At 37.4% G+C, this 72,089-nt stretch overlaps 5 protein-coding genes across 5 annotated transcripts in view; 1 reads left to right on the top strand and 4 right to left on the bottom strand.

Annotated features, from left to right (window-relative positions):
• The window catches only part of LOC110863749 (cyclin-U2-2), a 1,884-nt gene extending 912 nt beyond the window's left edge, over window positions 1-972 (bottom strand). Inside the window, exon 1 of the mRNA XM_022113071.2 lies at window positions 488-972. Within this exon, the coding sequence (XP_021968763.1) occupies window positions 488-882 (395 nt within the window). The 5' untranslated portion in view covers window positions 883-972. The remainder of the gene's footprint in view (window positions 1-487) is intronic.
• Window positions 973-6,605: 5,633 nt separating this feature from the next.
• On the top strand, window positions 6,606-15,014 carry LOC110864687 (nucleolar protein 14). The gene is made up of 14 exons (XM_022113808.2): window positions 6,606-6,999; window positions 8,287-8,421; window positions 8,521-8,674; window positions 8,766-8,839; window positions 8,924-8,983; window positions 9,075-9,191; window positions 9,267-9,395; window positions 10,489-11,157; window positions 11,291-11,483; window positions 12,013-12,206; window positions 12,306-12,410; window positions 12,810-12,949; window positions 13,459-13,737; window positions 14,611-15,014. The coding sequence occupies exons 1-14, from the start codon at window positions 6,772-6,774 to the stop codon at window positions 14,873-14,875; spliced, it is 2,742 nt and encodes a 913-aa protein (XP_021969500.1). The 5' UTR covers window positions 6,606-6,771; the 3' UTR covers window positions 14,876-15,014.
• Window positions 15,015-16,434: 1,420 nt separating this feature from the next.
• Window positions 16,435-19,731, bottom strand: LOC110864688 (F-box protein At5g07670). The gene is made up of 2 exons (XM_022113809.2): window positions 18,242-19,731; window positions 16,435-16,925 (listed from the first exon to the last, which is right to left on the bottom strand). The coding sequence occupies exons 1-2, from the start codon at window positions 19,327-19,329 to the stop codon at window positions 16,661-16,663; spliced, it is 1,353 nt and encodes a 450-aa protein (XP_021969501.1). The 5' UTR covers window positions 19,330-19,731; the 3' UTR covers window positions 16,435-16,660.
• A 3,265-nt stretch (window positions 19,732-22,996) lies between these two features.
• On the bottom strand, window positions 22,997-40,532 carry LOC110864689 (CCR4-NOT transcription complex subunit 1). The gene is made up of 49 exons (XM_022113811.2): window positions 40,329-40,532; window positions 39,172-39,469; window positions 38,865-39,093; window positions 37,836-38,175; window positions 37,628-37,741; window positions 37,411-37,539; window positions 36,129-36,320; window positions 35,844-36,038; window positions 35,641-35,778; window positions 34,737-34,853; window positions 34,403-34,656; window positions 34,136-34,239; window positions 33,897-33,991; window positions 33,591-33,806; window positions 33,247-33,501; window positions 33,087-33,168; window positions 32,921-32,985; window positions 32,573-32,718; window positions 32,355-32,463; window positions 32,109-32,255; window positions 31,993-32,040; window positions 31,773-31,901; window positions 31,439-31,678; window positions 31,217-31,348; window positions 31,066-31,145; window positions 30,077-30,182; window positions 29,890-29,985; window positions 29,657-29,815; window positions 29,401-29,583; window positions 29,093-29,319; window positions 28,879-29,005; window positions 28,678-28,797; window positions 28,346-28,585; window positions 28,115-28,241; window positions 27,862-27,962; window positions 27,686-27,775; window positions 27,518-27,601; window positions 27,276-27,422; window positions 27,077-27,196; window positions 26,938-26,982; window positions 26,703-26,849; window positions 26,565-26,626; window positions 26,304-26,457; window positions 25,436-25,627; window positions 25,239-25,343; window positions 24,076-24,210; window positions 23,591-23,818; window positions 23,402-23,503; window positions 22,997-23,299 (listed from the first exon to the last, which is right to left on the bottom strand). Exons 1-49 carry the CDS (start codon window positions 40,425-40,427, stop codon window positions 23,150-23,152), a joined length of 7,200 nt encoding a protein of 2,399 aa, XP_021969503.1. The 5' UTR covers window positions 40,428-40,532; the 3' UTR covers window positions 22,997-23,149.
• A 10,224-nt stretch (window positions 40,533-50,756) lies between these two features.
• On the bottom strand, window positions 50,757-58,959 carry LOC110944388. The gene is made up of 7 exons (XM_035974042.1): window positions 58,922-58,959; window positions 58,801-58,879; window positions 58,169-58,490; window positions 57,424-58,127; window positions 57,224-57,340; window positions 50,985-51,101; window positions 50,757-50,885 (listed from the first exon to the last, which is right to left on the bottom strand). Exons 1-7 carry the CDS (start codon window positions 58,957-58,959, stop codon window positions 50,757-50,759), a joined length of 1,506 nt encoding a protein of 501 aa, XP_035829935.1.
• Between the last annotated feature and the right edge of the window lie 13,130 nt (window positions 58,960-72,089).

The following is a 72,089-nucleotide window of genomic DNA, read 5'->3' as shown; positions in this document are numbered from 1 at the left end:
ATATGGTTTTAACATTGGTTTAGAGACTCTTTGACAACTTTTGAATGAGTAAGTGTTGAACTAGTAAGAGCTCTCAACCACTAAGTACCGAATTAACCACTAAGTACCGAATTAATAGGAGGTCTGAACCATTAAGAGCCATTATAATGCTTAACTATTCAGAGACAAATGTCTAACTAATTACGATAAAAGTTTTTAACCATTCAGACTCAGTATAATGCTTAACCATTCAGACATCTGCTCGCGAAACAAACAATCCAAACCATTAAGTGTTGAACAGATGTCTAAACCATTAAAAGTCCATTAAAAACTGAAACAAACAGCCCCTTAAGTATATAACATAATTGAACCATAAAAAACTCATAATCAAACCATGGCTTTTTTCAATCGATGTTATCTCGATTATGTGAACTTTTAAAGTTTAAAACTTATATAATATTGTTTTCCATTATAAGCCAAGCTTAAAAATATAAACCAAAAGACTTACATGTCTTCAACATATTTTGAAGCCACCATGATAGTTGTAATAAGAAGCCTATGAACATTCCATGCAGTTATCCTAAACTCCGGTTGTGATCGACAAAACCGATCGATATACACGTACGCCACCACATACACTGACGGACCAGCTTTCGTGTACTTAAAAATCCGTTCAAGATACGACAGTATACTCATGTCCGGTCTTTCATAGCAATCAAAAACCCTAATTTTTGAACCGGTTTTTGACATGGTGGAACCACATTTCCTACCGGTTCTTTCGTTTCTAACCAATGTTCGTTCGATTAAAGAAGCAAGAACCGAGATCACCAAAGGGGTGTTTGAGTCATTTTGGTATGTGTATGAATACACATCGTTTCTAAGCTTTCTTGGAGATATAGCCATTAATGTGAAAAGGGTTTGGAGGGTGTGTGTGTGTGTTTTGGTGTGAATATGTTTGAAGCAGATAGTTTTGTGTGTGTGTGTGTATAGACACACACATATATATAGATATATGCATGTATGTATAGAGAGAGAGAGAGAGTGAGAAGGGGAGAAGAACTTGACAAATGGAAAGTGGAGGGAAGGAGAGTGATTTGAGGTTTATAAGATCTTGTGTCGTCTTCATTGTATCGATAAAGTACAGACACACCAGCTAATATTCTCATTATTTTATAAGTATCCTAAAATACGAGTTTGTCTTTTTACTATGATTTATATGCTTTTTAACATATGGTGCCACACCACCGGCAACACTATGGCGTTCATTTGGTTAGAACCTCTACAGTTGACTTAGTATACCTATTTCTAATCCAGATATGTTATTCAATCTTGCACCAAAGTTTATTCACTATGCATAATGAACAATGATCCTATATTAAAAGAAAGTCCAACGACTGGACACAAATAATTTCATAAAGTTCCCAATTACTATAGTGTTAATTATATGTTATTTTTTTGTCAACAATCTCTAGCTCAGATGGTGGGTTGGCTGGTTGTCTCCATTGGAGGCGCCGGTTCGATCCCTGGCTCCTGCAGGGTGAGACATCCGGGTGAAGGCTCGGCTCGGGATTCATCCCAGGTTCGAGTCTAACGGGGGGCGAGGGTTTACCCATTCCACGGATTCCCCACATCAGGAGTGTGCTACGCTTTCTAGCGGTGGTCGAGTAGTCGATCTTTGGACATAGCTCCGAAAGGGTGGGTTTACACGTGAAAAGCAGTTAGCCGTTCAAAAAAAATTATATGTTATTTTCTCAAAAAGCATTTGTATTTTGCAAGTTGCAACCAACACACCACCATTTATGTCAAACGAAAAGCGGAGATGACATAAGGGTGGTGGCACCACTTGTCGATTTGGGTTTCAGGTAGGGTATCTGAATCGATAACACCGCCGCCACCTATTTGGGTGCCCCAACTCGGGTAGTGTGTTGGGGTTGTAGAACCTGACTGAAAAGGTGTTTGGGTAGAAGAGAGATAGAGAGAGAGAGAGAGAGAGAGAGAGAGAGAGAGAGTATAAAATGATAAATTTAGGATAATAGTGCCACCTATAATATGATTTGGGGTATAGTTTAGGGTAAAAGTGAATTCGCAATGTGTGATTTGTAGAATTTTGGGTACATTATACATGTTCTCCGACCCCCCTAACTTATCAAAAAAGGTAGCATAATAGCTAACAAAGAAAATAACTGTAATGCTAAAAGAAGTATGCATGAACACCCGTGTCTAAACTCGTACTAAAATAAAGGCCATTGAATTTTTTTATGGTAATTATTTTTAAAGTAATTTTGGTTGACCCATTAGTAAATCATCAAACAAAATAGAAATAATATCTATCATACAGCTTAATTAGGAGCTTAATTAGGGTGCATGAAGTGGCAATGGGGAATAGCATTGGGAACTTCCAGTGAGTATCCACCACAAAGAGCGAGGTGGTGTACTCGCACCCATTTTCCTTGCTTATCTTGTCGCTCTCTCACAACCCATTGGCTCAATCGGTGGGTGCTCTGGATTTCCCCCTATCTTCCGTTCTCATGTCCACGTGGAGCGATTTAGTGCGATGTGGCCTTTTCCCGGATGATGCTTCCGGGGGCACTCCGTTCACCCTAACATACTTAATTTTAGAAGTTCATTACTTGATTTTATTTCTTAAAAAACAAAATAATCAAAAAAAGAATGACAAGTCTTTAACTTGATTGAAGCAATTTGGCATCGAGACATTTGACTACCTTAAAAAGTTAATAGTTACACAAGTCATTTATCCACACTTGGTTAAATTTTTTCACTTTGAAAATTAGAACACTTAGCCCAAATATTCATGTGTTTTCAATTAGCTTTTGGTTTAAAGGTTTTGACATAAACGAACTTTATGGGGTTGGTGTGGATGCAATGTAGATCACTAATATGGCAAAGATAAAGATATTAAGTTATTAAAGGAGTTCCTTTCTATTCAAGTATTTACGGCTCGTGGTTGGAGCAAACATGAATTGGGTTCGTAATGTTACCCTAGCAATTGAAAGCTTTGAAGCTAAATTGCCGAGTTGGTAAGCAAAACACTCTCTTATAGTGGTTGACCAAGTCTTACTAAACCTGTCTTGGAAAGCATTCCTCTATATTTCTTCTCCCAACTTAAAGCTGAAAAGTATCTGGAGAAGTGTTATGTGGTGGGTAGGGGATGACATTAACAAGAAAACTAGTTTGGTGGCTTGGAGCTAATCGTTAGCTCCAAAAAAAACGTGGTGGTCTTGGCATTTGGAGTATAAAGGCGACAAACTTAGCTCACTTAACAAAGTGGTGTTGGAAGATAAAAGTGGACGACTTCTATGCTTGGTTAAAAGAACATTACCGCAGTTCATAATAATCCCATATTGTTGGCTCAGATTCCACTAAACCTTAGTACCCCATGTCCTTGGAAATGTGTGACTTCGTTTATAAATCTGTTGAGTAATACGGTTATCTCAAATCGAGAAGATATTTGGGCAACAGAGATGTTGGATCCTCGGTCAAGGATTTGCGAGATCGTATCGACAAATCTAATCTAAATCAAGCTAGAACTCACCTTATTTGGTTTTGTTGGTTACCAAATATAGTCAACTTTTTTTGGAAGAGCTCAATTGGATTGTTTAAAACCCGAGAAGCTTTGGCAAAAAGGGGATTATCTTAGGGTCATCTTCTTGTGCTTTATGTTATGGGGGCATTGAATCAACAAATCACATTTTGGTCCTATTCAGTTATGCCAAAATGGTGTGTTCTACGGTATAGTCCTTGTTAGGCGTGAGCATAAAAATCTGAATCCGAAACTTAACCCGAAATATCTGAAAATTCAGATATCTGAATATTGGATATCCCAACTTTTCAAGTCCGGATAGGTTTTTTTTTTTTTTTAATTTTCAGATATTTCAGATATCTGAATCATTTTTCTAAAAAATATGAAATAATGAATATGAATTTTAAATTTCGGGTTTTTCAGATACTTCGGATATCCGAAATAGTTTTTAATAAACTTATTAATCTTTTTTTTGGAATTCTTTTTTAAAAATGCAAACTTTTTTTATAATTTGGATATTCGTTTGGATATTCGAATCCGATTCCAAAGTATACGAGCCAGATATCAAAATCCACTATCCAAAATTTTCGGATATCATGTAATTTCCCTATTGCATCGTACGATTCAATGATAAATTTTATTAAACCTTTATAACTAGTGAAACCTTATGATGACTCAAAAGAAAGCAACAATGGCGGTATTGATAATAACAACTTGACACATTTGAAAAGCAAGAAACAATATGGTTTTCAACAACCAATTGACCTTCATCCAAAAGATTGGTGACGACATTAAGGCTACAAGTTTCCTTTTGGATATCCTGTAATTTCCCTATTGCATCGTACGATTCAATGATAAATTTTATTAAACCTTTATAACTAGTGAAACCTTATGATGACTCAAAAGAAAGCAACAATGGCGGTATTGATGATAACAACTTGACACATTTGAAAAGCAAGAAACAATATGGTTTTCAACAACCAATTGACCTTCATGATTGGTGACGACATTAAGGCTACAAGTTTCCTTTCGGATATCCTGTAATTTCCCTATTGCATCGTACGATTCAATGATAAATTTTATTAAACCTTTATAACTAGTGAAACCTTATGATGACTCAAAAGAAAGCAACAATGGCGGTATTGATGATAACAACTTGACACATTTGAAAAGCAAGAAACAATATGGTTTTCAACAACCAATTGACCTTCATCCAAAAGATTGGTGACGACATTAAGGCTACAAGTTTCCTTTCGGATATCCTGTAATTTCCCTATTGCATCGTACGATTTAATGATAAATTTTATTAAACCTTTATAACTAGTGAAACCTTATGATGACTCAAAAGAAAGCAACAATGGCGGTATTGATGATAACAACTTGACACATTTGAAAAGCAAGAAACAATATGGTTTTCAACAACCAATTGACCTTCATCCAAAAGATTGGTGACGACATTAAGGCTACAAGTTTCCTTCGGATATCCTGTAATTTCCCTATTGCATCGTACGATTCAATGATATATTTTATTAAACCTTTATAACTAGTGAAACCTTATGATGACTCAAAAGAAAGCAACAATGGCGGTATTGATGATAACAACTTGACACATTTAAAAAGCAAGAAACAATATGGTTTTCAACAACCAATTGACCTTCATCCAAAAGATTGGTGACGACATTAAGGCTACAAGTTTCCTTTCGGATATCCTGTAATTTCCCTATTGCATCGTACGATTCAATGATAAATTTTATTAAACCTTTATAACTAGTGAAACCTTATGATGACTCAAAAGAAAGCAACAATGGCGGTATTGATGATAACAACTTGACACATTTGAAAAGCAAGAAACAATATGGTTTTCAACAACCAATTGACCTTCATCCAAAAGATTGGTGACGACATTAAGGCTACAAGTTTCCTTTCGGATATCCTGTAATTTCCCTATTGCATCGTATGATTCAATGATATATTTTATTAAACCTTTATAACTAGTGAAACCTTACGATGACTCAAAAGAAAGCAACAATGACGGTATTGATGATAACAACTTGACACATTTGAAAAGCAAGAAACAATATGGTTTTCAACAACCAATTGACCTTCATCCAAAAGATTGGTGACGACATTAAGGCTACAAGTTTCCTTTCGGATATCCTGTAATTTCCCTATTGCATCGTATGATTCAATGATATATTTTATTAAACCTTTATAACTAGTGAAACCTTATGATGACTCAAAAGAAAGCAACAATAGCGGTATTGATGATAACAACTTGACACATTTGAAAAGCAAGAAACAATATGGTTTTCAACAACCAATTGACCTTCATCCAAAAGATTGGTGACGACATTAAGGCTACAAGTTTCCTTTAGGTAAAAGATAGAGCAAACACTTCTAATTTTGATCGTGAATCCTAATGTACTCTTTATTTTTCCTTCCTCTTATTGAGGTTTCCTTTTGTCTTGTATCTTTTTAGCTTGCTCCTTCTTTTTGGACGAATGCGACTCTACCTCTATTTTTAAATTACACTAAATTAATATTAATTTATCCTTATGTCAGGAATTGAACTATCTTCTTCTCCCTAATAGCTAAAAAATCTACCACAAAAAATCTATCACCCAGACAAAAAAAAAAAAATACATAATTGAAATAATAAATAATTCTTTAGTTAAAACAAACTTAATTAACCATTTAAAACAAACTTCAATAACCTAACTCCCTGTTAGGGACCAATGAGCTGGTGGTGGAGTGGTATAGGTTTTGAGTGACCTAGGTTTGATTCCTACCCTTCCTGTTAGTTTATGCGGTACGTGGTGATGATAGAAGACTAGGCGGATATAGCTAGCTTGATCCTAGAACCGAGCGGGTTTTACCTCACCGCACTGTCGTGTCTTCTAGCGAGTATTCACGGGCTTTGGCCCTAGGTGAGGATTTTTCCCGGTTCAGATGCGATTGTATTCCGACATGATGAATTTCGTCAACAACCCATTTAAAGGTTTCGTTGACGGTTAAAAAAAAAAGACTCCCTTATCATGGGCGAGCCCAATATATAGCCCATTAAGCTTTCACTTCAGCCCACCCTTCACCAAAGGAAAAACACAAGTTATACCCTTATGCTTAGACCTTCTTCACCTCCGCTGCAAGTCTGCAACCGCCGGCCATAAAACCCCCCAAAAACCTCATACTTCTCGTCTCCTTCAACTCAGTTTTCATTGGGTATCAAACAAAAGCTCAAGCTAACAGCTTCAATGGTGAAAGTAATCAGACCCACCAGAAACAATGGAGACACCAATACCAAGAAGAAAAACAAGAAAAAGATCAACCCTAACGCTGTAGCCATGAAACTCAAAGCTCCGGCAACCAAACCTAACCCTTTTGAAACCATTTGGTCTCGTCGCAAATTCGATATTCTCGGAAAGAAACGCAAAGGAGAAGAACGCCGTATTGGTCTTGCACGCTCTCTCGCTATCGAAAAGGCAAGATTTTTATTATTAAATAAGTTTTTTTTTTGTATATTAATCGAAAAGATACAATTTTGTTGATACCCAATTGAAGATTTGAAAGTAAACATATCTTACAGTGGTTTGGGCAAGTAATATGAGATGGTTAAGCCGCCCCATCACCACGGTCAACTCCACCGTCACCACCATGGCTACACCACTGTGGTCACCAACACCGTCACAACTAGAGGTGCACAGATCGGGATTAAACCCTAAACCGGTTCGCGTTGGTCAACAAAAGGTCAAAACCAGTTTTGGACTTTTGGGTTCAAACCGGTTCGGGTTTTGTCGGTTTGTTGACTGGTTTTTGTCTGGTTTTGGTACGGCTTCAAACCAGTTTTGATTTTTTTACCGTTTGGTTTGGGTTCAAACCGGTTTTACAGGAGAGGATTACAAACCGCTCCCAACCCTACGTGTTCCATAGGGTTGGAACCTGTTTTGGTACAGGTTGAAACACATGTTTGGGTTACAAACCGGCTTTTTTGTGCACCACTATTCACAACCGCTGCACCGTTGTCGCCATCCCACTGCCGCTGCTGCTACCACCTTCACCACCGCTGCCACCTCCACCTGTCACCATTAACTGCCAAAATGACTCATTTTCAACCTGAGCCCATTTTGGTCAGAACTGTTTTGACCTGAACCAATTTGATACTTATTTAAAGCTGCCTGTTTTAACCCTATCCAGTTTTAGTTAGAACCTGTTTTGACCAAAATCCAGTTTGACTTGCATCCGTTCTGACTCGTTACCCATCACAACCCACCCCACCTTTTTTCAGGCTTAATTCAGACTGTTGTCGGTGCATTCAAAGTTATGATGGAAAGATTATATATATGGTGTGTATTTAAATGCCATTTTAGTCCCTGTGGTTTGGGCCATTTTGCCAGTTTAGTCCAAAGGTTTCATTTTTAACCTGTGGGTCCAAAAAGGTTTCACAGTTGCCATTTTAGTCCACTTGGTTAACTTCATCCATTTTTTCTGTTAACGAGAAGGCCAATTCGGTCATTTTGTATGTAATTCTGTTAACTAAAAGGGCAATTCAGCCATATAAAATGACCGAATTGGCCTTCTCGTTAACAGAAAAAATGGATGAAGTTAACCCAGTGGACTAAAATGGCAATTGTGAAACCTTTTTGGACCCACAGGTTAAAAATGAAACCTTTGGACTAAACTGGCAAAATGGCCCAAACCACAGGGACTAAAATGGCATTTAACTCTTTTTCTTTTAATATGTAATCTTTTATTTGTTTGTGATGTTGCAGAGGAAGAAAACATTGCTGAAAGATTACGAGAGGAGTGGCAAGTCATCAGTGTTTGTCGATAAACGAATTGGTGAGCAGAATGAGGATCTCGGTGAGTTTGATAAGGCCATTCTCCGATCGCAACGAGAATTGCGGGTAATTTTTTCTTGAGAGTGAAACTTCATATTTATTTTAGAATTTTATAGATCATATATATATATATACTAATTATTGTCTTTATAATATATCTTCTAGGTTAAACATAGTAAGAAAAGCAGGTATAATCTATCCGACGGCGAAGAAGACGAGTATGAGGATCAAGAGGGCGGCGGTTTGTACGCTGAACGAGACGATTTCGATGATGAAGTTCCGTTAGATGAGGAAGATGAAGAAGCAGCAGAGGCTCAGAGTATGTTCATATTAACTTTTCTTAAATGTTAATTAGTCGGTCGTTTGAAATTATGTTAATATGCCGTAACAAAATTTTCATTTTTCTACAGAGAGATCGGTCATCTTAAAACAGCTTAGCGCTGATGGCACCCCTGGTGCTCATGCAACGGAACCAAGTGGAGAGGTAAATGCGAGACGAGTTGGATTATTTAATTGCTGACCTGGCATATTTTATTTTTCGATTAATGTGGTGTCTTTATTATTACAGAGGCAGAAGAGTAAAAAGGAGGTCTATGATGAGATAATATCCAAAAGCAAGTTTTTCAAGGTTTAGATCATCGATCATATAAATTTTTTATTATCATCATTATTATTGAAAAAAAAAAATTTTGATCGTTATTATTATTTTATATGCATAGGCTGAGAAAGCTAAGGACAAGGAAGAAAATGACCAGCTGATAAAAAAATTGGACGAACAATTTACATCTTTGCAGAGCGTTAAGAATGTTTATCCTAAAAAAGTCGATCCTGATCAGGTAAAGACTTGTGTTAAATTGGCCGTGGTTTTGTTGCGTTCGATTATTATCTAGAATTTAATCAATATAATGCAGGAAAAAGCTGATGCTTACGATAAACTACTTAATGAAATGGTGTTGGATATGCGTGCTCGCCCGTCAAACAGGACAAAAACGCCTGAAGAACTTGCACAAGACGAAAAAGAGCGACTAGAAGAATTGGAGGTATGGTAATTATAATATATCTTCTACAGTGGCGGACCCAGGAATTATTTGTTGGGGGTGTGGATGCGTGTTTCAAGCATATTTTCGCGGGGTGCGGTCGGGTTTTTTGCCTAAAAACACACTAAATTTTCTTTTTCAAGGGGTGCGCCCGTCCACCCTGGGCTTCACCTAGGTCCACCCCTGATTTTATAATGAATGGTCGGTGGCCTATGCCACCGACAGAAGGACAAAAAAGGCCCTTCAAATTTAGAAAAAGACAAAAGGGCCACTCAAGTTTGAAAATGACAAAACACCCCCTAGATATTGAAGTTGACATTTACACCTTCTATACTTTCTAAAAACTTTACAAAATGTCATTTTCACCCCTCTTAAGTTCTAACTTTTCAAATTTACCCTGTATTTTCATTCTTTAGCTTAAAAGAAAAATAACTATTTTCTCACATGGTAATTTTTATGTACGTGTTGGTATTAATTCACGTTTCGACGTAATTTTTTTCAAAAACCAGTGGCGTCAAATATAAAGCTTTCTCATGCTTATTTTTATGTACATTTTCAGTTGGTCTACGTTTGGCGTCAAATGTACGTGTCGGCTTTATGCGTAAACAATATAAATTCACGTTTCGACATAATTTTTTTTTCGGAAATGAGTCTTGTCAAATATAATATGTTTTCATGCTTATTTTTTGCACATGTTTTCGGTTTGTCTACGTTTTGACGGAAATTTTGTTCGGAAACTAGTCGGGTCAAATATAATACGTATTCATTCGACGATATAAATTCGAGTTGTTGTACTTTTGACGCCACTAAGTCTTGATGCAAAGGTAGGGTGGTGTAGTGGTTAGGTGAAATCCTCACTAAACGAACCAACACTGGTTCGATCCTGTTTCTTTTGTCACCGCAATGCTTTAGATCGGATACGCCGAAACACGTGTTTTCACATGGTTAACGCACATAACTGCCGCCAGCCATAAAAAAACTAAGACGTCGCCGCCGCAACACGCGGCCTATGGCAACAATCTAGTGTGGCATAAAACTCAAAAATGCATGACTTTGCTAAAACTTATATATAATTTTTTGTGGTTATGTTTTTCAGGAAGAGAGGCAGAAAAGGATGCATGCGGCTGATGATACAAGTGACGATGATGATGATGAGGCCGGTGATGATCATGTGAATTCTACCTCCAAGAAGCTAACGTCTATCTCCGGAGATGATCTCGGAGATTCCTTTGATATAGAGGAACCGAAAACCAAATTGGCCTGGATACAACAGATGCTGAGAAAAGAAAATGAAATTGACGTTGATAGTGACGATGGTGATGAAGATGAAGACGAAGACGAAGATGATGACGACGAAGATGATGAAGACGAAGATGACGGTGAAGGAAATGATGTGGCAAGTGAAATACCACAATCACTAAAAGATTGGGAACAAAGTGATGACGACAATGACGATGACGATGACGACGACGAGGACACAGACACGGAGGGTGTGAATTTGGAGGAAAAACCGAGGGACCATAAAACTGCCGCGAGTACTAATGAGCGTGTGGATACTTTAGATGCTAAGAAAAAGGAATCAAAGGCCCAACCTTCGGGAACTCAACAAGGAGATCTTCCGTATACAATTGAAGCTCCAAAAACCATGGATGAGTTGTCCGCAGTTTTCGATAACCGTTCTGATGATGAAATCATTGAAGCAATCAGGCGAATTCGTGCATTCAATGCAATCAAAATTGCTGCAGAAAATCGAAAGAAAATCCAAGTAAGGCGTATATTTTTTTCAAGCGGCAATATACTTTATTTCTATAAAAAATTGTTTTCTAAGTTCATGCAGCTTCAGCATACCTATTATAAATTTATAATAAATTCTGATGAATAAAAATTCCCTTTTTCAGGTGTTTTATGGTTTATTACTGCAGTATTTTTCTGTTTCGGCAAATAAAAAGCCGTTGAATTTTAAATTATTAAACTTGCTTGTCAAGCCACTGATGGAAATGAGTATAGAAATCCCCTACTTTGCTGCTATATGTGCTCGCCAACGACTACTTAAAACTCGATCACTTTTTGCCGAGGATATAAAAAATTCAGGTTTATTTCGTACCTCAATCTTTTTCCAACTTTAATATTTGACACAAAATGATATTGTTATTATTATTTATTAGAGTAAACTGCCATTTTGGTCCCTGAGGTTTGGTTACTTTTGCCACTTTAGTCCAAAACTCAAACCTTTTGCATCTGGGTCCCTGTGGTTTCAGTTTTATTGCCATTTTGGTCCAAAAATGAAATCAGGTCATACTTTTCTTATAAAATCCTGCAATTTATCATTTTCCTCAGGGGCAAATCAGGTCATATTTGTCTTATAAAATATGGTATTTATTTATAAAAAAGAAATGATCATTTTGCCCCTGCAGAAAATGACAAAATAACAGGATTTTATAAGACAAATATGACCTGATTTTATTTTTGGACCAAAATGACAATAAAACTGAAACCACAGGGACCCAGATGCAAAAAGTTTGAGTTTTGGACTAAAGTGGCAAAATTGACCAAACCACAGGGACCAAAATGGCAGTTTACTCTATTTATTATTTTGATGTTTATGTTAATTTTATTGCAGAGAAAAGCTGTTGGCCTTCTGTGAAGACATTATTTCTCTTGAGGCTCTGGTCCATGATATTTCCGTGCTCAGATTTCCGTCACGTTGTTATGACCCCTGTAATGTTATTAATGTGTGAATATTTGACGCGTTGCCCCATTATATCGGGCCGTGATGTGGCAGTTGGCTCCTTCTTGTGCTCGATGCTTCTTTCTGTAAGCCTCACATCCATTTTTAATATTTTTATACCCTTTTTAAATACAAAAGAATTTATTATTAATCACAGTTTCACATCGTATGGTCATATTATGTAGATCTGCAAGCAGTCGAAAAAGTTCTGCCCCGAGGCCTTAGTGTTTCTGCAAACTCTTTTAATGGCCGCTTTGGAAGAAAAGCCTAGGCCATCGTTAGACGCTAAGGTGTGTTACAGTTGTTAAAAATAGAGTAAAATGCTATTTTCGTCTCTGAGGTTGGTCAGTTTTGCGACTTTTATCTAACGGTTTGTTTTGCCGTATCTGGATTCAAAAGGTTTGAAATCTTGCCGTTTTCATCCGGCTCGTTAACTCCATCCATTTTTCTCTGTTAGGTCGGGGGTATTTCTGTCTTGTTTTGTTAACTTAAATGGCAACTGGATGGAGTTTACGAGCCGAATTAAAATGGCAAGATTTTAAACCTTTTGGATCCAGATGCGGAAAAACAAACTTTTGGACGAAAGTCGCAAAACTGACCAAACGTCAGGAACGAACATAGGCATTTTACGAAAAAAATAAATAAAGATTTGATTATATTGTTAATCAAGATGTTTGTGTTATTTGCAGTTATATCACCTAATGGAATTAAAATCCCCAAAGCCTTTGCTACGTATACGCGGCACGGTTGTTGAAATAAAGCCTTTAGATTTTCTTACGTTAATGGACTCACCAGACGACTCCCCTTATTTCACCTCTGAAAATTTCAGGTACGTAATTTGATAGAACCCAGAAATCTAACAAACGTTACGTAACTGATAGATTTAACTGCTGGAAACTTAAATATTTTAGGAAAAATTACAAGTTTTGTCCTTTATCTTTATACCACTTTTCAGGCGGTGTCCTTTTTAACGAATGTTGACAAGCGGTGTCCTTTACTAGGTATTCTGTTGCAAGTTTAGTCCTTTACACCCAACCCAGTTAAAAAACCCTGTTAATTGTTAGCAGAGGGTGTCCTTTACTAGGTATTTTGTTGCAAGTTTAGTTCTTTACCTAGGTATTTTTTTGCAAGTTTAGTCCTTTACACCCAACAATTAACAGGGTTTTTTAACTGGGTTGAGTGTAATGGACTAAACTTGCAACAAAATACCTAGTAAAGGACACCGCCTGTCAACATTCGTTAAAAAGGACACCGCCTGAAAAATGGTATAAAGATAAAGGACAAAACTTGTAAATTTTCCAATATTTTAATATTTAATGAAAATGTGGTTTTATGCAGGGCAAGCATGCTTGTAGCAGTAGTTGATACGCTACAAGGATATGTTAACATTTACGAAGAATTCAAATCGTTTCCCGAGATATTTTTGCCGATTTCCAATCTACTAATGGAACTAGAAGGACAAGATCACACGCCCGATGCATTAAAAGATAAAATAAAAGCTACCGTGCAGCTGATAAACAAGAAAGCGGATGAACACCACATGTTACGTCTACCATTACAAATGAGGAAACAAAAGCCCGTTCCAATTAAGTTGGTTAATCCAAAGTTTGAAGAAAAGTAATTCTCTTGTGTGATTATTATTTTAATCAATGTTTCGAAAACCGGACCAGATTGGGAACCGGGGGTCTGACCGGTCTTGTTCACCCTATGAGACCGACCGCTTTTGAGTCGAACCGGCCGGTTGAACCAGATTTTTATTAAAAAAAGGCAAATTGGATTTAAATAATCCCAACTTGCTCAATTTGGCCGATAATAATCCCAACTCAGTTATTGGCCGATAATAATCTGAACTGGTCCACTTTTGGCCGATAATAGTCCGCCGTTAAAAATAGCTTAATGGAGTTAAGCTTTTTTCCGAATTACAAACCGATGTTTTATGGATTTTGATCAGAACGAGGATACGATTCGATTTATGTAAAACTTACCTCGAAACGGTGCTTCAAACGACTTGATTTTTGTTAATTGGAAGTTTAAACAACCGAATTGAAGCACCGTTTTTGTCGTTTGGGGCAGTATTTCGAGGTAAATTTTGTATCAATCAACTCGTATCCTCGTTCTGATCAAAATCCATAAAACATCGGTTTGTAATTCGGAAAAAAGCTTAACTCCGTTAAGCTATTTTTAACGGCGGACTATTATCGGCCAAAAGTGGACCAGTTCGGATTATTATCGGCCAATAACTGAGTTGGGATTATTATCGGCCAAATTGAGCAAGTTGGGATTATTTAAATCCAATTTGCCAAAAAAAAAATTCAATTTTACCATATTTATTTTTATAATACTTACGACATCACCCAGTTCTTATATCCGGTTCGACTGGCACGACCCTGTAAGGAGAGACATCTGGTCCGGTCCTGAAAACATTGGTTTTGTCATAACATTTTGTTTTCATTTTCGTAAACTGAGCGAAGGTAATTGTATATATTGCAGCTTTGTGAGCAACAGAGACTATGATCCTGACCGTCAACGGGCTGAGGAGAGAAAACTGAAGAAACTTGTGAAGAGTGAAGCTAAAGGGGCGATCCGTGAGCTGAGGAAAGATAACTACTTTATTGCTGATGCAAAGGCTAGGGATAAGGCCCGGTTAGAAGAAGAAAAGGCTGCGGAGTACGGGAGAACTAAAGCGTTTCTTCAAGAACAAGAACACGCGTTTAAATCTGGACAACTTGGCAAAGGCAGGAAACGAAGAAGGTAGAGCAGATTTAGTTTTAAATGTATTCATAGTTGGGTATTTTACTCTGTTTCTCTAGCATCTTATAATGCAGTTTTGGCCTTGCAATTCAAGATTTACTTTTTCATCAACTTTGAAAAGAAACTTTTGCCTTTTGAATCTATACCCTTGATCTAAATTTTTGATTCTGTGAATCTTTAAACAGCTTGGTATTTTTTTATGCTACTATGATCTTGAATTGTCACTAACTAAAGTTATAGGCGGGTGGGGGACGGTTCATTGGGGAACACTAAAAAAATGGGGAACAGCGGGGAACCGACTCAAACGAACTCCGATTTGACTCATTCCAGTGGCGTTGAAACCGGCTTGTCGAACCCTAACTAAGATCTCTTAACCCTAAATCCTAACTCCTAAACTCTAAACCCTAAAGCTAAAAAATAAGGCTAAAACCTAAGCTAAATCGTCAAATCGAAACTATAAACCCTAAAAGCTAAACCCTAAAGGCTAAACCTAAAGCTAAACCTTCTAATAAACCCTAAACTCTAAAGCTAAACCCTAAACCCTAAAGTTAAACCCTAAAGCTAAACCCTTAAGCCAAACCCTAATATATTTAGGGTTTAGCGGTTATGATTTAGGGTTAAGAGATCCTAGTTAGGGTTCGACGAGCCGGTTCCAACGCTGCTGGAATGAGTCCAATCAGAGTTTGTTTGAGTCGGTTCCCCACTGTTCCCCACTTTTTTAGTGTTCCCCAATAAACCTCACACTACGTGGGTAACACATGTTTAATAAAATGGGTTAACGTGAACGAGATTCGTTTAGTACGAGTTGATCTATTAACCCATCAACGTTTAAGGATTTTCGAAAAGTACGTAGTTAGATTTCAGAAAGTGTACATGGATGGTCTATTTGGTTTACTAAAATTTTGGATACAGTCCCTAGCTTTTTAGAAGCACATGGATGGTCCTGGCGGTTTACATTTTGTAACGCATTTAGTCCTCAACCAATAAATTTAAAGGTTTCAGCAGGTCCAAGTTAGGGACTAAATACATTACAAAGTGCAAACCACAAGGACCATCTGTATACTTACGAAAAGCTATGGACGAAATCTAAAATTTTGGTGAACCACATGGACTATCCGTGTACTTTATAGTATTTTAAAAGGTCTTCATGTTTAAAATTATATACTTCAGAAGTGAAATTAAGTTTTGTTAATGAAACAACTCTTTATTATCAAAAGGAAAAATTACAAGTTTTGTCCTTTATCTTTATACCACTTTTCAGGCGGTGTCCTTTTTAACGAATGTTGACAGGCGGTGTCCTTTAGTAGGTATTTTGTTGCAAGTTTAGTCCTTTACACCCAACCCAGTTAAAAAACCCCTTTAATTGTTAGGTGTAAATGACTAAACTTGCAACAAAATAACTAGGTAAAGGACTAAACTTGCAACAAAATACCTAGTAAAGGACACCGCCTGTCAACAATTAATAGGGTTTTTTAACTGGGTTGGGTGTAAAGGACTAAACTTGCAACAAAAATACCTAGTAAATTAGGACACCGCCTGTCAACAATTAATAACGAAACCAAACAAAAGAAGCGTATCGTGACTTGTAATACACTTGTTTATTTAAATACTAAGACTACTGTTTATGGCAAAATTAGAACAAGTATAGATAACTTTGTAAAGAACTATACATGGAAATAAAATAACGAAATGGAACTAGATAAAGAGCGCGCCTATAGTGATTTGTAACACGCTTGTTCTCTAAATCCTAAGACTACTGTGTCGTGACCATCGATTCGATAAAAAAAGATCAAATCTTGAAGCTTCTTCCACCTTTCTGCCATACTCCTGTGCCCTCAAAACCCGACGAGAGAATAGACTTGGAATCTGGGCGCCATTTCAACTCTTTAAGAAGAGTAAAAAGGGTCGCTAGTTCGGGTGTCATAGCGCTGTCCTTTATGTTGTTACAGGAAACTACTGTAAGTCTTTTAAGCTCTTTCCATGAAAGAACTACAGGCTCGAAACCATCCATTGTAAGCAATGAGCATCCTTCCAACGACAGAGACATCACTCTCCTTGAAAAAAAAAGTAAAAAACATTTTAGATAAACGACAACATCTCAGTCTTTAATGAGTGGGGAAGGAATGTACATTAAAGTCTAAATAATTTTATAGATCTTGTACACGTAATACTAGACGCATCATGCGTTGACTATGCGAACTCTAGTTTATGTTATTGATTGTTGTTCAACAAGAATCTCTACCAAGCTTGTAAACGAACCGAACGTTCATCAACTGTTCGTGAACTTGTTCGGCGGGAAGTTCGTTTATTCAACAAACGAACGAACATGAACACAATTTTTTGTTCATTACTTCATTTAATCGTTCATTTATGTTCGTGAACATCCATTTATGTTCGTTGATTTGCATTTGTTTATGTTCGTTTCGATTTAAATACATTAGTAGCTATATTTATAGGGTTATTGGATTTTATCACTCCTAACTATTGGCTATTGGCCACTGCCACCCCCAACTATCACTTTGACGCCCGCCACCCCCAACTTAACACCTATTGTGTTCTGTCACTACGTCGTTAACTGATCATTAACTTTTGATCCTGTTACTATATTTTGGGGTATCCTAAGATCCCTAAAACCTTCCTAAGATCCCTACGACACCCCCAAAAGTATACTAAGCGGATCTAAAGTTAGTGATAAGTTAACGATGTAGTGACAGAATACACTAAGTGTCAAGTTGGGGGTGACGGACATCAAAGTGATAGTTGGGGGTGGCAGTGGCCAATAGCCAATAGTTTGGGGTGATAAAATCCAATAACCCATATTTATATAAATAGTAAACATAAAAGGAACTGTCTAACTACTTATATAAATATAACTAATTGGTAATTGGGCTTTATAGAAATAAAAATGGGTCTTCCAATGAAATATATCATAATTAATCATTAATTTATATAAAAAATCACTTTATGTTCGTTTATTTTTAGTAAATTGTGTTCCTTTTATCTTTCTTCAACTATGTTCATTTATATAAAAATCACTTTATGCTCATTTAAGTTTGTCTGTTTATGTTCATGTTCGTTCGTTTAAAATAACGAACGAACACGAACACGAACATGCACATTTTCTTAATAAACGAACATGAACAAAAAAAATGTGTTTGATTATATGTTCGTGTTCGTGTTCGGTTAAAGGTATGTGAACGAACACAAACATGCCTCTGTTGTTCGTTCGGTTCATTTACAGGCCTAATCTCTACTTCTAAGAGGTGGAAAATGTGGTCGTCCACTTTCACTACTTTTCAGTTATAGGATCTATTAAAATGTCATACAATGGACCGACAATTTGAACATAAAGAAAGGGTCATAGTCATACCTACAAATACTTGCGGCACCGAACGAGTTGTTATCCAATCCCCAACAATCCTCGAAAACCAACTCCCGAACAGCTTCACACACCAAAAACAACGCTCCGAGACCCTGCTTATCTCTCAACCGACACCTCTCCAAACGTAACTCTTCTAGCGTAAGACAAGAACCTAAATACTCATCAGGACCTGGACTCGGATCGATAAACTTGCACGATTGAAACTTCAACGTCTTCAAATTCATGCAATACGACAACGCAGCTAACCACCCGCCTTCGAAATTATGATCACAAAGCGTCAACTCCTCCAACATTTGGCAACATTGACCAATCGCTTTAATCCCATCGTAACTCCCTTCGCAACCAACAAGCTCAAGCTTCAACAATCTCGGACACCCTTGAGCCAAAATAGTCAACCCGATATCCGAAATCACCAACCCATACAACCCGTTAACCGAACCAACTAGTTTCAAAATCTGTAAGTTCCGAAACCCTGCAAGCCCTTTTAAATCCAAATCTGTACATGAACATAACTCTAGTTCCTGTAAAGCCAAACACTCATTCGCGATATAACCCAAACCGTCTTCGCTCGCACCGAGCAGCACAAGCCTCCGTAAATTACGACACCCTTGTGCCAGAACCCGAACCCCTCTATCGATCACCCGAGCACCCAAAAATTCAGGTTTCCAAAACAACCCATTATCTGATATAAACAAATCAACATGAATAGACACAAACTTATCACTCAAACAAACACCCGAATTATTTCGATTGGATATTATACAAGCTTGAACAATATCAACATCAACAAGATTAGGAAAACGGTAAGAAAGTCTACCAGAATCAAGAAAATCCCAATCTAATAACCTCAATGACGTCAGCAAACCACCACTAATCTTTAACCACCTTTTACAAACCAAACAGGCGGAAATTTGCTGGCTTTTTGTAAGATTTGAGAGTATAAGAGTCAAGATTTTATCTGAAAGCAAAAAGAACAAATCTTGACCTGGTGAAATGGGATTGTGTGATTCTAGGGTTAGGGTTTCATCAGGCTCGGAAGGGGGTGTGATTGAATTTGAAAGAGGACTCAAATTCATTTCGATAATCTCATTCTTGAGAGCATGTGTTTAATATTTTCTTGATGGTATAGCTTGAATTTGCTGAAACTTTGGAATTAGGGTTAGGGTTAGGGTTAGGGCTTCAAATGAGAGACACCCAATTCAAAAAGCTTATCGATTTTTCAGAATTTGATATAAACAAGTGGTATGAAAGACACCCAATTCAAAAAGTTAATTGATTTTTCAGAATTTGATATAAACAAGTGGAATTCTTGAACATGAATTTTTTGATTAAAGAGTATAATTTGAAGCTTCGAAGAAAAAGTTATTGTTATGAATTGTATGTATGTATATGTTGTATGTATATGTGTGTGCGCCTGAGTGTGTGCTTAGTTTTTCTCGTGAGTGGATCAGATTTGTGGGACGCACAATATTGTCTTCACTTTGATGCTCTGCCATTTTTATGATGATGATGTTTGGTCGGTCAGACAAAAATGGATGGTAACTATATATGTCTATATTTATTGGTATGTAATGTAATTATGGTAAAAACATATAGAAAAAAGCATGAATCCACTTCCTTTAAAGAATTTTATTTATGAATACCAAGTTTTGAAACAGTTCTAGTGGGACTAGGATTCAATTGTGTGTGATGTGACGGGAATTCGGTCTTGGTTAGTATTTGTTTGGTTTGTTATGGTATTAGTATGGTATTGGTAATCGGTAGAGTTTACGATACCAAATTTGAAAACAACACTATAAAGTTTATGGAGTTCGTTTAGTTATGGTACTGGTATGGTACCAGCACTCAATACAACAACAGAATGAAACTGATAAGATAAAGTCGTGATATGCCTAAAAGGATACCGACATGTATCTTACATCAATCAGAAACCACAAAACGAATATTGGTTTTGATAATGATGATATCGATTCGTTACAGTATCGACAATCACCATAGTTTTAAGATATCAAAATAATAATATATTTAGAATACAACACAGTTTTCAAAGAAATTCATTCTGGAATGTTGAGAAAAAAGTTTAAACCTCTCATTTAACTATTTTTATAAAAATTAACGGACACAAATTATTAGAGTCTTTTTTTTTGGGAATTAAATAGAGTAAAACAAATATATTTAGTTACTATTTATAGTTTATGCAAGTTAATGACTATGACTATGGTAATGCTCATGACATTATAGCCTAGTGGCATCTTGGGGGTGGGATAAGATTTATGACCATTAGATCATGGGTTCGAGTCTCACAAGGGGGGTTTTTTCCCAGATTTCTTGGGTTTTCTCCTGAATTGGTGTTTAGGCATTATAGCCTAGTGGATATGGATATGATCGGGTGGTTCCACTGGTGGCACGATTAGGGCTGTAAACGAACCGAACGAACACGAACAAGGTCTTGTTCATGTTCGTTCGCTAAAGGAAATAAATGTGTTCACGAACGGTTCATGAACACTTATCGAACGAGATTTTATGTTCGTGTTCGTTCATTAAGGAAATGAGCGTGTTCGCGAACGGTTCACGAACACAAATAAATTTGGCGAACGCGACGAAGGATAAAGATAGATGGCCCAGAGAGTAGCACTCGAACTTGAATCCCTTATTGTGGAACGGAGGTCGATCGTATTCGCCGATGTAAATAATGAGAAATGAGAAGGAAATTATGCATAGACAAGATGAAAGTGGGTTTCCTAGTTTAATTGTTAGGGTAATAAAATAATTAAAAGTTTAAGTACAAATAAAATATAAGAAAGTACAAATATCTTCAATTAAAACTCAAACATACGAACATGAACGAACATAAATCAACGAATGTTCACGAACACGTTCACGAACACCTTAACGAACGTTCACGAACACAATCGAACGAAATTTCTAGTTCATGTTCGTTTGTTTATTAAACGAACGAACATAAACGAACTTCCCGCCAAACGGCTCACAAACTGTTCGTTGAACGTTTGGTTCGTTTACAGCCCTAGGCACGATGATACTCCAATGGTCCGTTAGTGATCCAAATTTGCCGTTCAAAAAAAAAAAAACTATGACTATGGTAACTCATCGTTTGTTTTGATTAAACGAAAGTCAAGAATGGCATTTTCATCCAAAATCAAAATCTGGTCAGATTTTTTATTGATATTTTCTTTAAGAGTAAACTGCCAAAATGGTTCCTGAGGTTTGGTCACTTTTCCACTTTAGTCCAAAACTCAAATCTTTTGAATCTTGGTTCCTGTGGTTTCAATTGTGTTGTCATTTCATCCAAAATCAAAATCTGGTCAGATTTTTCAGTTAGCATACAGCTTTTTTTGTCTTTTTCCTTTCTTTTAATGAAGGCCAAAATGGTTTTTTAACGTTTTATTATAACAAATTAAAAAAATCTGACTATTTTGCCCTTCATTAAAACGGAGGAAAAGGACAAAAAAACTGGATGTTAACTGAAAAATCTGACAAGATTTTGATTTTGGATGAAAATGACAACAAAATTAAAACCACAGGGACACAGATTCAAAAGGTTGAGTTTTGGACTAAAGTGAGAAAAGTGACCAAATCTCAGGGACCATTTTGGCAGTTTACTCTTTCTTTAAATCAAAGCATAAATTCAAGATTTTAATGATTGGGGGGAGTTATTGTAACTACAGTAAAAAAGAAGCATACTGGTATACTAGTATAAGTTGCATTCACTTGTTTTTTTCTGCTCTCAACAAAATATATAAAAATTGAAGTGGCATATAATAGCAAAATCAACCTACACATTTGTTAAAAATAACCCAATAATTAGTGACCACTATGTTACTAATATGCTTCAGTTAATGAGGTTTACAAGGGGATAAATAGAATTCTCCCCTACCTGAACCGAAAGCCATCTGACCCGAAAATTCTAACGTTTGATTGTAAAAAATCTTTAACACCCAAAAAAGAGGATCCAATGGAAAAAAAAAATCATGAGTTCGCCACTGCCTGGATTAAAAAATATATCCTAATGTTGTTCTTGTTATGAGCATTGCCTTCATTGCTTTTGTTAATTTGCACTATATATTTGAGTCTTTGTGATGTAATAATGTGACTTTGAGAGAACTTGTATAGCTGTGTGTTTAAGACAAGTTGAGTAATTCTCTGGGTTTCTACTCATTTCTGTACTTGTTTACAGTGTGTACATATATCGTGATGGATTCCGCACATCATGATACATAATGTTTGTGATTAGATCCTGGTTGTAGAATGTAGAGGCTTAAAGCTTTACTTTGTTCGTCAAGAGGCTTAAGAGAACCAATCCTTTGTACTCTATGAATTTACTAGGTAGCTAGATTGTTAAAATCTTTTGCTTACTTTCTAGTTTTTCACGCAGTTACGTTTCTCAATGTCTTTAACTCTTTTTGTTATTTCTTAAATCGCTGTTGGTGAGTTGAATACTTGAATGCAATGTGTTAGCGACACACATCATAGTTCTAGGAGACGATATACACGTAGTAGTTTTGGCAAAACGGCTAACGGGTAAAAACGTGTATGTTTTTTTGGTTGAGGACTTTGGGTTAACTCGAAAACACTTTAATAACTACAAAAAAATTGTACAATGGTTATCTAGTTTCGTTTAACAAAACACACCTTTGGTTGATTTAAACTCGTATTTTTTATAATGTTTTTTATCCATTTGATTTACTATAGTTGAAATATAAACACGGATCGACCCATTCTGGGTACTAATAAACTTGTTTTTGACATTTTCTTGGCATTAGGTTTGCATGTATCCAAAACTTGAAAATGTCATAGTGAGGAACAAAAACTAACATTCAAACGGGTGGTTTAGATGTCACGTCTTGAAACCTAAAGCAACAAAAAAAAATCCTAGTGCTAGTGCATGGCATCAGATATTCCTCCAGCAACCACACCGTCATCTACGGGCTTAGGACCTCCACACGATCTTGACACTGATTCAAAGAGTTTCTCAATCTCAGGAGCACACCTTGTGAAAGATCGGCTCCAGAAGTTGTAACGGGGATTCTGCTCAATCATTCATAGATACAATAAGTTAACCATCGTAATTGCCTTACGACTCGTTATCATTATCAACATATATATCTACGTTCATCAGATGGCAATTACCTTGATAAGCTCAATGAAAGTAATCAGAAGCCCCCAAGGGTGTGGCCGGTTAACAATCAACCGTTCTAATAAAACTCTAGTGATCTGTTCCTGAATAGCCTCCTGCAAGACATTTAAGTGCGTGTAAATGTTTGAAAGTGAAACAAGCATCGAAGTCAACTAACCACCAACTAACTGCTACCGACTGACCTGGTTAGACTCGGAAAACAAGTAAAGAAGGATAAATGAGAAGTAATGTGTGTGGTTGTTGGGATAACGCAATTGGTTAGCAATCGCGTTCAAAAAGAGGTAACGCCCTTCAGTCTCTAGCTCTAGTATCAACGTTTGGAATATGTCGCCCACCATAAAGATAGCTAGTGATGCATTACTGGCCATCGACTGTCCATGTGGTGTTCTCGCCTGTAGCTGCTGGATCGCCTGCATCGTTGATTGATATTTAGAGTACATTACAAGTTTTGTCCTTTAAGTTAACGCCCTTTTGCAGGCGTTGTCCTTTAGTGCAAAAGTTGACGACTTTTGTACTTTATGTTTCAAAATCCCGCACCTTATGTCCTTTAGCCCCAACCCAGTCAGATTATTTGTAAAAATTAAAAACTAAAAGATATTATAATATAACATCCTTTTGTTTCCGCATTAATTAAACTTTTTAAAATTATTAAAGAACTTTAACACACCTGTATTCCAACATAAAGAACAAGGGAGTTCATCAAAGGCACGTTATATCGTGTTCCGGCCCTTGCAGCTTCACTTGGCGAAAGAAGCAGTTTTTGCTTTAATTCTGAAAGAAACGAAGTCCCTTGTGGCCTCGTCTACATATATTAAAAAAAAAAGAGACGATTATTCAAAAGATATGAAATGGAGCAAAACTAGACCACCCAAAAGACACTCAAAGACTTCATTTAGTCCACCCAGAATAATAGTTAATCAAAATAAATGAAGTAATACCAATATGTAATACACTAATATTTATTAAAGAGTAAATTACTTTTTGAGTCCCTGTGTTTTAGTGGTTTTAACCACTTGAGTCCAAAATCAAAAAGTTTAATGCCCTGAGTCCCTAACTGCTCATTTTATAACGTTTTGAGTCCAATTTTGTTCATTTTATAACGTTTTGAGTCCAATTTTGTTAAAAAAAAAAAAAAAAAAAAAAAAAAAAAAAAAAAAAAAAAATTGGACTCAAAAGGTTATAAAAAAGGCGTCTAGGGACTCAGGGCGTTAAACATTTTGATTTTGGACTCAAATGGTTAAAACCACTAAAACACAAGGACTCAAAAAGTAATTTACTCTTTCTTTAAATAATCTATTATTGGGAATTTTGAAGTACTAAAAATAAAAATAGAAGTTAAAAATCCTAATGAACTATCGAACACAAACAAACAGTAAATGAACGCAACCTGTGTTCATGTTCGTTTGTTTAACTAAACGAAGGAAATTTCGTGTTCATGTTCGTTCATTTATTAGACGAAGTAACACAAACAAACTTACGGCCGAACGGTTCACGAACTGTTCGTTGAACGCTTGGTTCATTTGTGATAGGAATTGATACTAATCGAAGCTTAAAACATATAACAATGGTGGAAATGATGAAGATGATCCAAAAGGATCTACAAGAAAAAGATAACAACCACAAGTGGTCCCAGGGCTATGCCCTTCTCATGCACATGGCAATGAGCCTTAACAACTAACCAATTCTCTTCCTACTTTCTATAATGACTAATGCCTTATTTATAGAAGTAGTAATTACACTAACCCCCCCCCCCCCCCCCTCTCACAATTACAATATACTATTAAGTAATTTCTATCAAGTTCCTATCAGTTTGCAGCCCTAACACTGTACCTTGAGATACTCGTCCAAGTCACTTTTCATTTGCTTGGCTTTCAAAGCTGCATCAACTTCTGACAGAATGCGTGGCGATTGATTAATCTCAGCCAGCAGGTCAATCTGAGAAAACAAGATTGGACGGATCTAGAAATCAGTTCTGATCAACGAGAGCTACACTCGTATAATACTTAAAACCAAGATAAGACAGAGACCTTCAAGTTGGGGGTGGAAGGGTCGGGTAGCCTCATGTTGCGTGGAAACGCACTAAGTACGATATTTCTCATCTGAATGCAGCTTGGAGGAATGATATCACAGAAACTGAAATGATAATCACAAAGGAACTCCGGAAAATCATGAAGCAACACTAAAAGCACTCTTAGTGTGCCTTTGTACAGAAAACGAATCTGAAAAAAAAAACAACAAAAATAAGATGATTCTGCTAAAGATTAAAGTTATGAGTAGGCCTGTAAATGAACCGAACAATGATGAACTGCCCGTAAAGTCGTAAACTTGTTTGGCGGGAAGTTTGTTTATTTAACAAACGAACAAACATGAACACACGTGTTGTTCGTTCATTTATGTTCGTTTATGCTTGCTCATTTATGTTCTTTTATATTTTAATAAATGCATATGGAGTTAAATTCATACAAATAGAAACATAAAAGAGGCTTTCTAACTACTTATATACATATAACTAGTTAATAATTTGGCTTTTCAGTAATTAAAAAGGGCTTTCAAATAGAATTTATCGTAATTAATCAAAACTTTCTATAAAAAAGCTACTTTGCGTCCGTTTATGTTTGGTCATATATGTTCATTTGTGTTGTTTTATGTTTGTTAAATTATGTTCGTTTGAGTTTGTTTGTTTGTTTATGTTCATTTATGTTCATGAACTGTTCGTTTAGGTTTTAAACGAACACGAACATGCCCATTTTCTTAATGAATGAACATGAAAAAAAATTGTTCGACTATATATTCGTGTTCGGTTAAAGTTAAATGAACGAACACAAACATGTCTTTGTTCGTGTTCGTTTGTGTTCGTTTATAGGCCTAGTTATGAGTAAAAAAACAGATGCAAACCGTTTCGGCAAGTTCAGCATTCCTCAAAAACGGCTCCATAAACTGGAACAAGTCTACCAGTAAACGTTGGAAATACGGCCACCCCTTCTGACCATTCCCGCTCAGTAATTTCGGCATGAAACTTCTGTGACTTACTAGCTCAAGCCATACAAAGCTGGAAAAAGACCATTTTCCCAACATTAGACAAACATCCAAAAAATATATATATATAGGTTTTTGATAGTTTGGTATCATCGAAAAGATCATTTATAGTCACTTAACCAAAATGCAGGAACTTTCAAAGGCTGTAGCACATGAAAGGAAGTTGCTAGAGCTGTCAAAACCTGCAAGAAAACTAATAACTTGAAACGGAAAACTTAGATCAAAGTGTTGATACGTCACACAGAAAAATGCAAGTACCTGAAAGTTTGCACCCTCAAAGACTGAATCAAGAGTACTAAGGTCAAGTAGCCAATCAATAAATAACCTAAAATACGGCCTAGGGTTGAATGATGTTTTCTTATCCTCAGCATCCTTTTGAATGAATCTCACAGTCACCGCTAACACCTGCATTACAAAATGTGGATTAATAATTTATGATATGCAACTAATTGAAAATTATCAAAAAGCTCAGGTTATGACTAAAAATTCAAACCTTCGAGAAAAGTTGCAGCTTGCTTAATCCATGGTCAGTAGAGAACTACCCATACGGAAAAATAATGTCGGTTTGAGAAACAACAGTAAAAAAATGCATATGTGAATTAACCGTTCAAATAAAAATCGACGGACCCTACCTTCAGTATTGTAAAGACAAGTGATGCATACATATCAATGGCTAGAAAAGATAATGTTTGCGCTTGCTGATGAGATTGAACAGCGCTCTCAGAAGATATACAATGTGATACAGCAATATCCTGATATAATTAGAGAAGATAAGACACAGGTTTCTTAAAGCATAATCAGAAAAGGGCATTTTGGTAAAAAAATCATTACAAGAAGACGGTGAAAAAAACGGTCGGATGTATCATCGGCTTTCAAAAGGCCATTTTGCTGCAGTTGGAGAACGAAACGAGCAGACAATTGATCATTTACACCAGGAAGTTCGTATATCCGGTACCATTCAGCAAACAGCAGAGAAACCTGTGAGATATATTATATATAAATTTATTTATTTACCCCTGTGAAATCATAGATATTAAAGTCAGAAGTTCGTAAAGCAGCTTTATATTATATACCTGCTCTTGAAAAGCAGCAGGATCTGGTTCAGAAGATTCCACAACACCGGTATCATCCCTACTTGATACAAGAAGAGTCGATACCTGATACATTAAACGATAAAAGTTAAGATCTGAGAATGTTGTCTAGCGACAGAAACAAGAACAGGTATGATACTATGATGTAACCTTTTGGTCTTTTTGTTGTCCAGCTGCTGGGTTCCTGGCAATTTCAACAAGCTGTTGAAGTGCCTCAGGAGCATCAGGCCTTGTTGCAAGCTGTGTGTGATTATGCTTTCAGAACGCTGCATTCGATTACGTAAAAATGGATTTAACTATTCTAAGAGTAGATCATAGTCTCATACCTTAGCCAACACATCAACAACAGTCTGAAGTTCAGATATTACTCTGGCGTCACTAACCACCAGTGTTTGAATGAGCGATATTGCAAATTCTGTTGCCACCTCTGCTTATCATATCAAAAGTTAGTTCTTTTTCTATCAGAACAGATAGTAATAACATAATAATATTGGCAATAATAATAATAATAATAATAATAATAATAATAATAATAATAACAACAACAATAATAATAATAATAATACAGAATATACATACTGTTCTTTCCGGCATCAAGAAGCTTAGCCAAATGAATATTATACTCAGCAAGGTTCAACAACTCTCTGTGAATTAAGCCGATAGTAATATCTTTGTTAAACTTTCTATCTTCATCGGAATATATTACCTACACAACCCCCGATGTGAGCAATTAGTAATGAAATTCACTGAAATAAGTCAATAACAAACCATTGTAGAGGCTGAGCGAAGCAGAAATGAAATAACGCATACCCAGCTCGTGAGTTGATTGAACACAAGCTTGCTGACATCACGAATGGCGGTTAACATGGTAATATGAGCATTAACGTGAGCGCTGTTTGCTGCATTTTCATATAAACCTTGGAAGACCTTCTGAGCTACAGCCAACGCAGCCTCATCCCGACTAATGCATCTGAGAATCACCCCAGGAACCTCGCCAATAACAGACTGAATTTCAGCTTCGTTAGCATCCTTCGCTATCAGAGATTCCAGCTGAAACAACAATCAATTGGTCCAGTAAGCTCTAAACCGAAATTTCCTGAAGTAAACCAAAATGAAAGTGAAATGTTTATGAAGTTATGAACCTCCTCTGAGATAAATTGGTATTTATCCACTGCATCTTTGGTAGTCAATGAAAGTTCTGCAGTGGTATTTATAATGCGATCCGAAGTTGAAGACAAAGATTGGGCATGCACTCCCAGTTCCTACCAATTAACAGAAAGCATGTTAAGCAATGCAAACACATTACAACCCATCTTGAACTCATGCTAAATAACTTTACTAACTTTGGGAACACTGGAAGATTCTGGAACGTGCAGTTCAGGAGCTGGTGCCGAAGAAAACGAAGACGGAACAGCCTCAAAGTTGTGAGCACCCATACCGCTGCCCGTCGTGCTATGAACCGAAGAACCACTGGAAATATAAAAAAAAACTGTAAAAAAGAGGATAAAAGATAAAACACAAAGGATCCGAAATGGAAAGCTGTTTAATGAATCATACCTGAGAAGTTTTACTGAGCTAGGCTCCATATCCTCGTGTGCTACAGCATTGATACCAGATGAGAAAATTCCAGGGTTCAGTTGACCTGAAACCGAAACCGATACTGAACCTGTGCTGGAACCGTAACCCCGGTGTAGAGCACCACTTGCTGGTGAAGGTGAAGGACCAAGAGGTACGGAGTTCGAGTTTTGGTTGGATTGATTTTGCCATGGTAAGCGAACAAAATCCTGACAAAAATAACAATTAATTTTACGATTTATAGTGATTTTATACTGAATGATATATCAACGGCGGAAATAAGATGTTACCTCATAAACTCGCTGTTGAGAATGAGATAATCGGCCAGGTTTCGGACGGAGGGCTTCAGGTAGGACGCCTACGTAACCTTGTGTATACAGACTGTTATCAAAATAAGCGGACCCAACCCCTTCTCTGTGCTTCCTTCTTATCGAAAGTTGAGGAGCAAGTTCGCTATCTATTGTTTGTACAGCCTGTATTTAACAAAATACACATCAGTAATGATCAAATGAGAAATGTGATGAGACTAATCTAGTAATCTCTAACCTTTTCGGTTGCAGCCTGTTCGATAAAAGCACAGCCCAAATCAAGATTGTCATTTGTAACAAGCTGAACCGCGTGTTCAAGTAGTTCACTTGAAATACTCCCACTCAGAGCCTGAAGACTGTTTCTTAGCTGACTTGATATTGAACCACGAAGAGGTTCCTAATAACAGAGATCAAAACCAATGTTAATTATATTCATAATTCAATTTTTTAATAAATGGTTTCACAAGAAACCTTGCACGTGACATGAGCTAGACTTCCCGCCAAACTTGCAACCATCAAGTGAGCGGCACTGTGTATACGGCTTTCATCCGACTCCATAGCATAGTCCTGCCATTGAAGAAAAAGTGTAAAACATCTTTCAAAATCAGTGTTAATTACATCAACACACAATGAACATAATGATCCAGCAAAATGCCACCTTTAACACAAGTTCTTTTGTTGTTTGAGTTGCTATTGAAACACTGCGCTGAACAATACTAGAAACTATTTCTTTGATAGCCAGTTCCATTGAAATTCCAAGCACTCTGTAAAAGAAACAAGTTGCATACACCGAGCAATATTTAGTTTACTAATCAAATTCTGAGCAGACTTCTTGTTTGTTTCTGCACTAATTTTATGCATAAAATACAACTACAAAACTATATTACAAAGTAATAATATATTTTCTTTTGTATAAAATGATTTAGAGCATTGCAATCTTCTAAATACACTACAGATGACTTTTTGTAATAATATAATTTCTTTTATATAAAATGATTTAAAGCATTGCAATCTTTTAAATACACTACAGGTGACTTTTGACCCATTTGGAATGTTATATAAATTTTATTATGTGTACGCCCATTTGACCAAACAGCAGTTAATGTAAAGTAGTGGGTTGCACCCGCGCTCCGCGGCGGGGGTGAGCCGGTTTTTAACAAATTTTAAATGAAAACATTAACGTAATAGTAAAAATAATGTTAGTAGCGGGAATTTGGTTGATGTTGGCTCTGTTCATTAATGTATAGATAATGTAACGACACTCGACATAGACTACGCGATAATGTGACGACACTCGACATAGACTACGCGATGGTCAAAAGTCATCATAAGCCCAAAAGGATGTCGCTACATGTTTTACGTCAATCGAGAACCGAAAAAAAGAATATCAGTAACGGTTATGATAGTACCGGTACCGATGATTTTCGGTTCGTGATGGCAATATTTCGGTTGCTTAAAAAAAGAAAAGAAAAGAAAAGAACAATAAAGTAAAAAGAAAAATACAAATTGAGAAAGTTACAAAAACTTATTGGCTACCTTACCTTAAGGGTAAGCACATGTGAGTGCTACCACATAGCCTTTTAACATATTGTATAATGAATTAAAATTAACCGCCTCTATAATCATATGTTTGGGAGAAGTTGGTACCTCTGAAAGTGCATATGCAGGCCCAGAGCTTGCAACTTAGGATTGACGATCACTTGTTGATCCATACTTGATGACGGTAGCTGCAAAAATGACTAATATTTCAGTAGAGAATAAAACAATAAACACAAGACATAAAAAAAGACCTACACACCTGACCAACTGAAAACGGCAATTGTGCTTGTAGAAGTCCTTGAGCAGATGGAAGCTTATCAGACAAGCTTAAAGCTGCCATTTTCTCTTCCTCGCTTAAAGTAACCGCAGGAAAATGATGCGAAGCAGCATACTATCCACATAATAAATTAGCACCATAAAGCCCAGGAAAACAAAAAAAAAAAAACTTAGGTGGAGAAACATATTAAGATTAAAGAAACACCTGAGGTAATATTCGTGGATGACCACCCGAATGAGATGAGCTACCAATTTCAACTGGTAATTCGACTTGATTTAGATTAGATATTTTACTAGATTTAACTTCCCCAACCAATGGTTGCTGGGCCGGCCCAATATCTTTGTTAGAAAAATCAGGATTGCCTTCGACTTCTCTCACTTTGTCGATAAGAAGCCATGACGGGGTTACTTCCTTCAAATCCACATTAAGATTCTTGAACAACACCTGAAACACCACGACAGAAACATATTTACTAGATGATTTTAAAAATGTTAATCAATTTAGCAATTGTCTCCATGTAAAGCAGTCATATACATACCTCAATTTCAAACTTGAGATTCATTTTGAGATTTGGCATTGCGTATATTTCGGCAAGTAACCCTAGAACTCCCATGGTCCAAGGATTTGGCGGTTGATATGCTAGACTGTTCGAACATGACTCCAATATCTACATCAACAGCACAAAGAAATTAAATACCTCACATTACTTTGATCAGTAAAAAAGTATAAACCTTAACCAACCATTCCAATTTATGTACCTTAGAAGTAAACGGAATCACAGCAATCATTAAACCCTTTACATATGCCTACAAAAAATCGAAACCGCATTTAGCTACATATCACTCAAATAATGTGTATAAAAAAATGTGTTAACCTCAATAATTAAAGGCTTTGGGTCAATCTCTCTAGCAAGCAAAACATGGTTTCTACCGATTGTGATCCTTCCGAGCCAACCTCCAAGATTCTTCAGCAAAGAACGTTCTTCTGAACTGGACTTTATAAGTTCAGATCCTAGAAGAACCTGTTGCATTGCCGTATAATTAATAATGTACTGTAAACTCCCAACGATCCACAAACGACCAACATTAAGAAAAGCAAAGAATCGTTTAGTGAATTATACCTTGCAATTCTCATAGGTGGCTTGAACAATCTCTCTGATAAGAGGTTTCGAGCTTACTTTATCCAGGAACTTCAAGTACAAGTCATGAAAATTTGGTTCGATACTCGCTCTGTCAACAAGATCAGTAAGACACTCAGATAGTTTCACGATTGTTTCCGATTTACTAGAAAGATTCTTACTGACACAATAAGTTTTCGATCCGTGATATAGTATCTCACCTTTTCATGACCATGTACTCAGCAAACCACGCATAGTACGGTTCTTTCAAAATTTCGGTGAATTCCTTTGCTTTAGCTTCAATGTTGGCAATCGATAAATTGTTGATAATAAAAGAAATCTTATCCTGAGTTTCTGATGGCGGTGCCTGCAAGGGAGATGCATGTGAGATGAACATGACCAGAATATCTTAAGACGGTATTTATTATTAAAATTCATCTTTTACCAAAATCTAATTTATGAAGTACTCTTAACATGATGAATATTTTCAGTAATAGGCAAATTCATTTAAGAATCCTGGAAAATAAACCACCAGAAAGGGGCTAAAGGTAGATAAAATACTTAAATACCTCTATGGGAGTTTCTCTACGTTCAGCAGCAGCAACAAGTGTTTCAATATTTAGAGAACCAAACTCTGCATTATATATATAGATATAATATGACAAACCACCATAAATTACTCTATAGAAGTACATACACATGGGGGTATAAGACTTAAGAAAAGTTGAAACCTACTTGCTGAAGTAACGGCTCGAGAAGCACGAGCAAAAGCAGGAGATGAACCCAACGCTGCTGAAGAACTAACTACACTCTGTGGCTGCATTTAACCATCATAAATTATAATATGATCATAAAGCTCACACTCATATTACTGAAGTTACAGTATAATGGTTACCTTAGGCACGTTAGCAGGTTCGTTTGCAAGAGCAGCGGTTACCTTGGGGATGTTTACAGGTTCGTTTGCTAGAGCAACTGAAACTTGTCCTGTCGTATTTAAGATTGGCTTCACATAGTTAGAGGAAGTTACAGAGGACCTGTGTCTTTCATCTAAATAACTTTGGTTCCTTTGCTGAAGCTGAATTGGAGAAGCTATCTGAGAAACAAGATGTGAACTACCAGATCCAATCAACGGAAAAGATGAACCCGCCACCTACAATTTGTAAAACTGTATAAGATACCAATCTAAGGTAATCCAAAAGAGCGGAACACAAAAAACCATTAAGAAAAAAACATGTGTACCTCAGTGTTTGGTTGCGAAATAGAATTATGGTGTTGGTCAGCATCTGATTCCGGATGGCCCGATGAATTTCTAGCAAGTGCCCTTTCAATGAAAGCAACAAGCTCAGGTTGAGCGCCACGTAGATGTGATATTTGCAAGATATGTTGGCAGTACTGTGGCCATTCGATCAACCGATCTACAAAATTCTCCAATGCTTTTGTACCAAATACAAACATCTGCATACAAGCATGTTTCATCGTTATTTATAAGAATGCTTTTGGAGCTCGGGGAATATCAAAAGCATAAACCGAAAACTTAGAACTAACTTTGGAATCTGCAGGTTTACGCAACGCATCTAAAACAGCTCGTAAGGCAATGCCAAGTGTCAGATGGGTCACAAGTTGATTCTTAATAAGCAACCCTGCAATTTTCATATTTTATAAGATAAGAAAAAAAACGAGCTTAACATAAAGATTAAGGAATGGAAACAAATTTCGTTATTGAATTAATATCATGAATATTAATTTAAAGTTAAAATCAAAGTCGCATCAAACCAAGGCCTTACCAAAGAGAACCGCTGCGAGTTTAAGTTGTGTGTCAGGGTATCTGTTGAAGAACTTGTACTCTTCAAACAGATTCGCAATCATGCACTCAAATATGGATTGTTCCCTGGAAGGCCACATGGTATAGCAGGACATCAAAAATCAATTAACCACAAATATATGCATATAGATACACATATATATACATATATATATGTATGTATGTATGTATGTATGTATGTATGTATGTATGTAGTCAAGGCCCAAAAAGAAACACATAAAGAATAAACCTTCTCTCAGAAGATTCCTTGAATCGAGCTAGCATTTGAATCATTGCATCTACAGTCAATTGGGCAGAGAACATTTGCTGGAAATAAGCGTTGACCTCTGTCTCTATATCATCCGCATATACTTCAGTTGTTGATGAATCAGGACCACCATCGTTCCTCATCCTTGAACTGTTGTTTGTAACGTTCAAATGCAAAGTTTCCATTTCCTTAGAAAGTTGGTTAGAGGAGAGCAAGTTTGCATGTGCTTGAAGAACCTAAAAGAAAACGAAACTTTTATCAGTGTGGGCTGAAATAATAAAAATAATGAAGTACAAAACTATTTAGAAGGTAAAACCTTTAAAAACACAGGGGCTGTCTCCATATAAAGACTCCAGATGTTTCCTGGACTACGCAAACGATTTGAAGATTCCCGAGCAGCAAAGTCCACCTCCTTCAGGAATCGGACGCACTCCTAATAATGTAGCACATGCATATGTCAATATCATCTCAAATGTAAAGATACCAAAACTAGTAAATTTCCCCGCGCGTTGCGGCGGTTTTGAAACGTGAAGTAACTCGAATTTATACCGTCTGAAAACGTACATGATTTATGTCAAAAGGCAGACCAACTGAAGACGTACATTAAATATAAACACGAAAACGTATTATATGTGACCCGACTTATTTGCGAAAGAAATTTATGTCTAATGTTAACCAACTTGAATTTATACCGACACGTACATAAAAATAAGCACGTAAGAAAATTATGTTTTTTAAGTTAATCAATGGTACGACGCGTTGCGGCGGCCTCAAAACATAAAGTAACTCAAACTTACCATCTAATGAAAAAGTATTATATTTGACCCGGCTCGTTTTAGAACAAAATTTATGTGAAAACGTAGACGAACTGAAAACGTACATAAAAATAGACACAAAAACGTATTACATCTGAGCCTACCCATTTCCAAAATAAAATTACGTCGAAACGTAAATCAACTTGAATTCATACCGACACGTACATAAAAATGAGCACGTAAAAATTGATTACAAAGCCTTTAGAAAGTTGAGGGGTTGTAAATGCCAATACTAAATGTTGAAGGGTAAAGGTAAAAAACAAAAGGACACTAAGAGACCAAAAGAAAAAAGAAGGGGCCAATCGCTGAAAAGAACTGTAGACGTAACTACTTGTTGTAATTATTATTATTACTATTATTATTATTATATATAATATACAGCATTAGTTATCAACTTATCATTACCTCAAAGAAAGTATCTCTGTAAGTAGTTAGATTTGAAATCAGCCATTTCTCCAGATCTATGAGTTCTTTTCGAGAAGCCAGGGGAGCAAGCCTAATACCTAGCGACATAGGTACCATTTCCAATACAGGAGATACAATCTGTGACAGAGAACATTTAGCACATACATAACGACAGTGGACAGAAACTAAAACTGGTCTCTGACCTTTAACTCTTGGCATAAATCCAAGACCCTGGTAATATTATCTGAATCTGTGTTGAGTGCATCACTTAAAGCTCTTAGTAAAAAGGTAGGGTTAACATGCCAAAGATGTAGCAGAATGCCACTGGCGGAAGCATCTTTAAGTATCACAGGAACAACAGCCAAAGAAACTTCGAGTTGAAGGAAATTATATGATGTCTGCGTAATTTGTAAAAATATATGAGCCTCTATGAAACAAATTAGTGAAGAAGCAGAAACATAAGCCGCTCAACAATGTGAAGACAGTACATTAACATGTGCCATCCCGAATAGCAACACTTCGGGACAATGCTTAAGAGGATATTCAAGCAGTGATCGAACAGGCTTTGCAAGGCCTCTCTCAGCTAGCTGGCACAACACCTCCAACAGGTCAAGGCATAACCACGCATGATTTGCATGCCCAGATTGATACTTATGACTATGGACTGCATCAACATTTGCCTGCAACGATACATGCAAATACTTGGATCCAATATATCAATAATAAAATTACAATTACATACATAAATATATATGTGTGTATGTATGTGTGTGTGCATAGATGGACGTTCAATACATAACCAACTTTATGTAGAAAACTACAAAAACGCTAGTACCTATTGTTTAATGAACCACATAACCACCCCACTATCTCTCTCACTTTATCCAACCACAGTTCTCTACTTAAAAATACTTGTGTGTATGCATATGTATAGAGACGGGTTCAAATGAGAACCACTAAATATTTGAAACCAGTGGACATATGCGTGGAATCATTAGTAAGTAAGAACTAGATTGTAAGAATTAATAAATGTATGTGTGTATATATGCGTGTGTCTGTCTGTAGAGGAACATTTAATACAAAACATACAAGAAGTAAAAAACTGTAAGAACCACATAAACACTTGCACCTTAAGCTTTATATGTGATACATAAGACGTTTATGTAACCGCACCCACTCTCTTTCGAACTCCCATTATATCCATCAAACACCATGTACAAGTGCATTATGCCGTTTTCAGAGTTCTCTACTAAAAATTGGTTCTGTATTGAACACGCACCTATGTGTGTGTGTGTGCATGTTAGGGGTGTAGCCGAGCCGAACGTAAGCTACTTGAGATCGGCTGGCTAAAAACTCTGAATGTGGCCAAGCTTAAACGAGCCCGAGCTTCACATATCAAACTTGACTAGGCTCGTGAGCCTAAATGAGCAAAACAAGCATATTATCTAAGTAACTTTATTTAATATATAAAATATACTTACATAACAATTAGTACTGCTGTTATATAGAAAATTATAAAAATACTTAAATAACATACGTATATAATATATAAAAAGTCTAACTAATTGTAAATGAAGACAAATAAGATAATTAAATAATAAACAAGTCTAGCTCGAGCTCGAAAAAAATTACTAACGAGCTGAGCTCAAGCTCTCTTTAAGTTGAACGAGACGAGTTCGAGCTTAGGCAAACTCGGGCTCGGCTCGGCTCATTTACACCCCTATACACGTATGTATGTGTATTTATTTATACACACATCAATCTTCATACCAATTGTCTTTTGCAGTGTGCAAACGTGAACACTTCAGGTGGCACAGAAACAGCATGCTTCAGAAAGGACAGCTGGCCCTCAGTGTTTTTCCAAACATTGCCACAAACAGCAGCCAGTGGAAAGGGATCCTGCATTTTCATCAGTACAAAATTAAGCTTCAACAATGCACTTATCCATCATTAGAGAAATCAAAAACTACACAAAATAAATTAAAACCTGGGAAGCACGTTTGTAACAAGAAATCAGTAGCAAAAATGCCGCCTCATCTGGGACATAGAAACCCTCATGATCAAGGTTCTCAATTACAGCGATCCAGCTGATTCCAGGAGCCTGATTTTTTTTTCATATTAGTATGAGTAAGTAACTAAACATGCAGGTTGCATCTCATATATTCATGAAAACCAGAAAACGAAAAGAAACTAACGAGTTGCTTAATTGATTCTATAAGGACATCAGTGTTCCAAGAGTTCAACGAGGGCATATCAGACAGAGTCCCTCTACCAATAGCGGAAAAAAATGTAGAAAAAGCGTTTTCGTGGTCCGGAAGACCAGCATCGGATCTGATAATGGTCCCAAGTATCCTAGCGACAGTTGTTTCAGTTAGAGGTGAGAATGACGATAACACATCTTTGCAAAGTGATACATCTGATGTGCACTTATAGCCCAATTCTTTCAACAAGTCAGCCATGTTCATCTCCCTCTCCATTTCTGCTAGAATATTGTCAAATTCGTTCTCATTTCCCTCATTGAGAAAATCCATATACCTGACAATTACAATTACAAATTGAAAAAAAAAAAAAAAAAAAACAGAAGAAAAAGGATGAATCATCTAAATCTTTTAACTAGATAAACAATATCTTGCCCACATAGTTATCGATAGCGAATAGCAACAAGGTACCTATATGCTATCAAGCGATAGCGACGAAATAGCGCCTGCTATTTCGTGTTTAGCGATAAGATAGTTAAAATTTTAAGGAAAAAAAATACCAATTTATAATTTTTATACATACATATATAAATATAATGTTAACTGTATACTTTTTATGTAAAAATTATAAGTTTAAGGACCAAATGTAAACTAGTGAAAATAGAGGGGGTTAAAGGTTAAAATACACAAACTAATTTTACACTTCTTATGTAAACTTATACAAGTTTTAGGAACCAAATATGAAGTAGTGAAAGATAGAGGAGTTAAATGTTAAAATATATAAATTTCTTTAACCCTAAAAGGCTAAAACGCAAAAACAAGCAGCCACTCTTCTTCTTCGGCAGGTTTCCAGCAGAAATTGCAGCACCTGAGCCGGAATTCGTCGCCCCGCTATAATCACGGAATGGAGTTGCTAATTAACAGATTGCAAGATACGGGCAACACACTATAAAGCGAGTGATAGCGAAAGCTATCCTCGCTATCAATAACTATGCGTGCCCGAGCAACAAAAATCATAAAATTCACCTCAATAATTTGGAGTTGTGGAATTCATCTGAAAGAAGAGGAGCTAAGATAAGCCCCGAATCCTTATCAAACTGAGTCAAAGATAACAACTGCATAAATGAATCCACATGTTTAGAAAGGGCTTCGGATTTGTTAAGAAACAGCAATGCATCCTGAACATAGTCAGCGGTTTGCAGAGAGGCATGAGTAGCACAAATTTCCTCAATCCGCCTCATACAGAAGTTTCTTCCTGCAATCAGCAATATAATTATCATACGTGCACAAACATACAGCCTTAAGAAGAACATGAATCAATAAGATAGCTCACCAGCCGTTCTGATGTCATTATTTTCGGAATCTGTCAAAGCAAGACCAAATCCAAGTTTCTCATTTGTCGTTAACTGTAGAGCAGCAGATAATTTATCTAGAAATTCTTCGGTGATTGCTGATGACCTTACTGACGTTGAGAATACAGTACTAAACTGTGGCTTTTCCAACAATTTTCTAAAAAGTGAAGCAACTACAGGTTCCAGATGAGTACTTGTCAAGTCCTTTTCATAAACGTTAAAGTGGTCCAAGCATGTCTCTAGAAGCAGAATGTTTCCCTCTACTCCGTAATCAACATACTGCACAAGATGCCACAAGGTCAACAAGAAGAACCCATTGAATGCATGCAGTTCGATTCTCCAAATAAAACATTATTTAGAACAAGTACGAAATCATAGCTGACATTTATTCATATATTTTTATGCACAAGAGCAACAAGATACCTAAATCAAGAAGGGAAAAAAACTAAAACTCCAAGTTTACTCTGAAGCTTTCATTTCTTTAAGAAAAACTTTTATTTTGTATTCCACATACTTCTATATCTAAAAACGGAAGAACATGTAGAGCAAACTTATTAAGCATCAATAGATATGTTTGTTTGACTGTGTTGTTCTCTTATATTAACTCCCATTCTTAATTTTAAAAAGAGTGTCTGAGGCGCTAAAAACCAGATGGTTGAGGCAGTGCCTCGTATACTACTGCCGTGTGTTCGTTGAGAGCATAGCAATAATAAATTCCTCGTTGCAGCCTATGACATAGGCTTCTATTGGAACCGAACCACGTAAATCCTACTGCCACGTGTTCGTTCTGCAATGATCGTGCGCGATTGTGTGTCAGTGTGTGTGTGTTGCAAACCCTAATCCCTAACAAACATGTAACTCTCGAAGTCAACTAAACTACAAAGTCAATCACAACTGGATCATAAATCATTCACCCTAACAACTACATCAAACACAATATACATGTCTACAGGACTTACTCGTAACATTCCAAGTAATCTAACTTTTAGTACACTTGATACGCATTCTACTTACACTCGTGTGGAACAATCAAGCACCTAGGGTTTCAAATTTCAAGCAGATCTCTCGCACAAAAACAAACAGATACAAATAAACTGAATTATACATGATTTGAAGAAAAGAAAACTTCATAATGTACCTGAGAAAGTTCGCTAATAACGGAGTCGTGATTGGATTCGTTCAAGCTCTCGAGCAACAGCCGAATTTCAGTTGATAATCTTTGCGCCAACGGAATCATGGTGATTATTTGATTGATTTGATGATCAAAAGCTAGGGTTTCGAATTCAGAGCGAGGGAAATCGGGGATTTTCTAGGAGTATATAAGGCGGATGAAAGTATAATAGCTGTGTGAATATGTATGTATAGTGAAAATTTTCCAAGAATTTACAATTGTGTCAAGCTATTTTTTCTTTTTCTACAAACTAGTAAAGTAATATGACCTGCGGGCGATGCGCTGCGGAACATAATTTGTCCAAACGTTGTGTGATGTATTAACTATATGAAAACGCGCATTTCAACGTATCCGATTAACTCAACGTAACCTATATAAGTATTGCATTTGGATCAAAAGGTAAAGTAAATCGAATTTGTATCGTATAATCATAACGTATTTATATGTGACGTGACTCAAACATAGGAATCGTACCCAAAAAAGAAAAGCATAAAAACGTGTATTATGGAAAAACTGACACGTATAATCAAAAGGAATTAATTAGAACTTTTAAAAAAAATACAAAAGGACAAAAGAAAATACATTCACGTCAAAGGGAGAACATCAGTGTTTCGCAAAGTAAAATTGTACTCGTCACGCGTTGTGACGGGGTCGCAACGTAGAGTAACTCGAATTTATACTGTCGAATGAAAACGTAATATGACCACACTCGTTTGGAACAAAATTTATGTCGAAACGTAGATCAACCAAAACGTACATAAAATAAGCACAAAAGTGTATTATATTTGACATGACTCGTTTTGAAAAAAAAAAATTGGCATCGAAACGTAGACCAACTCAAATTTATACCTATACGTACGTAAAAAATTAGTTTTTAAAAAGTAAAGAACAAAAGAAGTAAACTCAAAACATTAGAAATTTGAGAGGATCAAAATGGTATTTTATAAAGTTTTTAAACAGAAGGACAAATTAGTTTTTTGAAACGGAAATTAGCAAACAAATGCTACCGAAAAAAAAATAGTTAAAAATTTAATAGGTTAAAACTTGGAGAGGTTAGTATTATAATAGAAGATAGTAAAGGGTTAGAATTACTGTATGCAAAAGTTTAGGGGGTTTGGTGGAAACCCCACCGACATTCTACTTTAGTATTACCACATTACCACATTAGAGCATTCCCATCCAGTCCATCATATCTATAGTGTGTAGAGTTTTTATAATATAAAGAGTATAAAAAGTGGTTGTGAGTGGAGGAGAGAGAAAATATTACTGTTCATCTGTATATTTGGAGGGACACTGTTCACCCACTGTAATTTTTTAATATATATTGAAAGTGGTTGTGAGTGAATGAGAGAGAAAAATGTAATATATATTGAAAAAGAGAGAGAAAAAGTATTTGTTTTTAGTGGAAATATATTGATATAGGAGTTGTTTTTAGTGAAATGTATGTATATTTTTAGTGGATTGGATGTGAATGCTCTTACCACACTATAAATAAGCAACATCTTGTTGCTTCATATACTTGTACTCTATGCATAGGGTGTTTCCCAAAATAAAAACTCAATTTTTCACTTTTAACCTATAAGTTTTCCATCTTTTACATTTAAACCTTTTTGAATTTTTTACTTTTAACATTCAAACTTTTCATCTTTTACAATTTAACACAAAGACTTTTTTTGTTCAACTTTAGTCCCTCATATTTTTATCTTTCATGAGTTTTTCGTTTTATTGCGAGTCAACACACCGCAACGTGCATGATGGTTCAATGTTTTTTCGTCTATTTTCTTAGTTTGACAGGCCCCGTCGCAACGCGTCTATTTTTCTCCGTTTGACAAGTTTATCGCAACGCGGAGTTCCCAGATGGACTTAGTTATTCTTTTCTACGTTTTACATTGCATTAACATGACGCAATGGGCGTGGTTCAACAATTTTACGTCTGTTTTTCGTTCGATGTTATTTATTCATTTTTTATTTATTTTATTTTTACGAGCTTTTCTGATGTTGGTGGTTGCTGGCAATTGTGTGGCATTAGTGCTACTTGGCATGATTTTATGAACGTATTTAACCTATTAAGCTTTCTATTAAACATTTCTTTCGAGTTTACCCCTATACCTCCTTTACTTAAAAAAATATTTTTTACGTGCGTATTTTTTATGTATGTGTTGGTATGAATTCAATTTGCTCTACGTTTCGACGTAAACTTTTTCTGAAAACGAGCTAGGTCAGATATAATACGTTTTCTTATAAGAAAACCATTTTTAGGTACATATTTTTATGTACGTTTCGGTATAAATTCAAGTTGGTGTATCTTTCGACGTAGACTATTTTGGGAAACGAGTCAGGTCAAATATAATATGTTTTCGTGCTTATTTTATGAATGTTTTGTAAAATTTGTTTCGAATCGAGTGGAGTCAAATCCGAGTTTTTTTTCTGTTTTTTTTTTTCAAAAGCTCTAATTAATCTCTTTTAATTATACGTGTAATCTTTTCCGTTACATGTGTTACGTTTTCTATGTATGAGTCGGGTTACATATAATACGTTATGATTATATGGTATAAATTTGATTTACTTTATGTTTTGATCCAATCACAATGCTTATATAGGTTACATTGAGTTCAATCGGAAATGTCGAAACACGCGTTTTCATATGATTAACTCATCACATAACGTTTGAACTAATCCATTCGATGTTTGCGACATACCAGCGCGACAACGCGCGCGGGACTTATTCCTAGTTTATACAAAAGAAGTAAACTCAAAACATTAGAAACTTGAGAGGATCAAAATGGTATTTTATAAAGTTTTTAAACACAAGGACAAATTAGTTTTTGAAACGGAAATTAGCAAACGAATGCTACTGAAAAAAAAAATTAGTTAAAAATTTAATAGCTTAAAACTTGGAGAGGTTAGTATAGTAATAGAATTACTGTATGCAAAAGTTTAGGGGGGGTTTGGTGGAAACCCCACCAACATTCTACTTTAATATTATGTATAACTAGTGGGTTTTCGACCACTTTATTCGGTTTTCTTTCGGTATCAATTCGGTTCGTTATTATACTGGTACGATACAGATATTCGGTATAGCAATCAATATGTATTTTACATGGAGCGGAAAGTCGAAAACTACAAAACAGGTACTCGTACCGATGTTGTTCAGACAGTATCTGTTCGCTTCATCACGGTATCGGTATTGGTATCGGCAGCTGATTTACTTGACGTCGCAAACGAAGTTGTATAAAAGAAACAATATCGAAACCGAAACTATAAAAAAGTACAGGTACCAGTATCGATATTGTTTGGTTCAGTATCGTATAGTAACTAGGTTAAAACCCCGTGTATTACACGAGTTGAATACATGTAATTTTATATATTAAATAATTAAAAGTTATATCTTTATGAACCCTGTATATTGTACGGGTTAAATAAATGTAATTTTATATATCAAATAATAAAAAAAAGTTATATCTTTAAAAACCATGTGTATTACACAGATTAAATAAATGTAATTTTGTATACTAAAAACGTCGTATCTTTAAAAAACCCATGTATAATCGGGTTGAATAAATCTACCAAATAATAAAAAAATTACATCCTTAAAACCCCCGTATATTACACGTGTTGAATAGATCTAAAAAGAATTATATCTTTAAAAACAATGTGTATTACACTGATTAAATAAATAATTTTGTATATTAAATACTAAAAACGTCGTATCTTTAAAAAACCCGTGTATAATCGGGTTGAAAAATCTACCAAATAATAAAAAAAAAGTTATATCCTAAATAAATGTAATTTTGTATATTAAATACTAAAAACGTCGTATCTTTAAAAAAACCCGTGTATAGTCGGATTGAAAAATCTACCAAATAACAAAAAAAATATATATCCTTAAAAACCCCGTGTTTTACATGAGTTGAATAAATATAATTTTGTATACCAAATAATAAAAAAGTTATATTTTTAATAAATTAGGATAACATTTAATATTAATTTATTATTTATATATTTAATATAAGATAAGTAGATAAGAGAGGTATTTGTTTTAAAAATATATTAAATTAACAATTTAGATTTAAGGATAATATTTTATCAAAATATGATAAGATTTAATATTAATTTGTTATTTATTAAGTTAATATAAAATAAAGAGTTAACTTTCGTTTTGCTCCTTGTGGATTGGTCATTTTAACGATTTTACTCCAATAGTTTAAAAATAGCCATTTTCCTCCCTGATCTTTCGAGTTTGTCGCCAGTTTGCTCCCTGGCTCTAACTCAGTTAAAACATTCAATTAAAAGTAGGGGTATTTCGGTAATTTACTCCCTAACTCTAACTCAATTAAAACGTTTAGTTAAAAGTCGCGGCAGTCGTGGTCGGCAGGTGGTAGTTGCAGGTGGTGGTGGATGGTGGTGGCCGGTAGAAAGAGTGGTTGGAAAAATGGGGGATCAGAAAAGAACTACTTACATACATGTAAATAAACAAGTTATAGGTTTATTTAGGTGAAAAGACATACATGCCCTTGCTTTTATCTATAAAATTACCAAAATACCCTTCTAGTTAATGGATTTTTTTGGATGGAGTTAGAGGCAGGGAGCAAAATGACGATAAGTTAGAAAAATCAGGGAGGAAAATGGCTATTTTTAAACTATTGGGGCAAAACCATTAAAATGACCAAATCACAGGGAGCAAAATGGAATTGGAATTGGAATTGGAGACCATTAAAGGAGTAAATTACAAGTTTATCCTTTATGTTTAAACCATTTTGCAGACGGTGTCCTTTAGCGCAAAACTTTGCAAGTTTTGTGTTTTATGTTTCAAAATTTTGCACGTTTTAACCTTTAGGCTAAACCCAGTTTGATTTTTTAGTTAAATCAGGTCATGTGTCTTGCACGTGAGGGCATTTTAGTCTTTTTACCACATTTATTTAATATTATTTAAAACAAAACCCTGCACCGACACACTCTCTAACACTAGGTGGTGATTGGGGCGGACAGATTCTGGCAATGTAAGATGACCGGCAACGGCGGCTTCCGATGGTGAGTTCTTTAATGGTTGAGCTGGTATTTGTTGGCCGGAAAAAAATGCAGATTGTTCTTCGTGGTCGTTTCAAATTGACAACCGGCAGCTGGAGAATATTCATCTCCGAACAACAGTAACAGTGGAACGTCGTCGTCTCAGATGGATTTCTCATCCATTTTCAATGGTGTAAAATCATTCAACTCGAGGAAAAGAGATTTGGAACTAAGTGTAAATCTTGAATTGGTCCATGGTCCAACAAGAGATCATAGAGCTTGTTCAAGAGGAGGTGGTATGAGTGATGAAGATGAAAACGGGTTGACCCGGGAAAAGCTCCGACTCACTAAAGAACAATATGTGTGATGAAGACGAAGGCCATGTTTGACTTACCTTTTCAAAACAACTTATGACTTTTTTGGAAAAGTTAATAGAGTGACTTATTGACTTTTCCCTCACACAATAATTTCATGTCAAACACCATTTAACTTTTCAAAAAACTCAAAAAGCTAACAAGTCACTAAAAAAAAGCAATCCCAAACACCCCAAAAAAACGTTTACAAGATGCATGTGTTAACCATACCAGAAACGTAACAATTGAACTAACAAACTTGCTTCAAAGAAATACTTTCATCATTAACCAGCTCAAAGTGAAAATTAAATTCAAACCAGAATTAACTGAATTAACCGGATCAACTGTAACAGACCGATCATCATTCAACGCGCTAGAAGAGTTAAGTGAATTCATATCAGTTTCTTTTTTAACAACGAATTCATATCAGTTTCTTTACTTAATAGCGAATTCATATCAATTTCTTTCTTTAAGAGTGAATACATATCAGTTTCTTTAACTAACAGTGAATTCATATCAGTTTCTTTTTTTAACCTTTATCCTTCAAATCCAACAAAACTTGTAACCTTTCGCCGGAGAAGCATGAAGCTTAGCATCTGCTAAAACATCAAAACTATTCTTTAAACGAAATTCTTTCAAACTCTGTCGCGGGCGACAGAGGCCCGCAGAGAACAAAACTGATTGTTGTTCTGGTATATTTGAAACTGAATTGTTATTGTTGCTGGTATTTTGAGGTGTGAGAGAGGAAAGAGAGTTTAGAGATAGTGTGTGTAGGGTTTTGTTTTATTTTTTAAATAATATTAAATAAATGAGATAAAGGAACTAAAATGCCCTCATGCGCAATACACATTACCCAATTTAACTAAAAAATCTAATTGGGTGCAAGATTTTGAAACATAAAACATAAAACTTGCAAAGTTTTGTGCTAAAGGACACCGCCTACAAAATAGTGTAAAAACAAATGACAGAACTTGTAATTTATATGGAACGTAATAATCCAAATATACATGCCAAAATTAAGTTAAAGAAACTAACTATGTTTATGCACAACCATAATAAACTTGATAGTAACTTTTGAAGGTCTAATCATGACATGTAGTTTCCCTCTTCTCTAAGCACTATACATGCTCTTGAGAGCATCAATAAGAACACTTATTCTCACCATCTTCAAACTAAACCTCAAAAGCCTAAAAAAAACACAACAATTTAATATGTTATGCTTAAGATATGTGTTGAAATTAATATACATGCAACAATACATTATACAGTTTGATAGACACGCATGATTTACTACACATACATACTAACCTGCTTCAGAAAACTTGGGAGCTTCTTAAGCTCAGCCTTGAACCAACTCACTTTCCATCTAAGTCATATGAATCGTAAATGATTCAACATAAATGATGGATATAAAAATCACACACATCAAAAGAAACTTTTATGGCAACGAAAAGTCTAGAACCAATTTGCTATAGCAATAGCCTCATCAACGTCTATTTGTTTTATAATGTATTATAGATTATATAACCCCTTAGTTCAAAATAAACAAATATATGTTTTCCCGCATGTACAATACACAATTGAATAATTGATATATCCTAGGATGGAAAACAAATGACTTTATACTCTCACCATCTAGTATTAATAATGACAACTAACTACAACATATCATTTGCAACATAGGTTGTATAATAAAAATTAGTAATCGGCAGGATGATTATATTGCTCAAGAGATTGCCTACAAAACTCAACTATTGTGTTATGTTCATCCTCATGACACTGAATCTACAAGCTCCCTGGGGGTTGTTCTTGTATGCTTATATAGTTTGCAAAACCGAAAACATTAAAAGTTAACTAGTATGAAGAGCACAAATGGAACTTATAGATATGCCACAAAGCTATGTAAAGATTAACTCGTGATTCTTGCAAAGAAAACCCAAACCAAGGAGTTCTTAGATGTTTACTCATGGCTTAAGTTGAATCATGAGTCAACCTAAATAGAAGATCACATATCTAGTCTAGTCATTTGGGATTATGAGATTTTAACTTACCCGAGTGTAAAGGTTAATATTTTCGTGTGTTTATGAACATGTATGTATTGTTGGTTTACATTAACTTAACATGTTTTTTTTTTACAACCAAGCCTTTCCCCCCTAAATACCATACTAAATTACACCTCACAGTGATTGAACCTTGATCTCCCCACAAGAGGTAATTCCTCTTAACATGTAATAGAAAAAAGCAACACGTACTTGTGTTGGTGTGTAGACTATTATCTTTTTATGTAATATCATATTAATTATGTGTACAAACTAGTGGGATTACCCGCGCTTCGCAGCGGGTTTCGGTCAGTATCAGTTCGGTTTGATACGGTACCAGCATTAAGAATATCAACCGAAAAAGATACGCACAAGAATATATTGACACATGTTCTACATCAATAGAAAACCATAAAACGAATACCAGTGTCGGTACCGATGTTCTTCAGCTGGAAACAGATCGATTCTTCACAATAAAGTTATCATATACTGACATTCGTTATAGCTACGATATAAAAATACTTTATTGCGAATAAAACTATATTTTCAACAAATGTTATACCGCCACGTCAAGGAAATTATAAAAATAAATATGGTACCACTGTACCAGTACCGATGTAGTTCAGATTGTATCAACCCAATTTCTCACGATAAGAGACAAAATCGGCTATATTTGTCTCGTTCGAATATATAAGGTTATAAACCAAAATAAAATATGGTTAAAAGTAGTAGTAGTAATATTAACCCATTATAAATTAACAACTTGTGGTGCATAGTTAAGTTGTATCTATGCTTAGGGAGGTTTTCAAAAAAAAAAAAAAAAAAAAAAAAAACTATCTAATTACACTTTTAACCCAAAGCTACTTTGGTTTTTTACTTTTAACGCAAAAGCTTTCTATCTTTGCCAATTTAACCTCACAACTTTTTTACTTTCAACTTTAATACCCTACGCTTTTCATTAGGGGTGTTCAAAATCGGATATCCGAAATTTTCGGATACTAGATTTCACTGTCCGAATCCGTATCCGAAAATCCAACTTTTTATTTAATTTTTATTTTTTAATTATTCTTTCATATTCGGAACCAGGTATTTCGGATAGTTTCGGATATCCGGATATAAACTTTCGGATATTTTGGATATTTTTCGGATATTTCGAATATTTTTCAGATATTTCGGATATTCAAATATCCGAAAAAAATTAAACTTTCGAATATCCAAAAAAATTTAAAATCACTATCCGAATCCGATTCTGAAAAATTCGGATATTCGAATTTTCGGATATTTTGGATTCGGATATCAGATATTTCGGATCGGATTTTCGAATACGGATAGTTTTGAACACCCCTACTTTTCATAATTCGCAAAATGTTTGTTTTATGTTTTGTTCTAAATTTTGCTAGTTAACACGGCGCAACGTTTGTGTGTGGTTCAACGTTTTTACGTTTTGTTTTACGCTTCGTTCTAAATTTTGCGAGTTAGTATTACGCAACGTGCGTATGTGGTTCAACGTTTTTATAGCCGTCTATTTTTTCCCGTTTGATAGGTTCATCGCGACGCGCGGGTCTTAATCGAATTAGTTATTATTTTTTTGATTTACGTTTCGTTCTAATTTATTCGCATTAACATGTTGCAACCTCAGTGTTGATGGTTGCTGGCGGTGCTGTGACATTGGTGCTATTTGTCATGGTTTTACGCCCACACTGCAACGCGGGGGGGGGGGGGGGTTAATACAAGTATTAATACAATAAAGAAATTTTTAAAATTAAAAAAAATAAAATAATAAAAACTAGGAATAAGATTAAATAGGAAGTTTATTTTGGCTAGGAAGGATATGAAACAATAGGATTATGACATGTGGCAAAATTTAAAATAAAGAGAAAGGATATTTTAGTCAATTTTATCCAATTTTTCTCTATTTTCTTCTCTGTGTAACTTCAAAACTCACCATTTTCAAAACCCACTGTCTTCAACCTTTTCTTCACTTTCTATCTCAATAATCACTATATTATAGTGCGATTTTCATCACAAATCAATTATTCAAACACCCAATCAACGTGTTCTTCAACTTTTTTGAAGAAACCCAGTTTAATTTCATACAATATCTCATTTTTTCCCGTGATTTTGAAGCGAATCACTCAATTCGTTCGATTCGATCATTGATAAGCGTTTCTAACATTCAAATTTCGTAAATTGTTGAAGAAATCTGAAGAAATCGACTTCGATCTATGTAAGAAATTTTTGAATTGCATTTTTATGATATGGGTTTTTTAATTGAGTCATTGCGTTTTACAAAGTAATGAAAAAACACTGTTTTTTGTATTTTCAGTCCATTGGGTCTTAGAAACAACACATTTTATTATGTTTTTTGTCCATTGCGTTTTAGAAAAAAACACTTTCTTTTGTGTTTTTATCTAGGGCTTTTTACATATTTCTCCTTCCTAAGCTGCTTTATTACATATTTACCCAAACCATAAAATCAATTACATATTTCCCCTCCCTAACTGATATATATTACATATTTCCCCCTTTTCATTAAAATGACTCTTATTTATGACTATTTTACCATTAATAAACTAGTAAATGAATATTTACATATTTCCCCACTCTAATATGTAAAATCAATTACATATTTACCCAGTTTATGTATTATCACCCAAATTCTTCTATACTTCGCCCCTGTTTACAATGATAAAAACATAAAACCAAAAAGTACAAAACATAATTTCCGTTCATAATAATAAAAACATAAATTCTGTTCATAATAATTTCCGTTCAAAAAACATGAATACGATACCAAAAATTCGAAATCAACCGCTCATCTTTGACTAATTACTTTCACGTCTTTTTTGTACTTTTTCCTCGTCCCCTTTCACTTGTTGAGGCTTATTGCTGAGTAGGATCTTCAGGTACTGAGTTTTTGCATGTCTTTTCACGGTGTCCATACTCACCACATCGTGGACATTTTTGTCGTTTTTTAGGCTGGTCACCTAGTCTAATTATGTTCTTTCTTGGTCTCCAGGTGGACGTTTGATTGTAGGTGGGTATGTCTTCTCCTTGTTATCTATATGCAACCATTGATCCTTTGTAGGCATTGGGGCAACTTCTAAAGCATAAGCTAATTTAAACTTCTCAATAGTATAAAATGGATCAACATACATGTCCCATTTAACACCCCTTGTGAAAATAATAAAAGTTGTTGCATGCACACACAGAACACCTTTTACCTGCCAAACCCGACAAGTACACTTTCTCTCATCAAGGGAAACCTCCCAACGCTTGTCCTCGTATTTCACCTCAGCTCGATTTTCACCACTTTTACAAATTTTATATGCACCTAATTTCTACATACAACATTCAAAATATTAAAAAATCGTTAACCTACAATGCATTTGAAATATATGTAAAAAAAGGAACATTATACGAACCTTAGAGATTTTGTCGAGGTAAGTCTTAGTTTTTGGTACTAAGGAACCCTTCCATCTTTTTGAAAGCCTCATTTTTTTGTCAAGTCGTACCATAATCTTCTCTCTAATGGAATCAAGTAATTCAAGAACCGGTTTATAACGCACCTCACCTATCCACGCATTAAATGACTCCGAAATATTATTTGTAACATAGTTACACTTTGATGTCTCCCCAAACCTACAACAACTCCATATCTTATTGTGATTCTCATTAAGATAAGTAAGTGCATCTGTCACACCCCAACCGATGGCGGAATCATCGGGGCATGGCACTGAGCGAAACAGATTGTTCAGAAGTTTCCACAACAACTATTCATAAAATCCAGTTATAGATACGTCCCATACCGTATCCCGAATAAACAAATACATTATTACAGATAACATCCAAACAAGTAATTATGTTCCGACAACTCAGATTTAACATAAATAATTATTGTTCAATGCTTTAAGACCCAGCCTGACAAGATCTACAGACAACTATGCCCTAGTTGCTTGTTCCTGACAGACAACTATTTGTTGGGGGCCTCTAAAGCTTGATTCTAGCTTCACTTCCCTAGCAAGCAAATATATTAAACACCTGTCACATACGTTAAAATAAAGTCAATACATAAAATGTAAAGGTGAGCATACAAGTTTAATAATAGCATATAGAGTTCGAATAGTTTTCGCATAACCAGCACGTACACAGGGGGGAAATGATGCATGTTAATTATCGACATGGATCTATCGATACCAACGACTGCGGGTTGACTGTCCGAGACAGTTCGCAATACATGATTACCACCGTAATCCATGCAAGTAATTATCCTTAACAACCCCCGTGAGAACGGGTGCTGAGTCCAAACTATAGTACTATGTTGTTAAGGCAGGTAGACAGCATTCCACGTGTAAACGTAACAACAAGCATTCATTTAGTCACGTAATACATGCAATCGGTTAGCGTTCAAATAGTTTGAATAGTGTGTTCGGTTGTAATTTTGATAAGTAACGTATGTAACACCCAAAAGTGCTAAAGCAAAAAGGGATTCGAGTATACTCACAGTGATTGATTATGGATTGAAGGGAGCGCTGAGAGTAGGGTTAGCCTGAATAGTTCGATAGCATAACGATGAGTAACGCGAAAATGCAAACAAGTGTAAATGGATCGAATAGCCTGGTCGATCAAACAGCATGTTCGATCGAACGGGCTGTTCGTTCGGTTTGAAAGTCCATTTGAACAGTCCTGTTCGATCGGCCGGTAGGCTCGATCGGCTGGACCATTCGAGTGGATTGTTTCTTCCTCTGATAAGGATGTGTTTGTGTATGATGGTTTGAACTTTTGAAGTTTTTGTTGTAGCATTTGAGAACACTGAAGTGTTCTTACCTTTCAGGTCGATCGATCGAACGGTCTGTTCGATCGGCCGGCTTAACCGATCGGTTAGAAACTTCAGAAGTGATCCTCAGCAGGATGTCACTCGATCGAACAGCATGCTCGATCGGGTGGCACTCCATACTACGAACGAGTTGTAAAATCGATTAAGTGTTGAAGTATAGTATTTTATGATCCGAAGAGTAATGTTTACCAATCGAGTAGCATATTCGATCGAACATCACCTCGTCAATAGCATACTTCATGAAGTTTGAAAGTGTGGGACCATGTGCTAGCCGATCGGCTGGCCCGGTCGATCGGCTGGTATGTCCGATCGGCTGGACTGTTCGTTCGGACAGCCTAGCCGTTCGGCCAGCAATTCTGACCTGGTCGGCCTTTCGTCTACCACTTGGCTGTTTTGATTGTTTTGATATGATTTCAAGGTATTTTGATAGCGAGTTAAACCATAGAACGTGGGTTCTTACTTGCTTTACCGGTTCGGACAGGAATCACCCAAGTCCGGCCGGTGAATTGTTCGTAACGGTAGTTTGATGTTTAACCCGAAGATGTTAAGATTCTTGCAAATCTTAGTTTGTTTATGTGGAAATCGGTTAGATATAAGCTATTCATGGTTGAATGAGGCCAAGGTATGATGTTCTTCAAGAACACCATGATGACATCATCCAAGAACACTTAGATCTTGGTGATTTCACGGTTAGAATTCAAGTTTTGAAAGATAGAAAGGTGTAGAATCGTGTAATGATAAAAAACGTACAAGAATAAGAGTGAAAACTTACCGGAGTTGAGAGAAATCTGAGAAAAGGTGAAGAACAAGGGCTGGTTCGGTCAGAGCTTTCCAAAAGTAGAAAGAGTGACAATGACAGGGCTATTTATAGGCTTCAAAAGAGGAAAGTGTCAACCGATCGGCCAGGACCTCCGATCGAATGGTCTGCTCGATCGAACAACCTGTTCGATCGGCTGGCCTGTTCGATCAGGGTGCTTCCTGTTCGATCAGCAACCCCTTTTCGAGTGTTTCGCGACGGTTTTCGATATTTCGATTTCAATGGACAATGATACGAATACGATAGAGTTCCTAGTCAAATTACTTTCAGTCCCACTACTATATCTAACATACAATCATCTGTAATTCGCGTTTCGATGTCGGTTTCAATTGAGTTTGATTGCTTTTCGAGTTTCGATTCGAGTTTCGATTGATCACCACATAAATCATAAAGTAAACACGCACAGGTAATACATAAGGCACACACACACGTATAACCATACCAAAATTCACGTAATTCGAGTTTCGAGTTCGATGATAGTCAGATCGGTTTGATTACTGATTAGTTAACTTTATCGCATTGTTACTTCCTACTATTCACAGTCGTAAATCGGTCGCTTTGGTTAAACATTCGATCGTTTCATTTAGACAACACTTACTCCACATAATACAGAAGCAAAAGAAACATTAATAGTCAAAGAAGTCAAAGTTGACTTGGACTTTGACTTTGACTTTGACATTCGAAAACACGGGGTGTTACAGCCTCCCCTTGTTTAGGGAATTTTGTCCCGGAATTAGGCTGAGAGCTGCGCATCACCGTGATTTACCAATTTGATGCTTCAGATCTATTTAAACAACTGCGGGTACTTGGCCTTCATATCGCTTTCGAGTTCCCAAGTGAACTACGCGCCTCGTTTGCCTTCCCATCGGACTTTCACGATAGGGATGCGTGAGCGCCTGAGTTGCTTGGTTTGGCGATCCATGATTTCGACAGGCTTTTCCACGAAGTGTAAGGTTTCGTTGACCTGAATATCGTCGAGTGGTACGATTAGATCATGATCAGCAAGGCATTTTCGGAGGTTAGACACATGGAAAGTCGGGTGGACGTTACTGAGTTCCTCCGGTAGTTCGAGTCTGTAGGCGACTTTTCCGATTCTTTCCAGAATCTTAAAAGGTCCAACATATCAAGGCGCTAATTTCCCTTTCTTGTCGACTCTGACTACACCCTTCCAAGGGGACACCTTGAGGAGTACGTAGTCGCCAACGTCAAATTCAAGGGGCTTGCGTCTTCTATCGGCGTAACTTTTCTGCCTACTTCGAGCTTTTACCAAGTTGTCTCTAATCTGGAGGATTTTGTCAGTCGTTTCTTGTAGTATCTCGGGACCGGTTAATTGCGAATGACCGATCTCGTGCCACACAATAGGCGAACGACATCTCCTTCCATATAAGGCCTCGAAGGGTGCCATTTGGATGCTGGCATGATAGCTGTTATTATACGAGAATTCGACTAGTGGCAGGTGTTTGTTCCAACTACCACCAAAATCTATGACACACGCCCGGAGCATGTCTTTAAGAGTACGGATCGTTCTTTCAGTCTGTCCGTCGGTTTGTGGATGGAATGCAGTACTCAGATTAAGCGACGTACCAAAAGCCGCTTGAAAAGTTTCCCACAATCGAGAAGTAAACCGAGTATCACGGTCAGAGATGATGTCGCGAGGCGTACCATGATTGCAAATGATCTCGTCGGTGTAGATTTGGGCTAGTCGTTCCACCTTGTAGTCTTCTCGTATTGGCAAGAAGTGGGCTGATTTGGTCAGACGGTCAACTATAACCCAAATACCGTCGTGACCTGATGGCGTGGGCGGGAGTTTCGTTATGAAATCCATAGCTATACTCTCCCACTTCCATATAGGTATCGGCGGTTGTTCGAGTAAGCCAGAAAGTCTTTGATGTTCAGCCTTGACTCTTGCGCAGGTTAAGCCACTTCTAACGTAAAGAGCGATATCCCGTTTCATGCCCGGCCACCAGTACTTATAGCGCAGGTCCTGGTACATCTTATCAGCACCGGGATGAATAGAATATCGGGATTTGTGGGCTTCATTCATGATAATCTTTCGCAGATCAGTTTGTCTAGGAATCCAGATTCGATCCAGGTAATAAAATATCCCATCTGCCTTGCTTACAAGCTGAGCTCCATCATGGTAGATCCTTTCTTTCTTCAAGGTGCGTTCATTAAAACACGCATGCTATGCTTCGCGGATGAGGGCTTCGAGATTATGCTGGGCTTGAACGTTTCGGATACTGAGCACATAACTCTTTCTGCTGAGCGCGTCGGCAACCACATTCGCCTTGCCTGGGTGGTAACGAATCTCACAGTCGTAATCGTTGAGGAGTTCTACCCATCGGCGTTGACGCATATTAAGTTCCCTCTGATTGAAGATGTGTTGTAAACTCCTGTGATCAGTGTAGATTGTACACTTAGTGCCATACAGGTAGTGTCGCCAAATCTTCAATGCAAAGACAACCGCGCCTAGCTCGAGGTCATGGGTTGTATAGTTCTTCTCGTGGATCTTGAGCTGACGAGATGCGTAAGCTATAACCTTGTCTCGCTGCATGAGAACACAACCAAGACCAAGGTTGGAAGCATCACAGTAGACAATGAAATCTTCGTTTCCGTCGGGCAGCGTGAGAATAGGAGCGTTGCACAGCATGTGCTTGAGGGTTTGAAAGGCAGACTCTTGTGCGGTTCCCCACACAAAAGGCTTGTCTTTATGAGTAAGAGTGGTAAGTGGCACAGCGATCTTGGAGAATCCTTCTATAAATCGTCGATAATAGCCCGCTAGTCCGAGAAAAGAACGAACTTCAGACGGGTTCTTAGGCGTAATCCAACTTTTGACGGCTTCAATCTTCGCGGGATCGACGTGTATTCCCTGACTATTCACGATGTGACCCAGAAACTGAACCTCCTCTAACCAGAATTCACACTTGGAGAACTTGGCATAGAGTTGGTTCCCCTGAAGTAGCTCGAGAACCAAACGTAGATGTTGCGCGTGTTCGGTCTTCGATTTGGAATAGATCAAGACATCGTCAATGAACACGATGACGAAACGGTCTAAGAAGGGCTTACACACGCGGTTCATCAGATCCATAAAGACCGCGGGTGCATTAGTTAGACCAAAAGGCATAACAACGAATTCATAATGGCCATATCGGGTTCGAAAAGCGGTTTTGGGGATGTCTTCCTCTTGAATCCGCAATTGATGGTAGCCTGAACGCAGTTCGATCTTCGAGAAACATTGGGCACCTTGCAGCTGATCAAATAGGTCGTCGATTCGAGGCAAAGGGTATCGGTTCTTAATGGTTTTCGATATTTCGATTTCGATGGACAATGATACGAATACGATAGAGTTCCTAGTCAAATTACTTTCAGTCCCACTACTATATCTAACATACAATCATCTGTAATTCACGTTTCGATGTCGGTTTCGATTGAGTTTGATTGCTTTTCGAGTTTCGATTGATCACCACACAAATCATAAAGTAAACACGCACAGGTAACACATAAGGCACACACACACGTATAACCATACCAAAATTCACGTAATTTGAGTTTCGAGTTCGATGATAGTCAGATCGGTTTGATTACTGATTAGTTAACTTTATCGCATTGTTACTTCCTACTATTCATAGTCGTAAATCGGTCGCTTTGGTTAAACATTCGATCATTTCATTTAGACAACACTTACTCCACATAATACAGAAGCAAAAGAAACATTAATAGTCAAAGAAGTCAAAGTTGACTTGGACTTTGACTTTGACTTTGACATTCGAAAACATGGGGTGTTACAGCACACATAGAACACCTTTTACCTGCCAAACCCGACAAGAACACTTTCTCTCATCAAGGGAAACCTCCCAACGCTTGTCCTCGTATTTCACCTCAGCTCGATTTTCACCACTTTTACAAATTTTATATGCACCCAATTTCTACATACAACATTCAAAATATTAAAAAATCGTTAACCTACAATGCATTTGAAATATATGTAAAAAAGGAACATTATACGAACCTTAGAGATTTTGTCGAGGTAAGTCTTAGTTTTTGGTACTAAGGAACCCTTCCATCTTTTTGAAAGCCTCATTTTTTTGTCAAATCGTACCATAATCTTCTCTCTAATGGAATCAAGTAATTTAAGAACCGGTTTATAACGCACCTCACCTATCCACGCATTAAATGACTCCGAAATATTATTTGTAACATAGTTACACTTTGATGTCTCCCCAAACCTACAACAACTCCATATCTTATTGTGATTCTCATTAAGATAAGTAAGTGCATCTTTATTTGCTCCAGTAATTTCATTTAATAGTCGATCATGCTCGTTTACACAATAGGTCTTTGCAGCTTGCCATAAATTTCGTGTGAATAAATCACCACGAAAATGCTTATTGAAGTTACTAAATAAGTGCCTAATGCACTCTCTATGCTCAACATTAGGGTAAACTTGTGTAATTGCAATGTCTACACCCTTTTGCAAATCTGATGATATAACTAGTCCATTAGGCGTACCGATTACTTTCTTAAGTAACTCAAGAAACCATATCCATGAGTTCTTGTTTTCAGATTCAGGTACACCATAAGCCACCGAAAAAATAGAATTGTTACCATTAACACTATTAGCAGCGACTAGTACCCTTTTAAACTTGCCTTTTAGATGGCATGCATCTAGAGAAATATAGGGACGACAACCAACAAGAAACCCCTTCCAACAAGCTAGTAGTGAAACAAAAAGCGTAAAAATAGTTTCTTATTACCTTTAGTCTCAATGTCAACTTCGACAACGCTTCCCGGATTTCGCCTTAATAGTTCCTCTTTAAAAGCATTCGTCTTTATGAATGAGTCTTCCCAATTCCCGTACAAATCACTATAAGCTTGTTCTTTACCTCGAAAGATTTTCATGTAGGGTAGATCAACATTGAAATTTATCTTAACCCACTTGTGGAGTTCTTTAATTGAGACATCCCCGTCGCATTTCAACTTATCTATAACCGCACTTACAACCCATCCTTGTGTTGCCACCTTATTCGCACCTTTGTTGCTTCTAGTACAAGAATGTGGTTCGACCAATTTCTTAACCTACAGAATTTTAATAAAACGTACATTTTATTAAAAATATTTTTAGACTCTAAAAATTAGTTATATCAATACACTTACCTCAAATGAAATTATGTCTTGCATAACAGAAGCATGTATCCTCCATTTGCATTTTAAATCACTACACCTTGCTGTGACCCGTGTAGGTTCACTTTTCTCACTAAATTATGCAAAATTCATTCATGATTGCATAATGGGACAACGCTCTTCTAAACTCTACCACATTTTCAAACGTGGAGTTAACTTTAATAATTCCATTATTGTTGCTAACAGTTACCGGTTCGGAACTTACATGCCCAACTTCATCATCTGTACTAAAAGTTACTGATTCATCCTCCTCATCTTCTTCATCATGAGCATCATCCGATTCCCTATAAAAAACATGTTTAAAATGTATCTAAACCAAAATTTACCTTTCTTGCACCGAGCTTGTCTCGACATTATTATTCATCGTCACATAAATGGTTAATTCTTTCTCAACTTCGTACATACTAAGCATCAATTTAAAGTTGGCATTCGAATCAACCTTTACAAATTTTTGCTTAGTAGCGTATTTGTCGATAAAAAAAATTGAAAAGGATAGCTCCGAATCTGGAGGATAATGAGTAGCAACCTCTTCATTCAAATCGTCAAAGTCGTATTGTCACACTCCGATTTCCACGTGTCTCACCGGTGGGCCCGGTGGGGGATTAGCGTGACGTAGTTGGCAACAATATAGTCAAACCACACAATTATATGAATGCACAGCGGAAGCATAAAGATAAATATATTTCAACATTGAATGTAATATCAAAGTATCACCATCGTTGAAATAAAATCCACAGGGGATCAAATAAAAATATAAGTATTGTTCAACAGCGTAGGCATCTTAAGCTTGCGAGACTCTTTATTGATGCTAAGGAAAATTATCCAGCCAATTACGCTTAGTACCTGCGTTTAATCTTTTTGGGAAAATATGTCAGTTTACACTGGTAAATACATTCAACTGACACTTTGGTAAAATGTTTAATAAAATTGATTTGAATGCTCAAGGCACAAACTCTTTATAACTTGGGATAATTTATAATTAAATCTTGTAAAGAATTACATGTTTACTATGCGTTCGGTCGCCCGGGTCGTGCCGGGTTAAAGTTTAATAGACACACCACATAGCATAAAACCGTGGCGGGAAGACCAACGGCTATACCTTTATAATTATGGACATAATGCCGGATGTACGCCTACACCCGGATGTCAAGGTCGTGGCCATTTCGTAAAATGCTACCAAGGATATCCGGGACATGGTCATTAAGCTCCCAAAGGCGTAAGGCCAACAAAACAATTTTTAAACGGGTCACATTGATAATGCCCAACTACTAATGAGTTGGGGTCAATTGCCCGACCAAGCGGTATTTTAAATACCGTAACCCAAGCCCGTATAACGGAAAATAAGTTAAAAGTATTTAACTTTGCAAGTATAAATCCTTAATCGAATAATATTGCAAATAGCTTTTACTGGTCTCCTATTCTGGAACGAAGGTTTAAAATAACCTATTAGAATCCTAACGGGTCTTTAATTTAGCCGTAGCTTAGACCGGTCAGTTTCAAAGGATAGTTACGGTTTAATCGCGTGAAAGGCGAAAACCGGGAATGGAATGTGATTTGGACCCAACAAGTTTGAAGACTTGTTTTATATGGGTATAATAACCACACTCTGGATTTTGGGGTCAAAACAATAAGGTTTGACCCGTTTCGGCTAGTTTATGTAAACTAGTTACATAAGCCGAACTGTGCGCGCAAAAGGCTAGTTAGTACACTTATTATCATGTTTTATGTTTGTTAAAACAGGTTACACACCATCTACATTACTGATTATGCATAGAATCGCAAAATAGCATTTCTGTTGACTTTTTCTAAGCACGTTTGACTCGACATTCGGACTAGTTAGAGTGGGAATCAGAGGGTGCCCTTTTAGGGGTTTAAAGCCCACATGATTACCAACATATAACTATCTTTGATTCGACAAACCACTGGACCATTTGTGATTTATCGCAAAGTCAATCGTTAATTACGACGGATTGACTTTTAAGCTAAACTATGCAAAAACTAAGCCACAAAGGGTTGGGCATACTTACAGAAGCTTGGTGCACGACTAGAGATGTTAGAAGAATGCTTTAGAGCTCCAGAGTTGATCAAGAAAGCAGGTTTGAGGTGTGTTTCAATTGTGTGCAATGCATTGCCTTTTATAGTGAAATTTCATGCACAAGATCATTACAACTCATCCTATAATTGCTCATGGATGATCAGCAGGTGTCCCTGAGTGCTAGGGGACATGTAGGGGGCGCCCATGCTTCAATTAATTCATCCAAGATCGTTCACAAGCTCAAACAGTGAATCTGCCCATGTTTACTGCATCTGGGGCTTCCATGCGGCACGCATTAAGGATCAAGCAACTCAGACGCAGGCCGCCTGAATCCTTAAGTCAGTAAACGAATCTGCAGGTGGCGCGCGGCCCGCATTAAATCCCCCATATCTTTAACGCGGCCCGCATTAGACTTGATTTTCAAGATTTTCATATCTTTTGTAATCATTAACCTGACCTTTCGGTTTCGAAGGGGTAACTTTGCGATTTGGCCCTCGATTATTTACAATTAAGGGCCTCGTGACTTTTACCCGCATTGTTAAGTCCCCGGTTAGTTTAATTACTATCCGAAAAGCCTTAACTTTTAATGTTGACGCTTTTAACCCCTCGCCTACGAATTTGATCATAACTTTCTCGTTTTAAAACGGAACTTCGCGGAATTTATATCGTATATTCTAGTGAGCGTATTTTGCTGTTACAAAGTCTCGGGTTCGTCAAAGGGTCACTCAGAGGTATAAATTAAACATGTTGACACCATTAACCCCTGTAGTTTGTAATCTCTCACTTTCTTCCGCATTTCGCTCCGTACGATCCATGATTTATCCGTTTGAAGGTACGAGCATCATTTAGGGTTACTATACAGTATATTTACCCCTCGTTGACATTTTCAACCCTCGAATTTACATACTTTCAAGGTTTGTCAACTTTAGTCCTTTATTTAGTATTTAATACCACGTGTAAACTCATGACACGTGTCAACACATTATTGGACACAAAATTTCGAGGTGTTACATCCTCACCCCCTTAAAATAAATCTCGACCCGAGATTTATTGAAACAAATAAGGGTATTTCTCTTTCATCGCGGATTCAACATCCCACGTGAATTCGGGACCTCTACGGGCATCCCATTTGACCTTCACAATAGGTCCATGCTTCATTCGAAGCTTCTTTACCTGTCGATCTTCAATCGACAAAGGTTTTTCCACAAATTTTAAGCTCTCATCTATGTGCACATCTGTATGGGGTATTACCAGTGATTCATCAGCGAAGCACTTTTTTCAGATTGCAGATGTGGAACACATTGTGAATTCCACTGAGCTCTTCAGGTAAGTTTAACTTATAGGCAACTGACCCGACACGTTAGATAACCTCGAAAGGTCCTATGTATCTCGGGCTTAGTTTGCCTGTCTTACCGAAACGCATCACCCCCTTCCAGGGTGATACTTTAAGCAACACTTTATCACCTACTTCGAAGTGAAAATCTTTACGCTTTGGATCTGCGTAATTTTCTGCCTATCTCGGGCAGCCTTGAGACGGTCTCGAATCTGGACAATCTTGTCGGTCGTTTCGAAGACTATCTCTGGTCCTGATAATTGGACATCTCCATCTTCCGCCCAACAAACGGGCGATCTACACTTTCTACCGTATAATACCTTGAAGGGCGCAACCTTAATGCTGGTATGGTAGCTATTGTTGTAGGAGAATTCGATTAATGGTAGGTTCTTATCCCAACTACCACCCAAAACGATCGCACATGCACGTAGCATGTCTTCCAACGTCTGAATAGTACGCTCCCTCTGACCGTCTGTCTGAGGATGGTAAGCCGTACTGAAATTCAAACGTGTGCCCAAAGATTGCTGGAAACTTTTCCAAAAATGCGACGTGTATCTAGTATCTCTGTCAGAGATAATAGACACAGGTATGCCATGTAAGGCTACAATCTTATCAACGTATAACTGGGCTAACATGTCAGAGCTATAAGTCTCCTTGATGGGTAAGAAATGTGCTGACTTAGTCAGTCTATCAACTATCACCCATATTGTATCATTTCCTTTCCTCGTCTTGGGTAACTTGGTAATAAAATCCATAGTTACCATTTCCCACTTCCATTCGGGAAGTTCAGGCTGTTGTAGCAAGCCTGACGGCTTTTGATGCTCAGCTTTGACTTGCGCACAAGTCAAGCATTTGGCTACATAAGCGGCTACAGACTTTTTCAAGCCTATCCACCAATAATTTGCCTTTAGATCCTGGTACATCTTATCAGCCCAAGGATGAACGGAGTATTTAGAACTATGGGCTTCCTGGAGGATAACATCGCGTAGTCCTCCATAAATTGGAACCCGTATTCGTCCATTTAATCGTAAAATTCCGTCCATGCTAAGAGTTAACTGCTCCCCAGTTACTCCTAGCTTTTCTTTAGGATAGTTAGCTTCCAACACAGCTTCCCTCTGTGCAGCTAACAACCTTTCAATCAAATTATTCTTCACTTCAATGCTCTTGGCATTGATTCGGATGGGTTTCACCCTTTCCTTTCGACTCAAGGTATCAGCGACTACATTCGCCTTGCCGGGATGATATCAGATTTCATAATCATAATCATTTAAAGTCTCCATCGAACGGCGTTGCCTCATGTTTAAATCCTTCTAATCAAACAGATGTTGAAGGCTTTTATGATCAGAATAGATCACAAACTTGATACCATACAGATAATGCCTCCACAGTTTTAGTGCGAACACAACGGCACCCAACTCCAAGTCATGGGTGGTGTAATTCTTTTCATGCACCTTTAACTGTCTTGAAGCATAGGCAATAACCTTGCCTTTCTGCATAAGCACACATCCCATGCCAGTGTGTGATGCATCGCAGTAAACTACGAACTCTTCGGTACCTTCAGGCAATGTTAGCACAGGAGCGTTGCTTAACTTCTGTTTCAAAATATCAAAGGACTCTTGCTGCTTAGGGCCCCAAACAAACTTTACTTTCTTCTTGGTCAAGGAAGTTAAGGGTGCAGCAATCCTTGAAAAAATTTCAATGAAACGCCTGTAATATCCTGCTAACCCCAGGAAACTACGAATCTCTGTAGGCGTCTTTGGCTCTTGCCAATTCATAACAACTTCTACTTTAGCGGGATCCACTTGGATACCACTCTCGCTGACAACATGTCCTATGAATTGGACTTCTCGAAGCCAGAATTCGCACTTAGAGAATTTGGCATAGAGTTTCTCATGATGCAGGAGTTTGAGAATACAGCGAAGGTGTTTCTCATGGTCAGCTTGGTTCTTAGAGTAGATAAGAATGTCGTCGAAGAAAACGATGACGAATTTGTCTAAGTACGGCTTGCAAACGCGATTCATGAGATCCATGAATGCGGCCGGTGCATTAGTGAGCCCAAACGGCATCACTAGGAACTCATAATGACCATAACGAGTCCTAAATGCGGTTTTATGTACGTCTTCATCTCTTACCTTCAGTTGGTGGTAGCCTGACCTTAAGTCAATCTTCGAGAAATAACTTGCCCTTTGTAACTGATCGAACAAATCGTCGATCCTCGGCAAAGGATACCTATTCTTTATCGTGACTTTGTTAAGCTCGCGATAATCGATGCACAGACGCATCGATCCATCCTTCTTTTTGACAAACAAGAGAGGTGCTCCCCAAGGAGACGAATTAGGTTTGATGAAACCTTTCGCTAGCAGTTCATCCAGTTGCGTCCTCAACTCCTTCATTTCGGTTGGTGCTAACCTGTAAGGTGCTCTAGCAACGGGTGCTGCTCCAGGGATGATATCAATCCTGAATTCCACTTTCCTATCTGGTGGCAAACCAGGTAGTTCTTCCGGAAAAACTTCTGGGTATTCAGAAATGACGGGGATGTCTTCTATTTTTGGTTTAGGCTCATCAATAATCACTTGTGCCATGTAGATGACACAACCTTTCTTTAAACATTTTGAAGCCTTGAGCATAGTCACTTGCTCAGGTAGCCCATACTGGGTATCTCCCCGAATGATAAGCGATTCACCAGTCGGAGTCTTTAACACCACTTGCTTTCTGTTGCAGACGATTTGAGCCTGGTTGTGAGATAACCAGTCCATACCCAATACTATGTCAAAACCGGCTAACTTAAAGGGAAGTAGAGACAGAGGAAAAGAGTGGTTCCTAATGGATATCACACATCCATCTAACACAGTAGAGACGGTTTCTATGGTGCCATCTGCTAACTCTACCTCATAGTTTATACTCAAGGTTTTGACATGCATATTCAGCAATTTGCAAAATTTATGATCTACGAAAGACTTATCAGCGCCTGAATCAAAAAGTACTCTTGCAAAGACATCATTTACAAGGAAATTACCTGTGATCACGTTATCGTCTAGCACTGCTTCTTTCGCATCCATCCTGAAGACTCTTGCATTGGTCTTCCTGGCCTCTTCAGGCTTCTTGGCGTATTTAGGGCAGTTGGTTTTAATGTGCCCTTTCTCGTTGCAGCTGTAGCAGGTTGCATCCTTCAGCTTTTTGCAATCCAAGGTCTTGTGGTCCTTGGACTTGCATATCCCGCAAGCAAATGACTTTAACTGAGTCTGCGAGTTCGATTCGAGTCTACACTTTCCAAAGTGTTGTTTCTTGCAAATCTTGCACTTGGGCTTCTCACCAGATTGTTGCCCATCTCTCCTTGACTCAGACCCTTTCTTGTTGTCACCGTTTCCACGGTGCTTCTTGCTCGACCTTCGTGAAGTATCATCTTCACGTTTTCTCTTCTCAGCTTCTTTGTTCCTCAGCGATCTTTGTCTGACCGCATCCAGAGTGAGGGACAAAGATATGTCAGCTACAGATCTAAAGGTAGCTGGCCGAGAGGCCTTTACGCTTGCCTTTATCTCGGGGGCTAATCCACCTATAAAACGAGTTATTCTCTTTGGTTCCGGGGTTACCAGATACGGAACCAATTGGGACATTGTGCTGAAGCTCGTGAGGTAAGCTTGACAGTCAAGGTTTGTCATAACCAACGATAGAAAATCAGACTCTATCTTTTCAACCTCATGTTGAGGGCAGTAATTTTCCTTGATGAGAGAAATGAATTCCTCCCACGTCATGATGTACAAAACAGCCTTCCCCGAGGCCTGAACCAGCGATCTCCACCAAGCCAGGGCTTCGCCCTTGAATGATTGCGAAAAAAACTTTACCACGTCTCTCTCTGCACAACCACTGATGTCCACCACGGTGTCCATCTCGTCTAACCAAGTTATACAATCTACCGCGCCCTTCTCCCCAGTGAAGTCTCGGGGTTTGCAAGATACGAAATACTTGTAGGTGCAACCCCTGGCGCGAGATGCATCAGTAAACACTTTTTCCTTAGGACGAACACTGTTTTCATTGGATGAGTGTTTATCGTCGTCCTTTTTAGGCTTAGACGGAGCCGAGGGTGGTTTGCTGTGAGATTTTGAGTGTGTTTTTGGCTTTGAGTGTGGTGTAGATAAGGTTCTGCTCCGGGACTCAGTGTATTCTTCGTACTGTCGATCCAGGGCTGCCTTAACAGCGCCGTCGACTAGTGCTTTCAATTCCGCGCCCGTTAAATGAACCTGGGCGTTATCATTTCCATCTTCTTTCGAATGACTATTCACTTCATTTGGATCAGCCATTGTAACTTGAATCTGCTACAGAAGATAATGACAAAGTTTTATTTAGGAGTTTATTATGGAATTGTCTTTTATGGCAATTCATTAACCATGGTAAACATAGACCATATCTGGTTAATTTGTTACTCACGTTTATTTAGGATTTGAATATAACTTATCCTAATTACAAACAATATTGTTAGTGGCACAAAAGCCTAGTCACAAGGACGTTTTATAATATAAGCCGGGATTACAGAGAATCAAGGCATGAAGGTTTGAACCGTAGTCCTTTTACCTTTTCGGACAGGGAGTCATAGACTACAACTGTCTTTTGCCTTATATGACAATAAATATGGCCCGTAGGCATTACATCACTAATGGATGTTTAATAGGTTTGGCCCGTAGGCACTACATCGCTAATGGATGTTTAATAAATGATCATCTTCATTGATGATTTAACCCATGATTTACAAATCATTAATTTGGGCTTTGAAATCCTTAGAAGGATTCTCATATAAGAATGACGCGTGCGATTTTAACGAATCACATCTGCCAAGAACGTTAACATGTTTACAGAGGTTAACTGGAAGTCTGAATCTTTTAAATCAGGTCTTACCATCTTGGCCGGGTCTTATAATGACACCTAGCTAGGTTTCACCATTAAGATTCTTTATTTAGGCAGATCAATTTAAAAGGAATGATTTCTGATTTATTTCATATAATAATAATAACAAATGAAATTTATAACATAACATTCCATTAATTATAATAATGATTACACGCTGCCCTAAACGGGACTTTTTAAATAAATAAATACCTACGCAGAGGTTTTAGAAAAACAAGCCCACGCAGGGACCAAATACATAGATAGATGTCCGCACAGGGTGTAACACCCCCAAAATACCACCTGCGGAAACCCCGCGAGGCGTGTTACGCATCAGAGTTCGAGCCACCAATCACATTGAACCAATAATGAATACTTAAATAAAACATGTTATTAATTACCAATAAAAGTGTCAAACATGATAACAATTCCCAAAAGTTGTGTAGCGGAAGCATATAATAAGTTATTTAGCAAATGTTTCGTAATAACACTTAAACCAATGTATTAACATAAGATAATACGAAAGCCTCGATCCATGACCACTCCAGCATTCCCAGATAGCAAGTCCATGTTCCCAAGGTTAACGACCTACAAGCATGCAAACAAGTGTGTCAGACTACGCTGGTGAGTTCAAGGTTTTGTTAACGGATTTTGTTACCATATATATGTTAATGCGATTCAACGTTTCGATACGATGTTTGCTCATGCTAGATACCCTAGGGAGTGTGCCCATATGTATCCGGGGAGTGTGCCCCTTAACAACCCCAATGCTCCTAACCGAACATTGGTAATGACCAATCCCATGTACAATAACCAATACCCAAGTTAATTGTTTACCCAGGGTTTCCCTTCCAAATGTTTACCAGTTGTCCCAAACCACCGGGACGCATGCTCGAGAAATGCAATGAACTCACCTTGGTTTGCTCGGCAGATTATACCAAGGTTACTTGAATTAAAAGTGGTCAATCACGTCCTAACAGGATTACCATACGAGTCAGGTTTAGTTCAAGCAAAGCACGTATGGTTACACAGAGTTAACATGTTACAAACACGTATAGGTCATGGCAACACTTTAACAATCAAACAATGTGCGAATAGATAAGCCCACTGGTAACCGGCCCAACATGTTGTGCGATCAGCACAACCTTGTGCGATCCACAGCATGTTGTGCGATCCCTATACTTCGGCCCAAATAACAATAACAAGTTCAATTAACATATCGGCCCCAGTAACGAATGAACGAACAACGATCTTGTGCGACTGGGTGGGTTGTGCGATGTGACTCGGGCTTGTTCGGCCCAATAACAAAACGATAATCATCTAACATAGCTACGGCCCAGTTAAATATAAATTTCGGGGCTTGTGCGATTCGTGACGGGTTGTGCGATTGGGATCAGCCCAGCCCAATAATTAACATGCGGCCCAACAGTTAACACTATTACAATTTGTGCGATCCAGAGGTTCTTGTGCGAGTGGGCCGTCTTGTGCGACCAAGATGCCTTGTGCGACCGGTTAACAAACTTTCGTGAATTAAGCAATCAGTTACAATTTCAATTAATTCTTTTGACCAATTCGATAGTTTCCATATCTTTGATTATCAATCAATAACATCAACAGTTTCTATCTTCATCATGATCGATCAAAACATAGTTCTTAACACATAATCCATATGAACTCTAATCAAGGCATGAACAACAATCTAATCGATTCAAGCAAACTTTGTGACATGTAATTCATACAAGCTCTAATCTTAGTTCGAGAACACAACTTAATAACATTCAGTCGGATTAAACATGATAACCTCCTAACCGATCAATACTACCATTCGGATCTATAAAATAACATCCAAGGAGCATATTTCAAAGCACACATATGAACCGATTGCATGTATCCATTTGGTTTTCATACAACATTAACGATAACAATAGTTTAACAAGCATCATCAATCGGTTCTAGCTTATCATCACAAATACATTCTAACATGGAATCATAACATCAATCAACACGAAATCATAAAACAAGACACTAACCGAAAGATAGAGGGGGATCTGATTACAAGAAAGCTTCGGTGAGGAGGAATGCTTGGCTGCCTTCGGTTCGCAAAAGAGAGAGAGAGGAGAGCTAGGGTTTTTGTGTGATTTGGTAACAATGTGAGATAAGTGCAAGCACCCCTAGTGTTAATCGGCTAAGGGTATGGGCCGAACCCCAAACTTGGGCTGCCCTACAGTCCGAGTACAAACAATACGGCCCAATGGCCTTGTGCGTTCGAGTGATGGTTGTGCGGTTGGTTCATGTTGTGCGTTTGAGCCAATATATACATACACACATTACATTACATAAAACACAAAATCATAACGTTTAATAATCGTAATAGTTCACATAAGCACGTAACGTTACACAGAAGTAGGTTCGAATTACGAGTTGTCACAGTATCCCCAACTAAAAAGAAATTTCGTCCCGAAATTTGGTATGCACTCACTAACGTAAGCTGTATTGTTCACTAGTTTTCCTGGGGTGTCACATCATCCCCTACTTGAATGGGAATTTCGTCCCGAAATTCACTAGTTGCATCAACATTAAGTTTGCTAGGTTTTGCCTGATCTTTGGGGAACAGATGTGGATACTTAAGTTTCATCTGGTCCTCGCGTTCCCACGTGAACTCTGGACCACGTCTTGAGTTCCAACGAACTCTCACAATCGGTATACGGAACTTTAACTTCCCGATCCATAATCTCAATTGGTTCTTCGACAAACTGCAATTTGTCATCTATCTTCAGCTCTTGAAATGGTACAACTAGTGTTTCATCAGCCAAACACTTCTTTAACTGCGATACGTGAAACACATCATGGACATTACCCAACTCAACGGGTAATTCCAACCTGTAGGCCACCTTTCCAATCCGTTCTAAAATTTTGAAGGGTCCTACATAACGAGGGTTTAGTTTGCCGCGTTTCCCAAAACGCACCACACCCTTCCAGGGTGAAACCTTTAACATAACGCGATCATTAACTTCAAATTCCAGCGGTTTACTACGCTTGTCAGTGTAGCTTTTCTGACGGTCGCGAGCTGCGGCCATACGGTTTCGGATCTGCACAATGCTTTCTGATTCCTCAAGAACAAACTCAGGGCCTGTGATCTGACTATCACCCACCTCATGCCAACAGAGAGGTGAACGACATTTCCGTCCGTACAGTGCTTCGAAGGGAGCTGCCTTAATGCTTGTATGGTAGCTGTTGTTGTAGGAGAACTCTATCAATGGCAAGTGTTTCTCCCACCCTTTCCCAAAATCAATCACACACGCCCGCAACATGTCTTCAAGTGTTTGGATGGTGCGCTCGCTTTGACCATCCGTCTGCGGGTGATAAGCGGTACTCATGTCGAGTTGGGAACCGAACGATTTATGCATTGACTGCCATAACTCTGAAGTGAAACGCGGATCTCGGTCTGAAATGATAGAAGTTGGCACCCCATGCCTAGAAACCACTTCCTTAAGGTAGATTGCTGCCAATGGAGAAAACTTGTCTGTTTCCTTGATTGCTAAGAAGTGTGCTGACTTCGTGAGGCGATCAACAATCACCCAAATGGTATCGTTCCCGGCCTGAGTTCTGGGTAACCCTGTCACAAAATCCATAGCGATCTGTTCCCACTTCCATGTGGGTATCTCTGGTTGCTGCAGTAGACCTGAGGGCTTTTGATGCTCCGCTTTGACTTTAGCACAAGTCAAACATTTGTTGACGTAGGTTGCTATATGAGCTTTCATGCTAGGCCACCAGTACGTAGTTTTTAAGTCATGGTACATCTTATCTGATCCAGGATGTACGGAGTAACATGACTTATGTGTCTCTTCCATTACAAGTTCCCGTAAGTTGCCAAAGAATGGGACCCAAATGCGTCCGGTTACGTAGTAAGCACCGTCTCCCTTTTGCTCTAGTCGTTGTCTTGAGCCACGTAAAGCTTCAGCTTGGACGTTCTCTGGTTTCAACGCTTCTAACTGAGCGTCTCGTATCTGGGAAGGAAGATTGGACTGGATCGTGAGTTGCAATGCTCGTACACGCCTAGATGCATTATCCTTTCTGCTGAGGGCGTCAGCTACAACGTTCGCCTTGCCCGGATGATACTTGATGGCACATTCATAATCGTTCAATAATTCAACCCACCGCCGTTGCCGCATATTCAATTCTTTCTGGTCGAAGATATGCTGAAGACTCCTATGGTCGGTGTAGATGGTGCATTTGGTACCGTACAGATAGTGCCTCCAGATCTTCAACGCAAATACCACCGCTCCTAACTCCAAGTCGTGTGTCGTGTAGTTTTTCTCGTGAATCTTCAACTGTCGCGAGGCATAGGCTATCACCTTCTCGCGTTGCATCAACACGCATCCGAGACCCTGAATCGAAGCATCACAATAAACCACCAAGTCCTCGGTGCCCTCTGGTAACGACAAAATTGGTGCACTGCAAAGTTTCTGCTTTAACAACTGAAAGGCCTCTTCCTGCTTCGTTCCCCAAGAATATACCGTGTTCTTCTGTGTTAACGAGGTGAGAGGTTGCGCGATTTTTGAGAAATCTCTAACAAACCTTCGATAGTATCCCGCGAGACCAAGAAATTGTCGCACCTCGGAGGGAGTCTTTGGTGCCGCCCAATTCTTAACTGCATCCACCTTTGCAGGATCCACATGTATCCCTTTCTCATTAACAACGTGGCCAAGGAAATGCACTTCTCGAATCCAGAAGTCGCACTTAGAAAATTTTGTATACAGCTGTTCCCTTCTCAAAAGTTCCAAGATGAGGCGTAGGTGGCGCTCGTGATCTTCCCTGTTCTTGGAATAGACTAAGATGTCGTCAATAACACTATAACAAACTCGTCGAGATATGGCTTACATACGCGGTTCATGAGATCCATGAAGACCGCTGGTGCATTAGTCAATCCAAACGGCATGACTAAAAACTCATAGTGTCCGTAGCGCGTTCGAAAAGTAGTCTTGGGAATATCCTCTTCTCTAACCCTTACCTGGTGGTAACCCGACCTCAAGTCGATCTTCGAATAGAAACTTGACCCTTGCAGCTGGTCAAATAAGTCGTCGATGCGTGGTAACGGATAGCGGTTCTTAATGGTTACCTTGTTGAGCTCTCGATAATCGATACACATACGGAATGACCCGTCTTTCTTCTTCACAAACAGAACTGGAGCTCCCCAAGGTGAAGAACTGGGTCGAATGAAACCCCTATCCAATAACTCTTGTAGCTG

The sequence above is a fragment of the Helianthus annuus genome, chromosome 6, assembly GCF_002127325.2.
Source record: "Helianthus annuus cultivar XRQ/B chromosome 6, HanXRQr2.0-SUNRISE, whole genome shotgun sequence".
NCBI lineage: Eukaryota > Viridiplantae > Streptophyta > Magnoliopsida > Asterales > Asteraceae > Helianthus > Helianthus annuus.
Note: the sequence above shows the minus strand (reverse complement) of the source record. Positions and strands in the feature narration are given on the sequence as shown.

Excerpts from the sequence above, each read along its gene's own strand:
- LOC110944388 (XM_035974042.1), bottom strand. The coding sequence starts at position 58,959 with ATGAATAATAATGTCGAGACAAGCTCGGTGCAAGAAAG. Across the intron at positions 57,341-57,423 it reads ACCTCGACAAAATCTCTAAG|AAATTGGGTGCATATAAAAT; the intron begins GTTCGTATAATG and ends TGTTGTATGTAG. Across the intron at positions 50,886-50,984 it reads GTACTTGTCGGGTTTGGCAG|TTTAAATTAGCTTATGCTTT; the intron begins GTAAAAGGTGTT and ends ACTATTGAGAAG.
- LOC110864689 (XM_022113811.2), bottom strand. The coding sequence starts at position 40,427 with ATGATTCCGTTGGCGCAAAGATTATCAACTGAAATTCGGCTGTTGCTC. Across the intron at positions 35,779-35,843 it reads ATTTATGCCAAGAGTTAAAG|ATTGTATCTCCTGTATTGGA; the intron begins GTCAGAGACCAG and ends TCTCTGTCACAG. Across the intron at positions 34,240-34,402 it reads AAGGAATCTTCTGAGAGAAG|GGAACAATCCATATTTGAGT; the intron begins GTTTATTCTTTA and ends GTGGCCTTCCAG.
- LOC110864687 (XM_022113808.2), top strand. The coding sequence starts at position 6,772 with ATGGTGAAAGTAATCAGACCCACCAGAAACAATGGAGACACCAATACC. Across the intron at positions 8,422-8,520 it reads GATCGCAACGAGAATTGCGG|GTTAAACATAGTAAGAAAAG; the intron begins GTAATTTTTTCT and ends TATATCTTCTAG. Across the intron at positions 12,950-13,458 it reads TTCACCTCTGAAAATTTCAG|GGCAAGCATGCTTGTAGCAG; the intron begins GTACGTAATTTG and ends GGTTTTATGCAG.
- LOC110864688 (XM_022113809.2), bottom strand. The coding sequence starts at position 19,329 with ATGAATTTGAGTCCTCTTTCAAATTCAATCACACCCCCTTCCGAGCCT. Across the intron at positions 16,926-18,241 it reads GGTGCCGCAAGTATTTGTAG|GAGAGTGATGTCTCTGTCGT; the intron begins GTATGACTATGA and ends TTTTTTTTCAAG.